The sequence below is a fragment of the Punica granatum genome, chromosome 3, assembly GCF_007655135.1.
Source record: "Punica granatum isolate Tunisia-2019 chromosome 3, ASM765513v2, whole genome shotgun sequence".
NCBI lineage: Eukaryota > Viridiplantae > Streptophyta > Magnoliopsida > Myrtales > Lythraceae > Punica > Punica granatum.
The window spans coordinates 28,998,910-29,070,430 of NC_045129.1; the positions used below are offsets into that span (position 1 = coordinate 28,998,910).

General features: G+C 37.3%; 5 protein-coding genes across 10 annotated transcripts; 3 read left to right on the plus strand and 2 right to left on the minus strand.

The window, feature by feature from the left end:
• Positions 1-8,630: 8,630 nt before the first annotated feature.
• Positions 8,631-12,814, plus strand: LOC116200656 (transcription factor SRM1). 3 transcript variants are annotated; one of them, XM_031531484.1, is made up of 3 exons: positions 8,631-8,645; positions 9,521-10,211; positions 12,041-12,814. In XM_031531484.1, the coding sequence occupies exons 2-3, from the start codon at positions 9,841-9,843 to the stop codon at positions 12,531-12,533; spliced, it is 864 nt and encodes a 287-aa protein (XP_031387344.1). In that variant the 5' UTR covers positions 8,631-8,645; positions 9,521-9,840; the 3' UTR covers positions 12,534-12,814. The 3 variants fall into 3 exon arrangements, with proteins under 3 accessions (XP_031387344.1, XP_031387343.1, XP_031387342.1); XM_031531483.1 differs by lacking the exon at positions 8,631-8,645 and adding an exon at positions 9,118-9,268; XM_031531482.1 differs by lacking the exon at positions 8,631-8,645 and having other exon boundaries at positions 9,275-10,211.
• A 7,837-nt stretch (positions 12,815-20,651) lies between these two features.
• LOC116200788 lies at positions 20,652-26,419 on the minus strand. Of its 2 annotated transcripts, none has more exons than XM_031531687.1 (6): positions 25,783-26,419; positions 24,511-24,722; positions 22,600-22,888; positions 22,401-22,486; positions 22,208-22,299; positions 20,652-21,496 (listed from the first exon to the last, which is right to left on the minus strand). In XM_031531687.1, exons 1-6 carry the CDS (start codon positions 26,092-26,094, stop codon positions 21,264-21,266), a joined length of 1,224 nt encoding a protein of 407 aa, XP_031387547.1. In that variant the 5' UTR covers positions 26,095-26,419; the 3' UTR covers positions 20,652-21,263. The 2 variants fall into 2 exon arrangements, with proteins under 2 accessions (XP_031387547.1, XP_031387549.1); XM_031531689.1 differs by having other exon boundaries at positions 24,511-24,750; positions 25,783-26,071.
• Positions 26,420-41,413: 14,994 nt separating this feature from the next.
• Positions 41,414-46,253, plus strand: LOC116199747 (protein PLASTID TRANSCRIPTIONALLY ACTIVE 12, chloroplastic). 2 transcript variants are annotated; one of them, XM_031530222.1, is made up of 10 exons: positions 41,414-41,725; positions 42,279-42,349; positions 42,628-43,332; positions 43,435-43,547; positions 43,756-44,015; positions 44,502-44,623; positions 44,754-44,822; positions 45,054-45,107; positions 45,568-45,672; positions 45,910-46,253. In XM_031530222.1, the coding sequence occupies exons 1-10, from the start codon at positions 41,692-41,694 to the stop codon at positions 46,006-46,008; spliced, it is 1,632 nt and encodes a 543-aa protein (XP_031386082.1). In that variant the 5' UTR covers positions 41,414-41,691; the 3' UTR covers positions 46,009-46,253. The 2 variants fall into 2 exon arrangements, with proteins under 2 accessions (XP_031386082.1, XP_031386083.1); XM_031530223.1 differs by having other exon boundaries at positions 41,415-41,725; positions 42,631-43,332.
• Positions 46,254-47,207: 954 nt separating this feature from the next.
• Positions 47,208-53,146, minus strand: LOC116199748 (nicotinamide adenine dinucleotide transporter 1, chloroplastic). The gene is made up of 9 exons (XM_031530224.1): positions 52,572-53,146; positions 51,928-52,011; positions 50,903-51,009; positions 49,379-49,427; positions 49,135-49,247; positions 48,482-48,576; positions 48,244-48,332; positions 48,029-48,123; positions 47,208-47,769 (listed from the first exon to the last, which is right to left on the minus strand). Exons 1-9 carry the CDS (start codon positions 52,645-52,647, stop codon positions 47,389-47,391), a joined length of 1,089 nt encoding a protein of 362 aa, XP_031386084.1. The 5' UTR covers positions 52,648-53,146; the 3' UTR covers positions 47,208-47,388.
• Positions 53,147-61,671: 8,525 nt separating this feature from the next.
• Positions 61,672-64,895, plus strand: LOC116199291. 2 transcript variants are annotated; one of them, XM_031529598.1, is made up of 4 exons: positions 61,672-61,778; positions 61,920-62,222; positions 63,702-64,041; positions 64,139-64,895. In XM_031529598.1, exons 3-4 carry the CDS (start codon positions 63,727-63,729, stop codon positions 64,739-64,741), a joined length of 918 nt encoding a protein of 305 aa, XP_031385458.1. In that variant the 5' UTR covers positions 61,672-61,778; positions 61,920-62,222; positions 63,702-63,726; the 3' UTR covers positions 64,742-64,895. The 2 variants fall into 2 exon arrangements, with proteins under 2 accessions (XP_031385458.1, XP_031385457.1); XM_031529597.1 differs by having other exon boundaries at positions 63,714-64,041.
• Positions 64,896-71,521: the final 6,626 nt, after the last annotated feature.

Consider the following 71,521-nt stretch of genomic DNA (forward strand, 5'->3'; position numbering starts at 1 on the left):
ACGTACATTCGACTTAATACACAACTTGTCTGTATTCACCTACGTTTGTCAGTGGTTATCTGTTTTCCATCAGTTTTATCAGTTTTCTTCTGTTTTCCATTTGCTTTTGTTGATTTGTTGCGGCTCGGGTCCGAGCCCATAGGTTACGTGTTGCACGGGGTCCAACGCCCCAAATCACCAAACACGAGGTCCAACGCCTCCTAACTCACTGAGTGCGTGCAACCCGAGTACGGAATGGGATCTAGCCTCGAGTCACCATCACACTCCAAATATGGCCTATGTGGAAGGCAATTTGGATTGGATGTGTGAAACGTGTTTAGATATCACCCAGGAGCTCGATCGGTCCAACGGTTACAGTGGGAATTAATTGGTTCTCTTGCAAACCGTCGGTTCGATTGGACCCGACCCCCTGCTCTTTGAGCCCGCGTTGCCTTAATTTATTTATCGGTCATTCAAAACACACGGTGAGCCGGAGCGAAATATTGGCCCAATGCAAACCGATCGGGATCCATTTACTTATTCAGTTGCACTTTGTAATTATTCGAGAGAACATCGCGAAGATTTTATTTGTATATTCATTCATTCACTTGTAAGGATCCCCGATCGGCGAGCGAGAGGTCCGAGTGTCGAACCGGTCAAGTTGGTCTATTGTCACCAAGAGATGAGTAAGCTCGAATACTCGCGGTCTCGGTCCGCGCAGGGAATCGACCATCACGGTTCGATGAACTGTAACGATAAAATAGTGAACCGATTCCTCGACACACAAGTCTACTCATCTTTCGGATCCTTGGCCCAACTCGATTGATTCACCGGCTTTACGGTGTCAAAACGGGCGAGTCAAGTGCAACCCTTAATCACGCGGTAAATAAAATAAAACGGCAAGCTTAGCAAACTAGAGTACTGAAAGGGCGTGCGGGATATAGGCCCGCACGTAATAGAACCCTCGAATTCGGAATTCTCGGTTCCCTATGACCATTGCCTTAGCATTTAGGTGTACCCCGTACCCCTAGACCCGGGTAACTTGCCGACCCTCGATCTCCGGGTCGTAAAATGACAAGTGGCGACTCCTTCTCACGTGTATCCGTCGCGCGTCCCCGGGAAGGTGGACTTCCCCAAGCCGCGTTGCATAGGCTTCGCGCATGCGTGCCCCGACGAGATTAAATTCGGGTGCGCATAGTGACAACTTTTAAAAACGTGTTAGTAAGCGAAAATAAGGTAAAAATAGTGTTATATGGGTTATTTTCCCTATTTAAAATCGATTGTGTGAAACGAGAACGAATCCACGTGAATTGAATCTCATGTTCACTCAGCCTTAAGGAATAAAATCTACTAAAAGCATCAAAACTGGCTTAATTGATCACTTGAGTTTAAAACCGGCAATTCAAGTGATCATGTGATTTTGTGTACCCATGTTCATAGGCTTTGGACTGTTTAAGTGCATTTTTTATTAAAACCTCACACGAATCGAATTAATCATATAAACTCGGCCAAAAATCAATTTTAACTTCGACACGGTCAGGGATTAGAATTCCATTCGAACAGTCCATCAATGATCGATTGGATGATTCGAAACCCGTAAAACCAAAAGCATTAGGTAACCCACTCAAATTAATCAATCCCACACGCGTAGTAATTGAGACGATCCATTCGACTAACCAATTTACTTGACACTTAAATAAATCGCGCAAATCGCTAATAACCTGTAATCGAGTCGATAAATCATGATCTGATAGTCGTGCCCTTTTCAAAATCCATAATTTTTAGCAAATTACTGAGACATGTGGCTCGTGTAGCATGGACATCGAAGAAGGGCTCGCGCATCCTGACTCAAGTCTAGGCTCGATTTAAGGCGGCTCGAGTCGGAATGTGGGAGATCTTCTAAGATCACTTCCGGACAAATCGATCGGTCTTTTGGCTTCCTCGGGATCCACCCGACCCTAGTGGATCTAGGGGATCAGTTGATACAGGCTACCGACCGAGGTGGCCCGCGTCATAGTCTCAATTTCTTTTCACAAATACATTTTTCCTCACAAAGGCAAGACGATCGGTTTAAGACTTACCAACGATCCTAGGGTTTAGATTGATGGAAACACTTCGAGCCACGGGAAGAGATGGGTAGCTCGTGCGGGCGCAACTTTCATCTGCACAATCCTTTCTCTCCGACTAAAGTGTTTCAGTCATTTTAATGTAAATCAGGCACTTAGGAGCGTGGATCCGATACGCGAGCGGGGAAACCCATGAAAAGTTGTTCGGTCCTTCACAAGACATGAGTAGAGACCTTGGTAATCCCGTGGTGTTTTCGCTTTCCCCATCTCCTAAGTCAGGGCTTTAAATCGGAGTTCATTTATTATAAAACACAATATCAGATTAATCACACACTGGACATAATCAAATATACGGGAACGAGCAGGTCAAACACTTGCTGTATTTTTCGAGCTGAGTTGAATGGGAAGCTCGATTGCTTGATTCCTTGGTCAATTAGACTTAACTAGTCGCCAATGGCTGTAATCGGTGGCTCTCTTGGCCTAATTAGGCTAAATTGTGTATAATGATATAATCATTGTAAATTCTCTCGATTCTCTCTTTAATTGATGTATGATGGTGTATGTGGTGATGACCGAGTGGGCTAAGGTGTAGGTAGATGTCAATTAGGCTCAATTTCACCATTTAGAGTTCAATTAGGCCTAATCAAGTGGAAATTAGCAAAATTTACGCTTTGCCACTTAAATTCATCTCTAATTGAGCTAATTTTATGTGTATAGGTTAGATTGGACATGTACAAGTGTGGCCGATTGTTTGTATGTAAATGATCAAGTCAATTTTAGTCCAATATTGTAAATTTCTAATTAAGCTTAACCATGTAAATTTGAAATAATCTCATGGGATTTGGGTTAATTAGCAAATAAATTATGATTCTCAAGATCTAGGAAGGTCTTTTGTGACCTTGAGTTGATGTCAATAGGACTGTTGGGGAAATATTAATTGAATGAGTGTTTCAATTTGCTTAATTGTCGAGATAATTAAACATGTACTCAATTTTGTGTGTAAATTGATTTTAAAATGGTTAATCATGTATTTTGACAAGTAAAATTAGGATCATTTTTGTAGATTTTTGGGATAATTGGCTAATTAACGTAAATATGGCCATGCTAATAAAATAAGAAAATCGAAAAACTGTGAATTAAAATATGTAGAGATATGAAATAAAATTTAGAATTTTTAGGTTAGGACCTTAGGCCCATTTCTCCCTTTTTTGGGCCTTAAGCCTAGGATATTCCCACTCAGCTTACATGTGAATGATTGGCTTGAATGTATGGCCATGTATATATGTTGGCTTGAATGTATGATCCATTTACTTTGACCTAAACGTATGGCCCGTTTCACTTTTCTTGGTCCGAATGTGTGGCTCATTTTTAGAGTCGAATTGTATAATTGTATATAAGCATGTGTATCGTGCAGAGTCTGTGGTATGAGTAGAAGCACCCGTGTCGATCGCCCAACTCGTCTCATGGCATGCTAGATTAACAGTCTCGCAGTCATAAACGAGGAGAAAATCTTTAACAACAGTGGCAACTCATTCTTCATCACTGTTGTCATCATTCTTATTCTCATTGTTCTTGTTCTTGGACCCACAACTCTTGCTACAATTTCGAATGCGATTAGAATTTTAAACCAAGTCATCGTGGAAACAATACTATGTTCATCACTTGTCACGTCAAACATCCACGCAAACTTTAAACAATCTCTACTCACAGGGATGGAGCAATCATGCCGTGAAGATTCCCAGTTAAAATTCAAACCATAAACTGTTACGGGACGAATATTAGCCACCAGCCAGTCATGGAGGGAATGATCAAGGAAAGCAGGTAGAAGAATGGATGGAACCAAGCCAGCCCATGCCTGCCTCGCGTAATTACAGTCCCACAAGACATGAACAATGGTTTCCAGTGTTGCGCGACACTTCTAATAGAGAGCAGAAGATGCAATGCTCCCATGAACACGATGTTCATTTGTTAGCAGCCGTTCTTGCGCTTCCATCTTTCACTTAGATCTGCCTCAGTACTGATGCCTTGATTCTCTTATTTTCCTTTAATAAGTCATCAAACAAATTGAAAAAGAGTTTCTCAATCTCTTTATAATATTATTGTTTTTTTTAAAGAGACAAATACCATCTTAATTATCTAATTTTTTCATAGGACTTCATATAGTGAAAGCGATCACAATAATACGGGGCTGCACGTGGGCCCCATGTAGACCCGCGCATCTGATGGTTAGGGTGCCTGCATTCGCATGACCACGAGTCTTGCGGGAGTTCTCCATCTTCTCCATTATTTGGTTACCTAAATATAGTAGTCTAAGAATGATTACCGTACAATGTGTAACAACTATTAAACTTTCGTGCGAAAGAAAACTCTAGAGTCTAGAACTTTTACTATTTATATTTATGTCTAAACTAAATTTATAATATGATAACTAGATAAGATTTACACTTTTGAAATAATGACAAAAAAAAGCAAGTCTTGCCTCAACAAATCCGAGCCTTCTCGTATTCATATTGCTAATTAAAAAAAATGATAAAATTAATGTTGAATTCTTAAAACTATGTAAAAAGTTATTGCCATATTTGGTTTCAAAGTAAGATTTTAAAATCTTACTTTAACTTAATTCTATCCATAACAAAATAAAATAACTCATACAAAATCAAAATGTGAGTCTCATTTATACCCTTTTTTTTGAAAATCAAAATCAAATAACTCATACAAAGTCAAAAGGTTTGTAACCCATACATAACCATTTATACCACTATTTTTCAAAATCAAAATCTGATTTTAAAATGTTACTTACAAACCAAATGCAACATAAATTTCAATCCTAAAAGTATCAGTCTAGGCTTAACTGGTGTAAAAAGGTAAAATTACTAAATACAACAAATTACTGTTGAAGTCTTAAAACTAAGTAAAAAGTGTAAAAAGCTTAGCCTTCTCATATACATATTGCTAAATACAAATAAAATGGGTAAAATTATTGTTAAAGTTTGAAAACTATATAAAAAGTTAAACTTAGGTCCTAAAAGTATTAGTTTGACTCATCTAGTCCTAAACGTTTAGTCCATTATATATGCTTGGTCCAAAACACTAACCAGAAGTCAACGGTGTTAAACTGGTACACGTGGCACATCCTAATTTCCAATAATATTTGTAATTTTAAGAACTTTAAAAAAATTAGAAAAAAGGTTAAAAAGAAATTTTAAAAATTTTAAATAAATTTTTTAAAAGTACGTTTGACTATGTATTATTCCATCAAATTTTCCTTGTGACCTCGCATGAGGTGATGGTGGTCGGCAAGGGGGTCCCATCAGTGAGACCCTCACCCATCCCCCCTCTCTCTCTCTCTCTCTCTCTCTCTCTCTCTCTCTCTATCTCTCTCTCTCTCTCTCTCTCTCTCTCTCTCTCCCTCCATTTTTCCAAATGGTACGGTTTTGCTAAGGTCCCTGGTTGATTCGGGGTTGGGGTCGCCAATCGGCGACCCTAACCCCTCCACCGAGGTCGCCGGTACCCATAGAGGACACCAGCGACCTCTGTGGAGGGGTCAAGATCGCCGGTTGGCGGTCTCAATCCCGAATCGACCAGGGACTTCGAGTCGAAAGTCCCCGGTCGATTCGGGATTGGAGCCATCAATCGGTAACCCCGACCCCTCCTTCCCTTTCGATTTTCTTTAGAGGACTAAAATGAAATAAAATAGAAAGTTTATGATAATAATGATAAAAGAAAAAAATTTAGAATCAAAATGATTAAAAAGTTAAAGATTGGGACTGAAAATGAAAAAAAATTAATATCGTAACCCCTTATGTCTAATGGAGGACACCACATGGAGGCTAATTGTCCCTAATAAAAATACAATGTGCAATTTGTTATGATTCCAAACTACATGAAAATTTTTGTACTTTTTCCTATTATATAAAGAAAAAACTCCGTTACATCAAGTGCATTGAACAACTTGGTCTTTCCATGTTTTGAAAAGCTATTTGACTCTCTGCAATATTAATTATTTACTTTCAGTCGCAAAGAGAGAAGTTGAGAGCTTTTGCAATAAAGGACGGATTTGGAGTAAGGGGAGCGGGATTTGTAGAAGGGCAAATAGGATTAGGAGTATTAAGTTTCTAAATTAAGCAAAAAATCTAAAAATAATATGTCAATTTTCGTCGCATGTTAGACCATCTTCAGCAAGAGTCTCTCTTCTAAGTCTTTGAAGTGGACCTAACTCCGTCACATAGGTGCCACATTAAACTCAACAAAAAGATACTTTCCACTTCAATAAGAGTCTCTCTTTTTAAGTATATGATGATGGCACACATATATATTATATTAATTAAATGAATATAAATATTATATGTAATTATTATTAATTAAACATAATTAAAAGTAACGGCTTTTTCTTAAAAAAAATTAAAAAGCGAATTGAGACTACCGCGTGGGGGATAACGCTGCCACGTGGCAGCCCCTATTCATCTATGTGCAAAGAGATTGAGACGCAGCTCATCGTAGAGCCAAACTTGCACTGGCACGTGACCTTGAGATGCGCGTGAAATGGCCGCTGGAGGTGGTCTTAGGGTTTTTAAAGGATGCCACTACTTCCTCAGACTCCTCCGCGATCTTTATTCGTAATATTTCAAGTGAAAAAAAAATGGCGTTTATGCACAATTCTCTCATGCAACTAAGAAAAAGAGCTGAGAAGGCCACAATTGATGATTCACACAATTATGCTACAAAAGTTCCGTAACTTTCCATCATAGAAAGACAGTTTGATCCTTTTTTAGAAAGTGTATAATGCGTATATTATGTAGTATTACGTCACAGAACGCATAAAAAATTATGAGTGCGTTTGGATTTAGAGTTGAGTTGAGTTTTGATTTTAATTAGTTTTTAATGATTGTATTGTTGAATTATGAGAAAAAGTGTAAAAAAAAATTAATGAATAGTTAAGAGAAAGTAATGATTGTGTTGTTGAATTGTAAAAAAGTAATGAATAGTTGAAACAATTTAATATTAAAAATTGTATTGAATGATTAAAAAAATTAAAAAATTAAAAAAAATAATGATTGTGTTGTTGAATTGAAAATAAGTGGAGTTGAGTTGAAAATTTTTTAAAAAACACACACCCTATATTTTTGTCAACAATAATTTTTTTTCTTTTTACATTTATAAAAATCAATAAATACTACTTAACTTTTATTGACATGAGATTATTACATAATATATTTATTACATATGAGACTTTTTAAAAATTAGTTGCACATATTTTTTTACTCTTAGTAGCTCATTTGAGGCGCAACTCGATTCGAAAAGCAATGAGTAAAAAGATTTGGACGACGGGGGAACTTTATTATTGCACATCAGTTACAGAAAGTCAACGTATATCATGTTTATAACATTAATGTGTCATGTTTGTAACAATAGCATGACGTGAGAAATGTAATGAAACCTTAAGAGTTCAGATATCTACTGTTGGATGTTTTCAAAATATTGTTAAATTATAATATCCTGGGACCGAGCAAATTTAACACTGTCATTAATCTTTTCCTAGATAAATACTTGTCTGCGTGTGAGATTTTTAATGAATACGATCTATACGAGCTTTCTACACATAAAATTACGGAATTTCGAGCATCAGCTAGATATCATTGCAAATCAGTTCACAGTGAATGGTCGTGTTTTGGATGGTGTGCACCTTTAAAGAGACAACACAAAAATAAACCGAGAAAACTGATGAAATTGCCTATTGAACGCTCCAGTAATCAGCCTGACGGAAGAAATTTCCGCCCCCTCGCGTTTGTTTTTGGACAAAAAATAAAAGACAGCCCGAGGAAAAAAAAAGAAAAGAAAAGAAATTCTCTTTAGAGAGAAGAGATCTAACCTTCTTCGTCTCGTGCTCTCTCTCGCTCTCATCTCTCTCTCTCTGTCTCGCACAGAGTGAAGGGGATGGCTCAATCTGTCAAGACATTAATGGGGATTATGACAGGAACAGATTCCTGAACGACAGCGTTTTTGCCACTTGGGGGGGGGGGGGGGGGGGGGGGGCCTGAAGGTAAGGCTTCTTTCAGAACCAGCTAGCGAGCTGTCTTTTTTATGAATAGCAACCAGTAGTGGTTGGAGGTGGATTGACGGGACCAATTTGACCCCATTTTATCATTGCAATTTTTGCTCCTTTCCCTTGTCTCCGATTCAAATTCTTCATTTTTTTTTCTTTGGTGCCCCTTTTGCCACTTGCAATTTTCACCCGAGTTCAAGAACCACAATTTCCCGAATCCGTGGTGGTTTTGGGTTCTGGATGCTCCGCTCCCTTTTTGGCCCCATTACGCCCCCATCCCAATCTTCTTAATCCTGTGGGTGTGCTTCTAATTTCGGCCATTATTATTGACTTCTTCACTGACAAAACAGTGTTCCTAATCGAGGGTCGGCTACCCTTTAATGAGTGTGAGGTTTGGCTAATCTCAAGTTTAGGTTTTTACCTATTTTCAGAATCTATACTTGTCCTATATGGCCTCAAAATGTGATTTTTTTTTTCGCTGTTCTTTCCTAGCTGTGGGGTTTTTGAAGGGTGGTTGCACTATTCATTCCCTGGTGATTAGCGGACTCTATATTTTGGTAATTCATGATCTTTTCTTTACTACCAATTTGGGTTCTGTGCCATTTGGGAAATCAGTAAAAGTTTGAATCTTCACCGTGGGTGTTGTCTTATTCCGACAGCAGTTGTGTTTTTCACCACCCACCCAAGGAAAATAAAAACCATCGAATGAATTTCTTATTGTGGAACTGGCAATCACTACCCACCTCGATTTCATTCCAATTCCAGCATTTATCGTGGGCTTTTGTAATTGGGAAAGTTCAGATTTTGTGCATTAATGCGAGGCAGCCTCACTTTCTTTGCTCTCTTTCTTTGAATTCTTTTATGCTGTCAATCGTTTTCGGTGGAATGCTTCAACTCAGTGGGCAAAATTTGTTGTTTAATGGGAACCCTTTACTGCCACAGGATAAGCAAAATATCTTAGGTTGGTGAATAAAAGCATGTGTTTATGCTCACTTCAGTGTTTTGCTTGAAGGATAGGGAGGGTTTCTGTAAAAGGGATGATTTTTGTGGGCCTTCTGCTGGGTAGAGCTGTTGTTATCAATGGGGTTAATAATGATGTGTTGAATGGCAGATTGAATTAGCAGCAGCTGCATCTTTTTATCCATTTCAGACTTTCTGGGGTTTTTCCCTCTGGTGTCTGGTGCATATCTCCTCTGTCCCTTTCATGGCCTCATCTTCCACCAGAAACCCTAGTTTTAGTTACCATTCCATTGTGTTTCACTCTGCAATCAAAAACAAAAAAAAACAAAGAAATCCCCTTTTACTGCTTATCTGTTTCTGGTTTAATCATACACTGGGCATTTATTGCACCCCTTTCTGATATTAAGATTTTTCAGATACTTCTCATGGTCATGGGCTAACCCCTCAACTTTCTTGCCTTTCCATTCATCAGCAGCTCATCAATTCACAGGGCTCAGCATCCCTTCTTAAGAAGGAGCGAATCGACACCGAATTCTGCACCGCACACGCTTCCTGCTGGAATCTGTGACTTTTATCATAGAAGGGGATGTCTCACTTTGTCTTCCCCTAGAGTATCTGATCCTACCTGGTGGGTCTTTTATCTATTTGCTGTTCAGATCCGAATTCGCGGAGAGGGACTTTGGCTGAATGATTCCGAGGTTGTCCCGGTTTATCAGATTCAGAGGGATCTCCGACTGAGGGAATCTTGGTAACATAATTAAAGCCTGTTGTTGGCTGAACTAAGGTATCTAGATGACTGTGGATGAAGCAGCGAGCAGCAGCTCCTCGTGGACTAGAGAGGAGGACAAGAAGTTCGAGAATGCCTTGGCAACTTACCCGGAAGATTCGTCTGACCGTTGGGAGAAAATAGCAGCTGAGTTACCGGGGAAGACTTCAGAGGAGGTTAGGCTTCACTACGAGATCTTGGTCGATGATGTGAATCGAATAGAGTCAGGAACAGTGGAATTGCCGCCCTATAGTTCTCCTTCGGAAGGCTCCACAAGTGATGAAGCGAATGGTAAGAAGGCTGGTGGTTCAGGGCATCATGAGTCGGGTCATGGAGGTAAAGGCAGCAGAGATCAGGAACGTCGAAAGGGAGTTGCTTGGACAGAGGATGAACACAGGTGCTTATTTGTCTTTTCCTTTCCACATAAATTCATGTCCTGGGGCTCCTGAAATTCAATGATTTATTTGGATTATAACACACTAGTTTGGTGATGTAATGGAATGGTACAGGGTCTTCATACTTTAGGGAGCAAAAAGTAGAACGCTCTTTGTTCAGGGGAAAAGGCAAGTAGTAGTGGAAAATTGGTTGGAGTTTTCATAGATTGAAATCTTCTGATGCCTTCACCTTTTTCTGGGTGCAATTTCTGCTTGTACATACTTGGTTTTTGCAATCAATAGTGCTAACAGATTCATCTCTAGGAGAAAGAAAAACTTAGTTTAGTAATATGGTTGATGGCATACTATTATGCTTTAGTAATGTCTTCTAGTTCTGTTTTGATGGAAAACTTAGTTTTGTCAAGAGTTGTGCTCTGCGTGGTAGCTAAGATGTCTGCGACATGTCTTTATATGCTTTAGATTATCATTGCCCAACTGTTTTAATAGATTATTTTTAAGATCTACTGATGGACGATGCTCAATTCTGATCAGTACTTGTCCAAAAAGAAATTCTGCTCAATAGTTCTTGACGGCAATCTCAGTATGCATGAACTAAGAGAACTGTGACCTTGTGCTTGGTTGTCCTGAGAATCGATACTTCAGTTCAGGGACAAGATTTAATTTTTGCTGGAATTGTTCGTTGAGATGTTTCTTCAGTGGTTCAAGTTAGGAAAATTTTTTTGCCCTGCATGTCTAACCAATGAATTCTGTGGCATAACTTCTCATACTATAGGCTACAATGGTTGTCATCTTGTCTTCTGTTAAAGAATAATTGATCTGAAGGTCTTGCTGTTTATGTTGCCATTTCTGTAGATATTCATTCTAATATTGCTGATACAATACATGCTACTCTATGGTTCACTTGTCAAGGATGAGTGGTAACAGAAGAGCTACCAGTTTGAGCGATAGTTGTCCTAAGGAAGTGACCAGGACTTGGGTATCAAGATTACTCCTGATGCGTCATGTTTAGTATTTCACGTCAGATGGGCAGGCAGTTTGTCTGGACTATACAAGACATCTTGGTAACCCATTACGACATTGGCCCTTTAAGGGACCAACAAATAAGCGAGGAGCTATAATTAAATCTGCATGAAATTTGCAATAGATTGTAATGTTTTGATTCAGCTACTCACTGATTGTGTGAAATGCAATTTGTTGGATGCTTGCATACAAGCAGTGAAGTAGATATTGCCAGACAGGTCTTTAGTTTGTGATGGCTAACTTGCTGTGACTCAGATGGGAAATGATTGACTGTGGCTGTGGAGTAAATATGTCCTTGGGAACTTTTATTAAAGGGTTCGCTCTACTCATGGATGTCAGATACCGATTAGTGAGAACTTTAGGGGGCTACTTGCTATAGTGACGGGGGAAGCAACAGAAATTCACGGCAACTGGCATCTTCAGTGTTCATGGTATTAAGTAAGATATGAAGTGTTAGATTTGGAGGAGTTTTAAGGCCCAAGGTGGTCACATTCCGTTAGTTTGCCATGGGTTTTCAAGGTGTGAGGTGACAGCTTCACTGGGATCCACAGATATAGTGAAAACTATTTCATACATGAACAGAAGGAGAGGAATCATGAATAATCACTTCCTCATCAAGGTCTTCACGAGGCCTATAGCTACCTAAGCTGGTCTGCTTATGTCATTACTGGCTCGACTTCGTACTTGGTTTATTTATGGTTTTTGTTATACATTGCAACTAAGATATACTTTCAGAATGATTTGTTTTTGTGTCTTTGACTTGTTAGAAATATTTCGAGCTTTCTGAATGTAATCAATCTATTGTTACCAGGTTATTTCTCCTTGGGTTAGATAAATACGGAAAAGGAGACTGGAGGAGCATTTCTCGGAACTTTGTCGTGACAAGAACGCCGACCCAGGTGGCAAGCCATGCTCAAAAGTACTTCATTCGCCTCAACTCCATGAACAAGGACCGGAGGAGGTCAAGCATCCATGACATCACAAGTGTTGGCAATGGGGACATCTCGGCTCTGCAGCCACCAATCACAGGCCAGGCAAATGGACCGGCCGCCCCGTCAGGCTCGTCCGGGAAGCCTGCCAAGCAGCCCTCACAGGCAGTGCCTGCGGGACCTGCTGGGGTCGGGATCTATGGCGGGCAGACAATTGGGCAACCCGTGGGTGGACCCCTCGTCTCTGCGGTGGGGACCCCCGTGAATCTCCCTGCGCCAGCGCATGTGGCGTACGGCGTGCGAGCCCCGGTTCCTGCTGTGGTGCCCGGGGCGCCCATGACTTATCCCATGCCCCCTGCGCCCTCACAAAGGTGATTGGTTTCCGAGATTTTTGTATCATATATGAAACAGATGACAGGGAAAGAAAAGAGGAACTTAGATGGATGAGCTTTTGCTAGTTGGATGCCCGCCTATGTAACGTGCTCTTCTGCAAGGGAGAACCGCCATTCTTTTTTTTTTAGTCCTATGGTTGTTAAATAATGCCATGTGAACATAGGTAATGTTTAAGCATCTGTACAGCTTCCATTAATCTGTGAATCTCTCCTTAAGTCGTAATAATAAATTTTAGGGTAGAAATTTCTATGAACATTAATTGATTTGGACATTTTTTTTATTACGTTTGCCCTTTGAAGTGAATCCTCCTCATTCATCAACTGATAAGACAGATAAAAGGAATACAAAACGCCTCTCTTTTTCAGGTTGAAATGTGTTGTTTGTGCTGATTGAATCGGGTTTCGATTCTCAAGGGTAAGCGGGTCTCGCTATCTGGTAATTTTCTATGAGACCTATAAATGGAGACAACTTTGTGATTTTAGGAATCATTTAACAGTAAAGAGTAAATTAGGTAACTTGGTGCATGGCTTTGGGGTATTACATCAATTGGATTCCTGACTTTTTGTTCATGAATTTTTCAGTTTACATCAAATGGTCATTGTTACATCAATTATATCCTCCATTGAAGGAAATTACATCAGTTACATCATTCATCAATTAGGTTATCACTACATCAGTTAGTTGGATCTTTTCAGCCGCAAAATACATGGAAGTAGGTTCTTTTGATACATCAATTAGATCCTTTCGTCAAAATTAATTTGACGGTAGTAACTGTGAAGAATGTTACATCGCTTAAATCTCTTCTTTGTTCTTTTTTCTCTTTTTTTCATTTTCCTTTTTCTTTTTTTCCTTTCTAGCAAAAGAAAAAAAAAAAGAGGGGAGCTTCGATGGGGGAGCCCCACTGCTCTTGTTTCAAGGGGGAGCTCGGGTGGGGCTCTCTCGTTGATGATCTCCTTCACAGGGGAGGTCAGCAAGGGGTCCAGTACCCTTTGTTGACCTCGCCTTTTGGGGAGGCCCCACCGAAGCTCCCCCTCTGTTTCCTCTCGTTAGTTATTGGACCCTCCAACGACCTTGCTTTGGGGGGGAGAGATGTCGCCGTTGAGGGAGCTCCTCCACTGTTCTTATTTTTATTTTAATTTCTAAATTTTGTTAGAAAGGATAAAAAGAATAAGAAAAATGTAATAGAAAAATAAGTCAAAGAAGGATCTAAATGATAAAATATTTTCTCCTCAGTTAACGCCGTCAGACTAATTTAGATGGAATGACCTAATTGATGTATCAAAAAAACTTATTTGATGTATTTTGCGTAAAAAAAGACCCAACTGATGTAGCGATAACCTAATTAATGTAATTTTCTTTAGTAGAGGATGTAATTTCCTTCGGTGAAGAATGTAACTGATGTATTAAGGATCAATTTGATGTAAATCGGAAATTTCGGGGATCTAATTGATGTAAAAATAGTTAGGGACCGAATTGATGCAACATCACAAAGTCAGGGACCAAATTGCTATTTATTCACAGTAAACTAGTCATGTGCTGTTCATTTTTGTAATTGTCGACTATATGATTAGCTAGTTTAAGATAGCTTGTAGAACAGTTTCATTTGATATCATGATTTCACATGCTTTTTATCTTATTATTATATATTTATCGCTCTTCAATTAATTGAACAATCAATTAATTCTAAGAGAAAATTGTAAATTTGATTCTCCAAAGATTCGTGAACCAACAATTCAGTGTCTCAAAAATTTATGCGACCAAAATAGCCCTCCGATGTTCATTCCGTCGAACAAATTAGTCCTCGGTAAAAAAAAAGTCCCACAAACAATAATACTGTTAAATTAATTTAAAAAAAATTAATAAAAAAAAGCTTTTGAAAAACACACACACACAAAAGGAAGGAAGATGGAATGGGCCAACAACAGCCACCACCGGAAGCCTCGGCAACCTTCCCCTTAAGGGATAAAGTTTTATTAACCTAACTAGGAAAAGCCCAGGAGAGGCCACGGGTCTCCAAAAAAGTTTTCAGTCAACAATAATAATTTTATATGATCGAAATGTGAGAAAGGATATTAGTATTATTGGGAAGAAAAATATTAAGTATGTGTTTGGTAACAGAGTTGAGTTTAATTTAGTTTGATTTACGAGATGAAGACAAAAGTATTTAGAAAAAGTAAGTGAGATAATTTATTATTAAATTGTAAAAAAATAATAATGATTGTGTTGTTGAATTAATGAAAAATAATGAATAGTTGAGAGAATTATATATAAAATTAATTGTAATAATAGATAAGAAAAAATATGTAAGAGAATTTATTATTAAATTTTAAAAAGATAAAAAAAAATAATTGTGTTATTAAATTTAAGGAAAATAGAGTAAAGTTAAGTCAAAATTGTGGTAAGTGACGTAGCGGGATAAGAGTGATAAATAAGGATTATTTGGTGATAATCCTTAGCATATCTAAAAGGGCCATAATAGTCAGAGAAAACTCTAAAATCTATACCAAAGAAATATTATTCATCATATCTTTTACGACCATAGGCTTACAAAGCTTAAATAGAAAATTAATATGTCTAATAAAAGGAAACTATAATCCAAAGAATGCCTATACGACTAAGAAAAGAAACCAACTAAAATAGGAAATGCTATATTAGACTAATTAGGAAATATAGTGATAAGAAATTTTAACAAACAAGTTAAAATAAAAACACTTGTTTGGTTTTGGAGTTCAACTCCATTTACTCTACTTCACTTTAACTCCACTTATCTTTAATTCAATAATATAATTATTACTTTTTTCTCTTTTTCTTCAATTGAATTATCTACCATTTAATTTAATTTTTAATGTTAAATTTTTTCAACTATTCATTATTTTTTTCAAAATTCAACAACACAATCATTACTTGATTATTCATTACTTTTTTTTCACTTTTTCCCATAATTCAACAACACAATTATTACTTTTTAATTTTTTTCATCCACCTTATTATTATAACCAAATTAAATATACATATATATATATATATACACACACACATAGTTTGAGTGGTAAACTCAACTCCATTTCCAAACAACCCATAAATCTTCTTCTTCTTGGATTGGTGCTATGGCGCTAGAATGGGTACTGTAGCAACAATCTTACTGCCTTGAGGTCGCGCTTTGATGCTATAGCACGGAAGTTTGATGCTAAAGCACCAAGCATATTGGCCTGTTTGATGCTGTTGCACCGGTTGTTGGTGTCATACTGTCGATGATCAAGCGCTCCATAAACTCGACCGCTATTTGCTCCGTCATTAAAACTCTAAAGAGCCGGATCAATCTCATCTTCCCCTTTCACGACACGAGAATCCTTTCTCGATTAACCCAAAATATACTTATTTGACTTCGAGCTACTTGAATGGTCGACGGTTCATAAATCCGCCACATCAGTAAACTAGGAGAGTGAATACTCTAGAAGACTGATGTTGCCTTTTAATTACGTCGAGCTGTTGAATCCTAATCAGCTAAGGCAGTCGCTCGTTCTACACTGAGGTAGTCGCTCGTTCTACTGTGCCTGCTTAGTGGGTTGTCAGGGCCGAGCGCATCAATTAAGAAATTAAAACTTGTGTTTATAAAATTTTATTATGATATAATTAATTAATTAATTAATATTATTATTTTAAATGGTATATAATTGTTGCCAACACAAATCTAATTTCTAACCCAACACACATGTCATCACATGAATGGGTGACGTGTCCGATGGCATTTTTGTAATTACACAATGTTCCAATGGCATTTTGCTAATTTAATGACAAATCCTTGGCCAATGTGTTATTATGATAAAATGTCGCTGCCTCGAGATGCTGGAAGCAAAGTGACTCTGAGCCTCTAAATATGCAACATTAGAATCTGTTTGGGAATAAAGTAATTTTTTTTACTCTACTCCAGATATTTTTAATTCAAAATATAATTATTATTTTTTTATTTTTCTTTAATTTTTTTTATTTTAACCACTATTTAATTCAATTTTTAATATAAATTCTCTCAATTATTTATTTTTTTCTACAATTTAGTAATGCAATCATTATTTTCTCTTAATTATTCATTATTTTTTCTCATAATTCAACAATACAATCATTACAATTTCAAATAAATATACTTATTTATAGTTGGAATAAACTCCACTCTATTCCCAAACAAACCCTCAAGTGCAGTGCGACACCATTTTCGGTTGTTCAGAGTTACAATGCTGGAGATAGAACATCCGGCACCTTTTGAAGACCACCGCAACTTCCAGCTTCGGAACCAGAGAAGACGTCATTTTAGGAGCAAGCTAGCACACCTGGAAGCGAGTCAAAGTGATGAAGTCTGAATCGTCCAGCGGAAGCTTTGGAGCGAGTAAGCCTGCCCATAACGCGAACGGATTATTTGAATTACGTGATAAATGAGCGCCAAAACTTTACGTAAAAGGGATGCTATAACTGCTCAATACACTATCGAATTTCATGGAGGACGATCATAATTACTCAAGGACAAAGAAAATCTATAAATACCAAAAGATCCCAATGGAGAAAGGACTTCTGATCGACACGAATTTTAACATATTTTTCATTTATCAGTAGTCTAGTCTATCCTTAGGTATCGTGTAACTTAGATTTCGAGAGTGTAAAGGCAGGGCTTTCCCCTCAAGGATTTAGGTTCACCAGTTAGTGACGATAGGATACATCATTAACGGCATAGTCACGATCCCATCAGTCTAGAATCAGGAGGCATTGTCATTTCCCTTTGCGATTTGCCCAGAGCATCTAAATGTGGTTGCACAGTCCATTGTTGATGCAAATTACCTCAGATCAGTCTCTCAGAGCCAAAACTACCATGGCCAGATAGAATGCAGTTGGACATATTTTGTAATCTTGGCTTGAGTTTGTATTCTTTATTATCATCTTTGTATTCCATTAAATCTGTGATTTTAATATAAGTAATTTCAGAGCAATGAGTGTTATCTCTCTATTATCACAAAATCCTTTTAATTAAGGCATTACCAAAAGAACTCTAACTAGGACTGAACGAAAAAAAAAGAATAAATTTTCTAATTCTTTGGAAAATTAGAAAATCGTACTTTCGATGATCAAGCGCTCTATAAACTCGACCGCTATTTGCTCCGTCATTAAAACTCTAAAGAGCCGGATCAATCTCATCTTCCCCTTTCACGACACGAGAATCCTTTCTCGATTAACCCAAAATATACTTATTTGACTTCGGGCTACTTGAATGGTTGACGGTTCATAAATCCGCCACATCAGTAAACTAGGAGAGTGAATACTCTAGAAGACTGATGTTGCATTTTAATTACGTCGAGCTGTTGAATCCTAATCAGCTGAGGCAGTCGCTAGTACTACACTGAGGTAGTCGCTCGTTCTACTGTGCCTGCTTAGTGGGTTGTCAGGGCCGAAATCTGATCATAATATTATAGGGTATTTAATTTGTAATTGATTTGATTAAAAAAATTATCTATACCATGAATACAAAGCTGCATATTCAGAGGGAACTATTAGCAAAAGTCTATGTCGTCCGTGATAATCAACACTAAGATTGTGTTTGATAACACAAATTAAATGTTAAAATCAAATTTTCAGCACTTAATTGAGTTGAATTTATTTGGTAAACACAAAAACATTTACCTAACTTAATAGATTTAAGTCAACAAAGTGCTTAATAATTAAGAGGGAACCTATTTAATCATTCAGCATGTTTTGACTTATTCACTTAGCTGGTTGCATTTTTATACTATTTGCAACGGTATCCTTCAAATATTTCAAATTTACAAAATGGTCCTATTTGCATTTTTGGACAAAAGTAAGGGGGGGAGAGAGTCACATGTTGCAGGCAACCTTGCTGGCAGTATGGTGGCCCACTGACAAGCCACCACAGCTAGGATCCGTTTTCCAAATGTCTGTTCCTCTCTTTGAGGGGAGGAGATCTTAGCTATGGTGGCTCATCGTCGGCCACCACACACTAGGCGATGTCGCCGACGTTCTCAAGGGTGGTCATTAGGCCACTACTGTTGCTCCCACCTGAGATCATTTTAGATCTTTGTTTCTTTTAATTCATATTTTCTTTTTCTTTAATAATTGCATAATTTATCTGTTTGGGGTCAAATGTTAAGTTACAAAAGTTAAGGCCCATTAAAGATAGATGATGACAATAAGCTAAAAGTAATTTAACTTCTTGTAATCTAACAAAATTGATTTATTCTATTAAGCACTCAATCCACTAAGTGCTTAAAATTTCAACACTTAAAAAGTGTTTGTTTCAACTTAATTAAATAAGTATTTAAAAGTTAGTTACAAATTAGTTATAAGAGAAAGTGAATAGAAGAAATAGAGCAAGATGAAATATGAGTGCTTAATCAATATGTATAAAATTACTTAATGAAATAAGTAAAAAAAAATTGATTTAATGAAATAAGTCATTTTTCACTGATTAGTGCTTTTTACTCCTTACAAAATTTTTCTCATCCTTATCATTTCTCGCCTCCTCCTATACATTTCATTTCTCAACTAATTAAGTATTAAATTTTTAAGTACTTAATTAATTAAACACCACCTTAATTTTAACCCTTAATTTTAGAAACACAACCTAAATTTAGTTGTTTATCTTTCACGATGCACGTCTTATCGGTAACAAAAGTCATGTTATCATTTTTTGTTCTCTCTTATGTCTTTCTTTCTATCTCTTACAAATGGAAACATGTTATAGTTTAATTAGATGCACCAGGGTACAAAATGTTTGAATGTAATACTTTCTTATAAAATGAACTTTTGGCGACAATTTGGCACAAAAAATTTAAATTTGTTGCAATTAAGTACACTCTGTCATTTGCCCCTTTGACACCATTAGCTTTGAGTGACGTGTCCGGTGACATTTCAAACCACATCGATGTAGCTCTAATTTTAAAATAAAAAATTCATTTAAAATAAAATAAAGGGAAACTTATTCATTTGATCCTTTAGTTTCGGATATTTTTCTATTTTCGTCATTTTTTCTATTTTTTTTATCTTTTAAATCTTATAGCTTTGAATACTTTTTTATTTCAGTGATTTTCCTTTTTCTTGATTCATTTTCATTCAACGCCTTTGATTACTTTTTTATTTTTATCCTTTTATCAAATTTTTTATTAGAAAATATTTTAACTTTGATTTTCAACCTTTTAAATTATTTTTTTATCCTAATTCTTTTATTTTGTTCAATTTTTACTTAGTATTAAACGTTTTGTTTCTTATACTCTTCCCCTTGAATGCCCATAGATGCCCACATGACATTTTTAAAATTTTAAAATATTATTATTTTAAAATTTCAAAAATAAAACAAAATATGTCAAAATAATTAAAAAAAATCGTGAAGCTACTCGAGACAATGAGCAGGGTCGAGCGTTTAGTTCGCATGCAAGATAATCTTGCCAAGGGCAATGGGGGTTTGCGTTGGGAAAATCGATACTCAAATTTACTAGTAACAAAATGAAAAAATACTAGAAAAATAAAGGCGATTATGACTCAATACACGAACCACACATATAACTATGAGGTTAGTAGTGACACACTAAGCAAGGACATGGTACACCTTGATGCAAGGAATGATATTGCAAAGTGTGATCATTGATGAAGATACAGGCCTAAAGTGATCTCCCCTAAGGTGGTAGTGCCTAACTTCGTCCCCTATTAGCTCCTACCACCTCTCTCCCCCTCAATTTACCATCTTCCCTCTCAAAATATATTTTGTATGAAAGTTGATGTTGCATCATGGGCACGATTCATCCTCCCGACAACTCCATGAATTGCAGCAACATGCCTATGTCTGAGCCAACATCGTGTTAACAATAAATTTTCATGACTTCAATTTTAACCCAGTATCTACCTTCCCACAAGTATGAAATTAACCACCAAAACCTATAGATTTGGCATCAATGATGCTCTCCCTGCCCAGAACCCATGGCAGCAAAATAGTCCACCGATCACTATGGCTCAGCAAGACAGCTATCAAAATGCACTCCTCCAAGCCGGAAGACAAAAGACTTACTAGCACGGCAGTCGCACATATAAGCATGCAAATCACAAAACTCTTCTCAATCCTACAGTTCATATATAATATTATATGTAATCAGACATACTTGTTCTACAGATTAATGCGGATGCTAACCGGTCCCCGCAAGTCAACTTTTTGTTACATCGGTAAACTATAAGCTAAAGCTTACAACTATTCTGTGTGTCAAAAACCCCTCTTACCATATTCAGAAAAGGAAAATTAAAAATCCCTCTAATTGAAATCTAAATACCGATCATCAGGACTTGAAAAAACGCCTGGTTTCTCAAAGTTACATGGAAAAACAAAAAACAAATGCTAGCTGAAACCTGCTTGTGGCAATAGTACGCATGTCTTCGTTCCAGCTGCAAAACTTCAGTCTCTATTTCACAATACCTTTCAAGCTGATTTCCTATGAGTCGTGCTTTACATGCCTTCCCCTCCCCCCCCCCCCCCCCCCCAATGTGTTTCAATCTCCTTTCATGTCTTTGTGCTTTAATTTGCACAGGTACTGATAATGAAACCAAACAAGAGAGAACCCCCAGTAGTGTATCCGCCTTATACCTCCCAAACAAGAGATTACTGTCCATGGAAATAAACTTGGGGCCTTCCTTTTCAGATGGCCAAGGAATTTCTGCAATAGTTAAATCTCACCTTCTGCAGAAAAACTGGAAGTCGGGGTGACTGACCTGGTGTGATCTCAACCAATCATCAGCAGCCTCATGGAATGAATTTGCAACATGACTACGATCTGAGAGGCCAATAGAATTCCACAAGGATTCTTTAAGCTTGTATGAAGCGAGACCAAAGGCACGCAAGGGCATCCTAGGAATTCCATCCATATCACGGGAACTCGCCCTGAGAACCTGCTCACCGTTTGCACCTGAAAGAGAAGGAATGACAGATGAGATGTCTGAATTCTAAATAGTGTCAGTTGTATATAATCAGAACGGTGAAGGCCTAATTGTCCAATATGTTGTTAACAAGAGTTTGCGGGCTCCCAACGCAGATGTTAAACTGAAACCATCAAATCTTTGAGCCATAAGAAGAGCAGCCCTCTGCTGCAACTTCTCGAAGTAAAATAAGGAAAACAAGCAAACCTGTCTAATCAAAACTAGTGGATAAAGAGTAAAAATTCAAGGCAAAACAATTTTACCACGAAAGAATTTGCAAAACTTTCCAGCCTTGTGAGCATGAAATTGTTTGGCAAAAGGTACCGCTTGTTTACTATCAATTCATGCCTAGTCTCATTGGCTTGGAAAAACAAGCTATATAATATATCAGATAAACTTATTGAGAATAAGGGACAGGTACAAGACGGAAAAAACAGGACAAAAACATGGGTTAGTTGACAAAATAGAGAGCAACTTAAATGTAAAATCCAACATTAAAACTTTTGCACCGAAATACATTTCTAAGTATTGATCCTCAAAGAGCAAGATAGTCTTCATATCAGATAGTCTTCATATCAGCTCAAAGGAAGTGAACAATCATATCATGCATGAGAAGCAATGAATCACCATTACGATTTCCAAATAGTACAAGTTATATCACATTCAAACACATCACTGAGTACAATAGATGTAGATCTTACCTTCCATAGATATATGTAAGAAGTGATAAGTCAGAAAGCAAGCATCCAAATCCTTCAGTGTTGGACCTGTTGGTATCCTGTAAATTGGGTACCTTCAAACAGCCGAAAATAGTAAGTCCAATGCACAAACAATCTTCTAATGAGAGTAGACCAAAGAGAACAATCAAGGAAACAAGCAGACAAAGGGACAGACCAGGCAACAGAAATCCAACTTGATTGTTGTAAATCACAACTTCTCAGTGTCCTTAGCTCAGGGAAGCGCTGAGCAAGATCTGATATCTGTTATAAGGGAAAAGACATCAAAATGGATATAGTTGGACTATTTAAGGATGGTGAAAGACAACATGAGGACTTCCAGTACAACAACTCAAGCATGAGAAAGTGACACTTGCCTTGTCTGCCAACGGTTCACGGGAGTAAGGAGGATTCCATTCAAAGTATTCAAAAAGCAGGTGGCCTTCAGAACATGATGATTCACCCTCATCGCTGGAGATGTCCTCAGGGAGAGCACCGTTCTGGTCTCTCATCGATAAACTCTCCAGTCTTGGTGTAATGGCCCCACTTGATAAACTGCAGTGATTCTGTTCTCTTAAGAACTTACTACCCCAGCCATGTTCACCATCACTGCTCCCTTCACTACCTGAACTCCTGTAATCACTATAGCTGTCCTCACCTGGTCGCCTATGAAATAAGGAAACCATCAGTTTTCAGTTTAAAAAGATAGTTGCAGAAAAACAAGCAGTTAATTTGATATCAGAACACTAGTGGAAAATAAGAAAGCAGGCTCTAGGAAATGTTTACAGCCCTCAATGAGGCAATTTGTTTCTGGAAAGTTAATCAAACCCAAAAGCGGAAATAAACAGTCAATCTGATGAATAAAGTATCTATTCCTCAAAGAGCAAGATTATTTTCTTGGATAAGCGCACAGGCAATTTTGACCATCCATTATACAAGGTCTCCAGGAACACACAGGAATTTCACCCAGGGACGGGGCCACTAAGGGTGGAGGGTGGCAGATGCCCTCTCTGAGAATTGCAATTCGACTTATTGTTGCATGAAAAACAAATTAGAAATTTGCCTCCTAAAACATGTAAATGCCCCCTCTAAGATATTTTACTATTTCAGTTTGCCCGAAGATTATCCTATAAATCCTACTAAAGTAGAAATTTTTTAGCAATTTAGGGTTTTAAAAGGAAATCATTTGTATTTCAATCTTGGGTTTTAGAAATTTGAAGGGTTAATGATAAACTATTATTTTCTATGATAGAATAAAATCACCTCTAATAATTCATCAATTAGCAATTTAGAAATTAAATTTAATATGGTAGGGGAAATTTTGGTAATTTACTTATAATATTTTTGTTGTTATTTGTAAAAATTTGGAAATCATATCTACATAATATTAAGAGCACTAAATCCAATCTTTAGTTTGGGAGCATCATAAAAATTATATAATTACCTATATTGAAAAGGTTATTTTTGTAGCATTTGACAATAAAAGGAATTTTCAATAGTTTTCTGGTCATGAGAACTTGTCGAGATCATTTGTAGATAATATATATATATATATATATATATTAATTTCAATGAATTTCATTTTTTTTCATGCCATTCATTTATACAGTAAATGCAGTTTCATAAATTACGCTAATTATTGGTTTAAGTTTTGCCCCCCCAAACATAATTCTTGGCAATTTTCACTGCCATTAGTCATGGTAGAAGGTAATGTATGGACCACTATCAGAGACAAGATAATCACATATTAAATTACCAGCAATGAGGAAGATCATATCCTCAGACTTCCATGGACCAGATTAAGCTCCAGAATCAACCTCTATCATATCAAGATGTCAAATTGAAATACAAGCATACATTCATCAAGGCATGTACAACAGATCAAACAAAACGGTATTAAAAAAATTAACTTTCCCATCCAAAAGAATTCCACCAACCCATTAACATCAATAAACAGAGATTGCATGGACCAACTCATGTTTGGATAGTCATTGAAGTGGTAATTGACATAACAACCGGTCATCCCAGATAATACATTATACCAGGTAAAAATAAAACCCTCATTATCAACACAAAGTATATTAAAACTTCAAATTGGAATAAGCAATGCCATTAGTGCAAATTACTTCTGAATGCTAATTCCTGTAATGAGAACAACATTGACCTCATACATTAAACATTTGAAGATTCCAATTACACTGATAAGAACTAAGCATACACTCGATCTTATCCTACGGGGCAAGAAAGGAATGCAATCCCGTTTAATAGTTAGCAGTAAAATACCATACCTTGGCTTCAACAGTGTTTTCTTGGTGTCAATAAATATTTGGATCCCAGACAAGTAAGGAACATAGTATTGCACCACACAATCACTGTCATTCAAGACTAGAGGCACTCCTGCACCGTATGCACTCCACTCTTTAAATGACTCCCACAGATCACCAAGCACAAAATATGGCTGAAATTCCACATCACAGGTCTTCCGTCCTCTCATAGCCGTCTGTTTACCATTGAATTATCCAATAAATCTAAAAAATAAATAGATACAGATAACTAGGGAGGTGAACCGATCATATCTTAAGGAAGGATAATGGCAGTAAGCAGTAGTAAGTCTGACTATGTGAAGGAAGTCAAATGCAGCTTTTCCACTAAGTAACTCACAATAGTAGATGATCAACATTAGTCCTCTTGAGATCTTTTGGACTACTTCAAGATAAAGAAATCCTGTATCTCTTGTGGTAGTTGAGGACACAGATGCATTATCCACAAAAGAGGATGGAATCAAAGCATTAAATTTAAGTGCTGAGGGTATATATACGTGTTTCTAGGCATGATTGTTTTTCTTGTTTCTAAGTACTGAGTTTCGCTTCCTGCCTTTATTTCTTCTACATGTAATACACATGTTCTTGCTGCTTTAGTTATGAAACTCTCTCAATAATCAGTGCTGTTTACTTGCTCCCATCAATAGAAGTCACAGCTATAACAGAACATCCTTGGCAGCAACAACTCTTGTTTCAAGCTTCTGATATAAACTATATTTTTCTCTCTCTGCCTTAGGATAGGGAGACAGGCAGTGGTTGGTGTGGAAGTATGCCTAGGATTACCTTGGGATAAAAGGACATTTAGTTGACAGAAATTAGACAAATTTGGATACATTACAATGCCCATATTCTATAGTCCAAAGTCAAATTCTTCTAATTATTCTATAACCTTAGCTTCCATATGTGCTTCATATGCTTGTAAAATCATTGAAAAATGGCATTTTTCAGGAATCTGCCGGCACATTATCGCCCTACAGAACATCAGAAACGGAATATCCACTGGTCTGCTGTTGAACTATTGAACAAATTTTATTTACTGATGCAATAATATGCTAAATCAAACCAAATTAGAGAACCATAAATTTGCATCTTCATAACGCTAATCGAAAAAACATTAACCCATTAATTCATTTGGTGGCCAGAAATTTCAATCCCGAAAGGACATCGAATCCATTATCCACAAGTAGAAAATGGCAAGCAAAATAAATAATATTTAAATTAAGGGAGGGGGGGAAGAACCTTGGATAGATGCTGCGCGGGCACAAACGGCGTAATCGACTCCAAGAACCGCTGCAAATTGCTTAACGGCGGGACAACCGGCTCAGGATACGGTTCGCGGTCCGGCTCGAGTGCTGTCCGGTTCTCAGGCCTCCGGTCGGGAGAGGCTACCGGCAGAGGCTTCTCAGGGAACGGGGAGGTTTCGCTGGGCGTGACGTCGCTCTGAGCCCGGCGGAGGCTGTCCCGCTGGAAGCTCTGGCGGGCCCGGCGCGCCTTGGCGGAGCTGTAGAAGCGATCTTCGCCGCGCCCGAATTTCAAACCCGCGCCCAACATGCTAACGCGGTCCGGGCAATCGATCGCCTGAAAACTTGGCAGATAAACCCTAGCAAATGGACGTGGGGGACTCAGGGGATTAATGGGTGAGTCGATTGGAACGGGAAGTGTCAATGCGGGAAGAGAGAGAGAGAGAGAGAGAGACTAAAACCCTGGGAGATAAAATGGAGAAGGTCTGTAGAGAGAGAGTGGATCTGAGGAGGGAGAGAAAAAGGGGAGGGAAGGTAGGTGATGAACGATGAGGGGCAAAATGGTAAATCGAAAAGGGGAAGAGAGAGAGAGAGAGAGGACGAGGGGAGTTCTGTCTGAGCAGATGGATGGCCGCCGGGAACAGAAGAGCGCAATCCTTTAAAACTGCATGCATAGTAGTTTTATTTTATTATAATTATTAATTTTTTTAATTATTAAATTAAAATTAGTGGAGGAAAAATGATAAACTTTTCTTTTGGGGAAAAATGAAAAAGCTAAAGAAGGGAAATTTGCAGGCCCACGCCCTCCTTGTAAAAAGAGAGAGAGATCAATCGGTCACCTATGATATATAAAACACGATCATGACTTACGCTCCACGTGGATTCGCAGATTCAATTAAATATTTTATCCAATTTCACTAAAATTGATCAAATAACAAACAATTATAATACAATTATTTTGTACATAAATAAAATTATTTATTTTACCAAATTTTTATTTACTTTTTTATTGGGTAAATGAATAAAAAAATCACAAATTTTATGCATTTTCTCATATTTAGTATGAACTATCTTTCTTGACCTATAAAATCACGAACTAAGATTTTTGTAGCATCTCTCTAGCATAATGTCATTTGCCCGTCAATTTCAACGATTTTTTCCTACGTGATGAGGTAACATATTACAGATGACCCAGATATCCAATCTGTCAAATTTTTCTTAGTCCATTTTTGGCAAATTGCAAAGTGACCATTTTACCCCTCATCTCCTTTTCTTCCCTTGGATTTGGTCTCGGGAAATTGGGTATTTCAATCCTTCGGGCAAAAAAAAAATCCACAAAATTGGGGCAGAACTTCACCGAATTTCCCCTCACATTTGTTTTTGTTTTTTTTCTTTTTCTCTTTTTTCCTTCCTAGTTGTTTCTTTCCCTGACCGCAGCGCTAACAATGAGTCCCTTGTTAAGAACGTAATGTTGATAGCAATATTATGTTAAGCCTAGACATTTCAATGATTGAAATATTATCAAATAACTCGAACATGGCAGATTCATTCAAATTTAATAAAGTTAGACAAAGTTAGCGTACTTTAAAGGCAGGAGAATGTCATCGAAAACATAATTAATTATTGCCAACTCGTCACTTGTTAGAGGCTTGTCAGGTTGCACAACACCATTCGAAATTATCATCCTAATGCACTTCAGATGAAGAGGAATGCAGAAGTTTAATGGATGTTGCTTGCAGCAAATGATAGTCCATTATATTACTAACATCGAGATTATCGCGGGGTACTCGGAGATAATTACATCATGTGCTTTGGCTTTGTCCAATCTGCGGGCTAGATTTATATATGGACTTCTCAATGATGGACCATTTTTTCTTTGGATTTTTAACCTTAAAAAGCACGTACTATTACAAAATTTCATAATCTAGCACGAACTTTTAAAATTTTCTGAAAAAATACAAAATTTCAAAATCTTCCATTATCTAGCACGCCGTCTCCTTCCCGTCCAAACTCCCCCATCAAATGCTTACGTGGCTGTTACATTTGCTATTGTTGGCAGTTATCCTCCACGTAATATTCACAAATTCCCTAATCTAGCACGCATTTTAAAAAAAATTCTAAAAATGCACATCGTTTCAAATCCTTCTCTCATTTAGCACGTCGTTACATTCCGTCCATTCTCCGCCATGAATTGCTTACGTGGACATTAAATTTGACTAGTTGGCCGTTAATTGCCACGTGTAATCATCCTATTGGTGGCCCATTTTCTTTTTTTTCTTCAACTCTTCCCTTCTTCTTCCTCATCCCATGTTCTTCCTTTTCCTTTCCCCTGTTCTTTCTCATCCCTACGAGTAGCAACTGCATTAGCTCAGGAAGGCCTGGAAGATTGGACAGTAGCAACACAGTAGCTTATCAGCAAGAAGAGAGGCCTGGACCACCCCCAACAACAGCAACAAGTAAGGGAGGAGCTTGGAGCATCAACAACAACACAGAGATGGTGATGTCGATGATGAAGGTGATGGTTTTGGGGGAGGAGATAGAATGAAGATGATGGTGATGTAGATGGCAATGAAAGAAATATAGGAGGCCATAGAAGAGATGTAATGTAGAATGCTACATAGGAGATGTAGAATGCTATGGAGAGAAGAGAAAGAAGAAGTAGCAAAAGACAAGAGATGGTGATGTCAATGATGAAGCTGGTGGCTTCGGGGGTAGGAGATAGAGGAGAAAGGCATGTGATGGAGGTCGGAGGAGTGATGGGAGTCGAGAAAGGGCAGAGGATGAAGATGGTGATAGCCATGGAGCCGGAAGGAATGTGCAAAGGAGCAGCAACAGCAGCAGACTGAGCTTGGGAGGGGCCTGGATAATAGCCCAACAACCACGGGGCTCGAGGGAGGGCAACGCAGCGTTGACGAGCAATAAGGAGTTGAGGAACTCAAGGAAAAGCACAACCACAGTACAGTAGGGAATAGAGGACAACACTAGCAACTTATGGAGCTCGAAGGAGTGTGACAGCAGCACAATGGCTTTATGGGAACCAAGAGATAGCAGAAGCAAAGAATAAGGAGTTGAAGGAGGAGATGAAGCTGATGGTGATTACAAAGAAAGGAAGAGGATGAGGATGAAGGCCGAGGAAGAGATGAAAGTTTGATAGTACCGGTAATAGAGACGGTAATGATGAAAGTGGCAGAAGAGGAAGAACAAGGGATGAAGAAGAAAAGGGGAAGAGTTGAAGGGAAAAAGAAAATAGGCCGCCAATGGGATGGTTACACGTGACAATTAACGCCCCAACTAGTCAAATTTAACGGCCACACAAGCAATTCACGACGGAGAATGGACGGAAGGTGACAGCGTGCTAGAATTATGAAAGATTTGAAACGATATGCATTTTTAGAAAAAAAAATTTTAAGTACGTATTAAATTGGGGAATTTGTGAATATTACGTGGAGGATAACGGCCAGCTATCGTAAATGTAACGGCCACGTAGGCATTCGACGGGGGAGTTTGGACGGAAGGAGACGGCATGCTAGATAATGGAAGATTTTGAAACTTTCTGGTTTTTTAGAAAATTGCAAAAGTTCATGCTAGATTATGAAATTTTTGAATAGTACGTACTTTTTTAACTTAAAAACCCTAATTTCTTTCCACACTTGAGATTGAATCCAAAGTTATTTGTATTAGTTCCGCCTAGACCAGTATTATCAGAACTGGACCGGATCGACCTGTTGAACCGGACTGGACCGACTGATTGAATCAGCACCTCCACCGGTTCAGTTCTATTTAAAGACCAAAATGCACATTCAAACCCATGAACCCATAAAACTGGTCTGTTTCTCAAGCGAACCCCCTAAAACCAATCGGTTCAATCGGTTATCTCATGGGTTCTTCTATTGTGTTAAATCAAAAAAATTGAAGGCATGTAACGGTAGTTGAACACAAGACCTCCCGCTCCCTCTATGTAAAGTTGCACATGCTTTAGACCATTAAGCTATCAGTTTCTTTTCTATTGAAGTCACCATTTACATGATTTTATAATAATTTCATTAAGTTTTACAACACAAATGAGTCGACAAAGATACTTTCTCTTTATATTTATTTATTTATTTCTTCCTAATTATTATATACTTATCAATTATCATTAATAATCATAATTTTGTTAGTAATATATGTATTATATAATTTTTAATTAAACATGAGGTCCAACCGATCGAACCTCGATTGGACCCATCGAACCCGTGAACCCATACCTCGACTAGTTCAACATCCGATCCGGTTCTGATAATACTGGTCTAGACAATGATGGACCCAACATTTATTAATAAATAAATATACCAAGCTACCCTATAATGACATTATTAGGTAGAATGACAAACTTCAACATGAACTTCGCCCATCTTGCCTTCTTTAGCTGGACAATCTTATAGCATATTTGATTTCTATAGGATATTATGAAGAATTTTCACTAGAATTTGATACGTCATTGCCTTGATGAGGGGATTCCACTACATTGAAGACAACTATTGCACCTTGAATTGCTCTTATGTTCTACAACAACATCCTCGTTGTCTGTGTGTCCAACTTTTCAGTCATCATATGGAGCGTTGATAATGTCCAAAAGGCTCATTCGATCAACGTCTACTCGATAGTCAATCACTAAATCTCGAATCTTCATTAATATATCCTCCTTGAATTGTGAAATACTACAGTCAATTGCTTCTTGAACAAGTGACTTCATGTTCGCCCAAATTCCGCGAGCTGCGACTTCATCTTGATCACATAGGTTTGCAACATTTGAAGCTTCTCCCCGAAGTCCTGTCAGGGTAGCAATGTCAAGGTAGCAAATCATCCATCAATTTACCATCTAAGGAACTTACCCTTGTAAAAGGAAACTAGTATATAACCGAATAAAAAGTTAACTATAACAACATGCCATTACCTGCTCATCTAAGCCAATACCATTCTCAATGCCTGGTAAAGCGCAAAATTTAATATGTTAAGAAAATTAAGTTCCTAACAAGTTTAGTAAAAGTTGCCCGTTCTTTTGACTTGGTATATTGAAATGAATAAACTATATTTAAGAAGGAAAAGAGCCACAAGAATAACCTGCAAAGAATCGAATCCAAACTTCCGTCCAATGAGATTTAGGTGATCATTCTTTTTCATGTCCTCCCAATCTAGGAAAGATGGAAGCCTTCGCTCATGTAAAGGCACGATCATGGTTGAAAGGTTAATATTGTCCACAAACATTACCTATTTCAATTATAAATATTGAAATCAACACCCTATATTTTTTATAATTTTTGGATACTCATTACAGCAAATTGCTATCCCAAATAACTTCAGACATAGGGTACAAACCATGAGGAAGAAAACACATCCGGTAACATAGGTGTGATCGTTACGCTTGAAATTTCTAACTCCCTGTGTAACCTTATCAAGTATATGAGCCGACAATTGTAGGGGTGATCGGTTCCGGGTACCCTGTATTTTTTATAATACCCGGACCCTACCCTGTAAGGGACAGGTTCCAAGATTTTGGAACCGGACCCTACCCTGTTGAATCATGGAATCGGAACCTACCCGGAACCTGTATTATACCACAGGTTCCGGGTACCCTGTTGAAACCTGTAAATTTTTTTTCTCTCGCTAAATAAAATCGAAAATGTCACATACATAATTAGTAATCACGCCAAATAGAATATCAACAAAATTTAAATTAATCCACAACAATAAAATAATAATATGTCTCATCAATCCATCGACAAAATTGAACATCCATAATACGATCTCACACAACAAAGTGCCTCTGTTCTGATTCATTAGAGGAAATAGTAACTTTACTCTTTTCTTTTCTTTTTTTTTTTTAATAAATAACCGGTTCCGAGTACCCTGTAGGCAGGAACCGGAACCGGAACCGATTTTCACAGGTTCCTAATTTTAATACCCGGAACCTACCCTATTTTCAATACGAGCTACCCGGACCCTACCAGTTAGGGTAGGTTCCAACCGGTTCCGGGTATACCCGGTACCCGTGCACACCCCTAGACAATTGTATGTTCTAATATTTTGGATATTGGCCACACTGTATTAGTCCTTTTTCCCCATCACTAAGTTCGCTTATGGGCGAAACAAGGTCCCAATAATGAACAAGGTCATGCCGCTCCTATAAATAGCATTAATTCATATTCCTTCAGCACACAACCATTATGCAAAGGGTTAAATGCATGTGCCAGTTCCCTTTATAAACTCCAAGACTAGGTATTTAATTTGTTCAGTGTCTCCTTCCAACGAAATCGGTGGGCCTTTCTTAAGCAAACCTAGGACCTCAACTACATCCTTTTCCATTACCTCTCTACTTATATCATTTAAGGTAAGTGTGTCGATAATGGGTCATAGCATTCAACAACTATTATGGCAAGGTGTGTTATAAGGTGTAATAAATGACTAAACCTTACATCTTCCATGGTCACTTTTGCTTGGCTGTCAATTACCCAAATAATTTAAACAATCGCTTTGGCATGCATCTCGTTATCTACAGTAAAACAAATTATGAGTCTCGCAACTATAGTCTACAATTCATGAGCAATGACAAACGCTTCAAAAATCTCCCTCACTTAAGCTGAAACTTATATTTGACAGTAGTGTGAGTTTAATGAAAATATCCTCTTGCCCTGTTAGTGCTCCACAGCCTTTTGCATTTTCATTAGATGGATTTTCTTATGGTGAATGAACACAACCCTCTATTGGCACAGTGAGCTGTCCTGCTACTATTGACTTCCTTTTTCTCCCCATCGACACTCATAAGGAAGACCTAGCAACAGAGTAATATGTATATGAATTTACAAACTCTGAAAATAATGATGACACTATTGTAGCTCTCCCAACTATTAAGGACTAGATGATGGTAGTAATTGACCCCGAGAATAGTGACAGTAGATAAGACATGTTATTAGGGTTCTACAGTGGCCCTCTTCCTTCGCCGCATATTCATTTCCTTGCGCTCAGTTACTTAAGCCAAGGAGAGGCCATCATTCCAACTTCAAAATAGTTTTGGAATGATAAGACTGCTTGGCTTATAGAATTTCGCTCATTTGATCGCCTCATAAATGTAAGTAATATTTAGGGATCGAGCGACTTAAATTACAAGAATAAGGACTAGTAAATAATATATAAATTAATTATCCATCAATTCAGACACAAGATTTCCCATATGGGGAAGATAAAGGAAAGACTTTGTTGATGTTGCAAAGTAATCAGTCCTATTGAACGATTGAATGATGGCAATGTGGACATCTAGTCAAGTGCGGTGTTTGAGCGGGTGAAATTTTGATTTCTTAGGGTTCCATTGTTTGTGGAAACTAGGAGCACGGTGCGATGGAGCATGAGAAATTAGAAAATGAATGAGGACTCCATCTTAGATTATGACTAAGCCAGTTCTCCATTACAAGCCAACCCGAAAATGACACTTAGACCCTTTTGTAGACCCCTTTATGATCGGGCCAGTCTATGTGCTATGGGTCAGCCCAAAATATTACACAAAATAGATAATAATACACAAGACTCGACCATAGGCAACAAAATAATTTATTTCAATTCTTTACTAGCATTTACAAGAAAAGCATCAACCATATATCTATTAATTGTAAGGGCGATGATTGGAAAATACATATTCAAAGTACACAAGCATTATAAGTTTTACTAACGATGTGAAAGCCTACTTATCGGACTCATACATAATCATATCGAAAAAATACATAGCCGAAGATAACAAAAGTATCACAGATGACAAGACACTTGACCATAGGACGTTCACATGGGGATGAGGTGATTGTGGGCGGTGACATATGCTCAGCAAGATACACTTTATTGAAGTTCTTGAACAAGGAACACTTCATCGCCAATGTAAGTCAGAATAATAGTAGATGTGTTAGTGAAAACCCCAGCTTGGGCGAATGAATGCCACATCTCTTCTAGGTTGATTTATGTTAACCGATCTTCAACTTATACCTTGTCAACACAAACATGCCACAACCTTTGAGCCCAATCGTTCTAGGGGTGCACATCATTTTTCTGTTCCATTCGAACTCGCTCATCAAATTCTTCCAATATATGCTAATACTATAAAACGGAATTACTAAGGACATTGGTTGCACACATTATATTAAAAGTCACCAAGGACAGAGCCTCCACAAATTTTCCAAGCCATAACTATAAGGGTGTCCATTTCGTTTTACCGTATTGAATATCTTTTTCATCACTATTTGATTCGACTTCAATTTCGTTAAAAAAGTTTTGATAGACATTTAGACCACCATAATCTTGAACACAAAATCTTCCATTGTAGTAGAATATTCACCCCAATCTGAAAAAATTTCAACAATCAAATTTGTATAAGAAATTCGCCTTGATTTTATTTCCCATCACAGATCATGACCTCCAAAGTTTTATATATATCATTTAAATTTTGTTTCCCATATCTATTTGGATGCGAGTAGTATTTCACTAAAAATATTTTTAGGGAAAAACGGCTAAATGGGTGTCATGTTGTAACTTTTTTCGTTATACGTTGTGACAAGTACTATGTCCGTGTTGTACAGTCGCAACGATAACTTGTGGCCATCATAATCATAACTTAGTCATTTCAATGTCCTTGTTTCGTATACGATTGATGCTTAATATTTCTAAAACTTTACTGATTTCTACATATCAACCGTGATATTATCCAATGATATTGTTCAGTTCCAAATAAGAATATGTTGTAGAAGTTTGACGATTAGAAAAACTTATAATCCAAGAATGTAATAATTAATATATGAGCAATCATGAATGGTAACTAGGGGTGTGCACGGGTACCGGGTATACCCGGAACCGGTCAGAATCTATCCGTTAAGGTAGGGTCCAGGTAGCTCGTATTGAAAATATGGTAGGTTTCGGGTATTAAAATCAGGAACCGGTGAAAATCGGTTCTAGTTCTTACCTATAACCGAAATCGGTTATTTATTAAAAAAGAAGAAGAAAAGAGTAAAGCTACTGTCTCTTCTCATGAATTAGAACAGAGACACTTTGTTGTGTGGGATCATATTATGGATGTTTGATTTTGTCGATGGATTGATAAGACATTTTTTTTGTTGTCGATTAATGTAAATCTTTGTTGATATTCTATTTGGTGTGATTACTATGTGACATTTTCAATTTTATTTAGCCAGAGAAAAAAATTTACAAGTTCCAGCAGGGTACTTGGAACCTGTGTTATAATACAGGTTCTGAGTAGGTTTCGGCTCCAAGATTCAACATGGTAGAGTCCAGGTATCTTGAAAAATACAGGTTTCTCGGAACCGATCACCCCTAATGGCAACAATTGGAGTTTTTGAACTAGAATTTGGTCCCTCTTGAAAAATATATTTGGTCCTCATCATTAGCCTGAAAATGCAATCTCTCAAGCCCATGAGATTTTACTCAAATGTGAAATATAATAAATCGCAACATGCATGATTTGTAAGTCTTCCTAAGTTTATATGAAACTCGTCCTTTGCCATAATTGTACAGGGAATGTAGAAGCTGATAAAGTCAAGCATGACAATGCATACAGTTGATACCAAGCACTGTGTGATGCAAATCCGAGCTGACTTAATTGAGTTAATTAGACTTTGTCGGCTCGTTAGTAAGGTGATGCCCGTCGATCTGAAGATGCTAAACTTGGTCAAACTTTTAGTGTCATGGATCTTTCAGTAAAGAAATATAAAATCACTCATGTTATATGAACATTCCCTTCTTCATATGGTTTGTTATCAATTTGATGAAGCAGTTATTGGTACTTTGGGTCAAGCTAGTATTGATTTTGCTATTATATTCGAAACTCTCCGGGTTAAGTTATTGCCCTCTCGATGCACTCACAGAAACAAAAGAAAGAATTGGTGCGAGTTCCATTCAAGTCAGTGCAAGGATTATCTCTATGTGTTGCCCTCATTGTGTCTGCATGTTATGATTACCGGTGATTCTTCTCTTGTTGTGGATGCGAAACCATCGGAAAGTTGCTTATCCCATATCCGTGAAGGACACTATGCTCATGATTTTTTAGCTGCTCGGCTCAATTCTTTTGAAGGCTACTGCTATTTCCTATGAGATCTTCGAGGTAGCAAATAGTTTTTATAATTCATATTAAGCCGCGGTTAAGTCAGTGAGAAGCTAGTGATCGGTAAGTCTCTTTAGAGTTTGAGTTCCTTGACAAGCCTTCGGACAAAGCTCAAGGCAGGTGATGGGATAGTTGCCGTATGAAGCTTACTTTCTCCTGTTGCTCCGTTTTCAAGTGAAAAAGGAAGAATTAGGGCAAGCCTATGTACAAGTGGCTTTTTCCGTTGACTTGGATTCTTTCTATGGTGAGTACGAGAATCTGCAATGTGCGCACCCGAATTTCGTCTTGTCAGGGCACGCATGCGCGCGCCTAAATGCAACGTAGCTTGGGAGTGTCCACCTTCCCGGGGACGAGCGACGGACGCACGTGAGAAGGAGTCGCCACTACCTGTTTACAACCCGAAGGTCGAGGGCCGGTGAGTCGCCCGGGTCTAGGGGTATGGGATACACATAGTATGTTAAGGCAATGGTCTGTACGGAACCGGAAATTCCGAATTCGGGGGTTCTATTACGTGAGGGCCTATATCCCACACGCCCTTTCGGTACTCTAGCTTGCTAGGCTTGCCATTTTATTTATTTACCGCATGATTTAAGATTGCACTCAACTCGCCCGTTTTGACACCGTAAATTCGAATAGACACTTGAACCATCCACTCTCCGACCGGGATTATTACATGAATAAATATGCATCATAAAACCCTTACATTGTTCTCTCAAATAAAAGATAAATTACAATGACTGAATCCCGGTCGGTTTGCATTCGGCCGTTATTTCACTCATGCTCGCCGTATGATTTTGGAAAAGACCAAAAATTAAATTAAATACGCACTCGGTGTATGGGGGTATTGGACCCTGTGATCGAAGGTTATGGGCATTGGACCCAGTGTGAATCGAGTCCTAAAGGGTCGGGCTCGATCCACATAACAAACAAGCGCAAAAATGTAACAAGCAAGTTCAAATAAATAAACAATGGGGTTTCTTGTTATCACCGAATTTACGTGAATTAACTGATTATTAATCGGGGTATATTGGCATACAAATCCTACCTTAGAACAGACAAAAGTGATGATGGATAGGGTATGTAGCATTCGACATTATTTAAAACGGACCCGATAGACATGACGTCTGTAGTCGAGTCTCGAATGTGTGGGTTATTTTTAGATTATTTTGTATCGTGGCAATATGGCTTTTACAGATTAAGAGTGTTTTCACCCAAAACCCAAAACCTAACCCTCTACTTGACTATTTGCCCATGTTGATTATGCCGAGTTTGTGATTAATCCGTTTTCCTATGTTTTAACCCGTTCTAAACACAAACTTACACTAGAGTGACGGCAGGACAAGAACCGGTAATCATGCCCTTGAATCGGTAAATATGTGTGTGCATGAAAATCAAGATTACGTTGTACGTATCTCGGTGCTTTTGAAATTGTGAATTTTGAAAAGGGCATGATTAACAGTTCTTGAACTGTCGATGCGATTACAGATTATTAATCAGTTCGTACAATTTATTTAAAGGAGTCCAGTGATTTAATTTAGCCAAATTTAACGTCCCGATTACCCCGTATGTAGAATTTTATTTTAATTAGAAATTTGCCGAATGCTTTAGTTTACAGATTTCGAATCGTCGAGATAGCCATTAGTTGACCGCCCGATAAACTCTAATTTCCGACACGGTCACGTTGTATACATATAATTACAAAAATAAAATATTTAAATGGGGCACATACATTGTCGGTGGGTGATCCAAGTAGGAAAAGGTCGGATATTTTTAGAAAATGTCCAAGGGACTGAATCGAACGATTTTAAAAGAGCAGGGACTGATTTGAAAATTCGGATGAAGTTCCGGGGACCGATTTGAAAATTCTGAAAAAAATTGGGGACTATGTAAAATTACTGAAAATGTTCCAGGACTTGTTTGAAACGAATTTGAAAATCTGGACTGATCTGGAAACGAAAAAAATGGCCCCAGGACTGAACTGAAACAACTTGGAAAGTTCCTTGGGATGCTTGAAAAATTCTGGGAATTCCAGGACTGATTGGAAAATAGTAAAATGACTGGGACTTCATTGGAAAGAAATTTTGAAATTCGGGGCAGATCTGAAAAAGGTGAAAAAGGCCCCGGGACTAAACTGAAACAACTTGGAAAGTTATTTCGGATGCTTGAAAAATTCTGAAAAATCCAAGGACTGATTGGAAAATAGTAAAATGACCGGGACTTGATTGAAAATAATTTTTAGAGTTCGGGGCAGATCTGAAAAAAGTGAAAAATTGCCCCGGGACTAAACTGAAACAACTTGGAAAGTTCCTTGGGATGCTTGAAAAATTATGGGAATTCCAGGACTGATTGGAAAATAGTAAAATGACTGGGACTTCATTGGAAAGAAATTTTGAAATTCTGGGCAGATCTGAAAAAGGTGAAAAAGGGCCCCGGGATTAAACTGAAATAACTTGGAAAGTTATTTCGGATGCTTGAAAAATTCTGAAAAATCCAAGGACTGATTGGAAAATAGTAAAATGACCGGGACTTGATTGAAAATAATTTTTAGAGTTCGGGGCTGATCTGAAAAAAATAAAATGCGTCCTCTGGACTGAAATGTGACAAAATGGAAAGTTCGTAAAATCGAGTTTGGGACAAATCCGATCAGCCACACGACCCAAGAACACTCATTTCACATTATATCCATCAAGCAGGAAATAATATTCAGGAAAGGAGCCCTAATCATGCCACTAAGTCGAGAATTTACCTAATCTGGAAAGTTGAGGGGCTTCTCTGTAAATTAAAAAAATCGCCGGACAATCGGGTCGGACCGGATCGGATCGGACTGGGCCGCCCGAAGGAGAAACCGCCCGGGAGAGACGCTGGGCCGAACTGGAGCGTTGGGCCGAATGGGCCGAACTTCTGGGCTGGACCTGCGAAGTAAGATAATTGGGCCGAGGCCCGTTAACTCAAGGCGGTCGGGGTCTGAGGAGGACGGCGGCGATGGCGCCGCGGGCGGCGGCTCTTGCCCCTAGACGCTGCGACGACGGCACGAGAGGGTGCGGGAGATAGCTCTGGGCGCCGCCGATACTTTGCCGTGGTCGATCGGAACCTCACCGGCGCTTAATCAGTCGGAATCGGGGGGAAAACTTGCTGTTTTCCGGCGAAAGCTCCGAGTTTCTGATTTCAAAATCCTCCGAAACGAGAGCCAATCCTCCGTTTCCTCTTGCTGGGTTCTCTTCGTAGCTCCTCGAATCGTATTTCTGTTGCAATTCCATTCCCTTTCCGTTAAGATTTCGGCCGATTTGACGGAGAATCGCGGAAATTGCGACATTGGGGATCTCTGGGCAGGCGGGTCGCGGGCAGCCGACGAGCGCTGCCCGGCCTGCCCGGTCTGCCCGGCCTTTCTTTTTTTTTTTTAAAAAAATATATAATATAATATAATTTAAATTATTATTATTATTATTATTATTATTTAGAAAAGGTAATAAATTGGAAAAATGACGATTTTGCCCTCCTGGAGCCAATGGATCGAAATGGGGTGCTGACATGCAAGACCAACACCTACACTAGAACCAACGACTACTGCAATAGCGACTCCAATAACAATGTTCATTGCCTTCAACTCTAATTGGTTAAAGGATCTAGTGGTGAAAAGTGTTCAAGATTCATGACTAAAGCGCTCTACTTGGTTCGTAAGGTTTTTTGAAATGTCTTATGCCGATTCTTAATTAATACATAGACCAGCGCGAGGACCGATAGCTAATAGACATGTGCCTAGAGCAGCTCATACACCTTCGCCTCGAGACTCATAAATCTCTTTCACAAGAATAAATAAAAAAGGCCTCGCAAAGGAAAAAATTAAAAATTTAAAAGAGAAAGGGGAAAGAGATGTTGGTAGGGATTAGCCAATGGGGACTGCCTCATATGGGTACGGGTCATACATAAGAAAAGGGGGAACTTCTAGTTTAATTGATGGCAGGCTTGTCTTTTGTGGTCAAACAATAAAAAATACAAGGATATCGAGGGGAGATTAAAGCGAGATAATGAAATTAGAACCAATTGCCTACCCGTCGCAGCCAAAAGACCGGCACTTTAATAAGCACCTATATGACCAATTGTTAGTTAATATTTGCCTGCACCAATAGAATATTTCGATTCATAAGAAGAGACAGGATTGCTAGCTCTGACTGGGACGGGAGAAAGTGTTCGCTTTCCTTCTTCATTTCTTGATTCCGATCGTGATTGTTCTTCAATTGAAATTGCGTGTTCCTATTTCGAAAATCTTAAGTAACATGGCTTGTGATGTGCCAGGTCTATTCCAACACCTTGTCTTGCCTTGCCCTATCATTGAAAGGCCCTGATGGTCACTTGTTACTGGTAACTATCCCCTCGCTCCTAACTCGTTTTTTTACTTTTTGACTCGAAACTTGATCATAAGTAATAGTACTATGTACAAGCTTTCTATAACCACCAATAACACCAGAATTGGAGGTCCGAGCAATGAAAACGAATTCTCTAAAGTTAGCTCGGAGATAAGAGTAGTTAAAAGAAGGGAAAAGAACAAATGAACCTTTTTTATGTGAAGAATTGATGTTGACAAGGACCTAAATGATGTAAGGACCAATGATCAAATGACCATAGGGACCTTTTTTATAATGATCACAAATGACTGAATTAATGTCAGATAGTTTTTCGTCATTGACTAACGGTTGACCAAACGAAGAAATTAATATGACTAAGGACTAAATTGATGTGAACAAGGACCAATTTGAAGTGACCAAAGACCAATTTGATGTTACCAATAACTAATTTGATGTGACCAATGACGAATTCGATGAAACTTTTCTTTGAGAGACTCGAATGTGCAACTCGCGTAACTCGGACGAAATTGCCGTTTTACTCTTAATATGTTGATAAAGGTAAATGTCGAAATATCATAGGGATAGAAATGTAAGTTTATTCTATATCAATATCTATATATGTGTCTATATATATATATATTAAGTTGAATACAATGTAATAGATAGTATCATAATTGTAAATATATATAATTAGGATTAGATAGGACTAAATTAATAATAAATGCATAAAAAAATTAAGAGTTTGTAAATAAAAATATTTAATAACTTTAATATATATGAAATATATATAATTATGATTAAATAAGACTAAATTAATAATAAATGAATACAAATATTTTTTTAATTTTAATTAGAAATAATTAAAATTTGAATAGGTAGAATACAATTACGTTTGTAGCAAAAGGGCCGTGCAATAATGGGTCAAGAAAACTAGTGCGTGTATATATATACATATATATATATATATTTATATGTCTGAGCATGAGTCGAACGGGGTTAGGTTGGGTATGGCCCGGCCTGAACAGGGCACGGGGCAGGTTGGGCCTACGGCCGGCACAGGTCCTCTACCGGTCCTGGCCCGGCCCATCTCATTGCCAACCTTAACTCCGACACGTTCACTGAACAGAAACGGGTTGCTCGGTTTGGATTGTTCGTTGGAGGCGGGCAGGAAGACTGCAAATCAAACAATCCCCTGTCTAAACCCTTGTCCGACTTTTGAAACGTTATCTATCCCTCTCTTTCCAATGAAACTAACTGCCTGCCTTTGAGTTATCATTGCAAACCTTCGACCCACTGCTCAATATTCTACCCTCCTCCTCCTCCTCCTCCTCCTCCTCCTCCTTGTTCGAGAAGCAGCTGAGCTGAGGTCTGCTGAACTTATTTCCCACTCACCCGGTAGCTCAGAAACACTTCATGCGGATATAATCCCGCAATGGCGTCAGCGTCAGCGAATTGTTTATGTGAAGGTGATGTACTTTTCATCTCTTGCTTTCTGTTTTGGAGTCATGGTGAATTCTTGATTTTGGACTGTGAAATGGGCACCTGCCCGTTTGCCGCTGTGGGATGTCTTCCGCTTCAATCTTTGTGTATTTTGTTATCTTCGTTGTGAGCATTCTTTGCTACGAGGCTTAGTGGCAAGACAACCATGATCGGGCTATCGAGGTCGTATACAGTTGTTAGGACACTATCCTGCAAGCTTATGCTTATATTGCCCATCTTGCATATGGGGATAGTGGTAAAGTGTGATTCTTTCGGTGCGAGCTGAATTTGAAAGTTAACTCGGGTTCAGTTTGACCCTGCAAATTGATCAAGGTCTCCTGTTATGATTCGGGATACTCCATCATAGATCATTAGCTGCCGTAATGAGTAAACTGATGATTCACAAATCATAGTTCTTTAGGATTTGCTGTATGATCAATGCTAATTGCATCGAATGCGAAGTTTATATATGACCCACAATCGTGGAAAGTTATTGAAGTTGATGGATCATATTATTAAGTTTCCTTTTGACTTGTGCAGTAACGGCATTGAGAAGTGCAGTAAATGCTGACGGCGTTTTCTGCATGAAACCAACTTCCAATTGCTTGCAGGTACTCTTTTGAAGAAATCATGTAACTGAATCCAAGTTCTTGTTTTCAGTTGTATACTTGGTTCTGTTTTGTTCGTCCATCCTTTTCATTGATTATATGTTTTTGCAGCTTTTTATGTGTTATTTTTGTAAGAGAACAATACCTAAAATGTAAAAGCATCGTTTTGTAAAATGTTTGTGTTTTTATTTATTAATTCTAATGTCTCCTTTCTATCCTCTCCTACCAAGTGTCGCTTTAGTTTGATCTACCTGTGGCTTATTTCAATCTCTTAAAATCAGCAGACATCATTTTTGGGTTCGTTCCGAGTCCAGACCCTGCGTGCTGGAATGCGTTCAATAAGACGAGCTCCTCTACAGCCTCGTGTGAAGTGTGAGAAAGATGATGATTCAATTGAACATGTATCAGTAGAGCGCCCACCTTACTATAGTTACTTAGACTCCACATCCGGTCAGCTTGAACCTGCCTCGGGGGCACGTGCTAGCATTCCTGGAGAGGAGTATTGGCCTGAAGGGACAGCCAGTCGGGTCAGGGCTGCCAAAGCTCCTGAGCCCACTGGTAATTCTCTGGGGTCTCCATCCTTCGGAAAGAATCCAGGAAGCAGGAGAAAGAAATATGGAACATCTGTTGCAACCTCTGGATCCCTGGAAGTTGGTTCAGAATCAAGTAGTAGCGATATGGAGCAACCAGAGTTGGGTGTGGATTCAAATGGTTCGCTGGAAGAGCTTGAAATTGCTGAGGATGCCATGGAAGAGCCAAAGGATGTCTTGGCTGAGTATGTTGTTTATCAGACGGAACCTGAGGTGGAACAAGAGATGGGATATGAGTTGGACAAGAAGCTTGGACGCCCCCACCCCTTTGTGGACCCCAAGGTGAAGAAGCCCATAGAGGAGCCACTTACAAGCGAGGAGTTATGGTGGAACTGGAGGAAGCCTGATAAAGAACAATGGTCTAGATGGCAAAGGAGGAGACCTGATTCTGAAACAGTATCTTTTAATTCTTCTCTTGATACTTCTATGGAAACGGAAAGGGGTTTTCTCTGGCTAACTATCTATCTCACTAATTTATTATGGTCCTTGATTGTGTAGGTTTTTCTAAAAGCCATGGCAGAGACAGGGCAAGTGAAGCTCTATGGTGATCATCCAACGCTAACAGAAACATCTCTATATAGAGCCAGACGACATATCTTCAAGGAAGAAAGGCATGAGTTTTCTACCTACAAATAGTTCATTGTTCCATTCTATGGATTTCTTATTTCCCCCTTTTAATCTTTTTCCTTCCTCATAAGCATATGAGAGTATAGTTTGCTCCTGATTGTATCTAAAAAGATTCCAATTATTCCACAACAGTTGATTTGATGCTTAATTTTCTTTTACATCGCGAGTTTAATAATTTTCCTTTCTTTCCAGGCTCCAAGCAGAGCAGGAAAGGCTGGAGAGGATTGGTCCGATGGCATATTACTCAGAATGGGTAAAAGCATGGAAGAGAGATACTTCTCGTGAGGCCGTTCAGAAGCATTTTGAAGAGACCGGGGAAAACGAAAACACCCAACTTGTAGAAATGTTTCAGCACCAAACAGATAGAGAGTATCGAATTATGATGGGAACTGATATCCGAATTCGTAGAGATCCTCTGGCTATGCGGATGCGAGAGGATCAAATAAAGCAAAGTAATTACTGCCTGTGTTTTGTCTGTGATCCTTGCCCATTTTGGTCCTTGTTAAAATAGGTTTTCTAAATACTTTCCGTAGTCCATAAGTTTCTTCGTCCTTATTACTCGTTGATTGTGCTTATGATGAGCACTTTTCTGTCAAATTAGCAATGCAGTACCTTTTCTAGCAATTGCTTAACTTGACTAAAAATTAAAGTTTTCCATGCATACAATAACATGAGTTAGTTAAAGCAAGAAGGCCGTAAAGTGATACAAGCTCTTGGCTCCCATTTAGTTTCTAAGAGGTAACTTGTAGAAACATGAATCTTAGTTATTTTTGCTAACCATGCTTGATAATATTGTTGGTACACTTCTCTCCCAGCTTCATCGTTTAGGAAAGTCAGTCGCTTAACAAACAGTGGAACTAACACGAAATTTAATCTGCATATTAAATTATCCCTGCTCTTTTGCATACTGTGATAGCGAGGACATTTGGATGTTGCAGTCTGGGGTGGGGATCCGGTTTATCCAACTGTTAATTACATTCAAGATCCAAATGAGATCATTGATTACAGAGGCCCGGACTTTCATGAACCGACGCCTGATATTCTATCTTATCTGAAAGAGGTCAGTATATCTACGAACAGGCACATAATGCAAATATGCATCTACTTTGATCTTTCCTTGTATGCATTTCATATGAATATCTGTCTTTATTTCAATGTCTTAAAATGCTGACATTTATGCTTCTGATCAGCACGGGAAGATCATATCGAGGGATGAGCTTGAAAAGATTCTGGCAAAAGAGAAGACCGAGGAACTTGAGGTGACGAATTCTTTTCTATTCTACAACCAGAGTTTTACTCTTCTTATTATATGAGAAATTAAATGAAACAAATATCTCAAATTTGTCATCAAAAGTAAGACTCTCGTGCAAGTTCCAATAACGTCCATGTTTCTTTCAAGGAAATTTACAAAGTTCTCGGGCTGTTAACAACTAAGCTATTAATCTCATCTGCATTGTGCAATTGACTGTTTGCATCTTTTCTTTGAGCAGATAACAGACATGGATGAAGCAATGGCTCAAGCTGTTGATATTGGAGAAAATGATGTGAGCAATTCTTTACCTATTTGTTTGCTTGTCATCTAGAGAGATAAAAGGGAGCGTGTCACCATTTTTGTTGTCCTTATTAATTTCCTAATTTGCCATGGATGAAAATTTATCCATCCAATTAAAACTGCAATTTGAACCCTGACTTCCTATTTCACACATTTCTCTTGCACAAAAATTTGAGCATTTACACTGGGCAGAACTGATATTGAATAATTTGGAGTCAATTTTCATTTACCCTATCTGTCATATTTAATCATCTGAAAGCTGTAAAGAGAAATCAAGTGTTTCGAACATATGGTATGGCTCCATCTCAACAGTTTTTGCATGTAGCACGGGTTCACACATCTCTCCCATATGACTTCTGCAAGTCCCTGATGGGACTCTGCTGATTATTCTCAACTCCTTATGACATCTTCTTCTTCTACTGCTTCTGCTATATATATATATATATGCGCAGGATGGAGGAGAAGAAAGTGATGAGTCTGAAGTTGAAGAGGAGGAAGAGAAGATTACTCGCAATTGGAGTGTCCTGAAAAGCACTCCTGAGCTCCGCAAGTCGAAAGTAAGCACTTGCATTTGATCAACTGCATATTATTCTCCATATATGTGAATTTGATCACGTCTCTCCCACTTTTTTCTTTGGTGCGTCATAACCTTCATAAACTGCCAATCATACAAAAATTTCTGTTTTCCCAGACAAGCATCTGCGCAGCATTGCTGCAAATTGCCTAGTTTACTCGAGCTTGGGACATAGTTGGAGCAGATTTTGTATGAATTTTTGTCTTCTAAATCTTTGCAGGGTAAGCCGAAGAAGGAGGATCCCATGTCACTAGAAGAGGCTGTAGGTGATTCGGAGAACCTTACGGATTTTCTTATGGACTTTGAAGAAGAAGAATGATCAGTCGCGTCCCTCTCAGAGATTAAAAACCAGGAGAGGACCAATCAATGTACACCGCAATGATGTATCATAATAGTCAGTCCTAGCACTAGCGGAGGGATATTCTTCTGGAGAATCAGAGGTGGTTATTAGTGTAGTGAAACTGCAGTGTGTAACCTTTGCGTAATGCCAATAAATCATTAACTTCAGCAACACTGGCAGTTTTCATGAGAAATATAATTAACAGCGGCTCCTTATCTCTACAACTCGTTGGATCCTATTGCGGAATCTACACGACAGAGGTTGATATGACGATATATACATGTACCGGGAACCTTCCTTAAGGGACCAGCTAGTTTTCTCACATATGTTGGCTCTGTGACAGAGTCTTCGCTCCCGGCTACTTCTCTGCAATAATATAGAAAAGGTTGAAATGGCAGCACGGCCCCTGGGGAACCTGTGGGCTCAAGCGGCCGACTTGGATCATGGCTCCCGTGAATCTCTCCCCTCCACCTTCGGCGATGCAATGGCCTCTGCCGCTCCAGGCTAGGCAATCATGCACGCACTTTGGGGGGTGCGATGGTCCCCTTGGACTCAAAAGAAAAAAAGAAAAAAAAAGGGTAAAATCTCTAATATATTTTTGTCATATTTTTTTCATGAAATTATCTTCGTTCACTCCTTTAACTTTGTAATTCTACTATACTTTTGCGTTCCCTTAAATTTTGCCCCCTTAGATTAAACTTCTAGATTAGTCCAGATAGACAATGACTAGTCCGGACCGGTCTCAAGCCCGAGCAATCAGATCGGCGTGTGAGGTTGCAATGTCTAGCCTCTTCGGTGAGATCCTTCTCGACGAACTAATAGAAAAATCCTTTCAGATCCTACCAAACCCTCTCAATGCCAATCCCTCTCAATTCCTATCCTGCCAACATATCCTACCAACCAAATGCCATTTATAGGAAATGCATCCAGACTTGGTTGCAAATTATCCTCCAGGTTGTCTTCAAATTTAAATTGAGCAAGTGACATGGATTTGTTGACGGTGTCAAAGGCTATGGGTGGATATTCATACGATCAGAACTGAATTCCATAAAGCACTGTAGAGAACATAGATACGGTCTTCCAAATTACGTAAGCAACGTTTATTTTGGAAATTTTTATTTCTTTTGAATTTGCATTCTTTTCCACCAAGCAGAGCTTTATTGGTTGCGGTTAGCGACTTCACGAACTAGACAACAATTGAGATAACTTATCGAACAAGAAACATCATGCTATTTATTCACTCTACACAATTTAACCTGCGCCACTGCAATTTCATGGAAAATTCCTCTCACCAGAACAAATTGGACCCGAAAGAGGAATGACAACAACAAAAGAAGGGGAAAATGAGAACAGGAACTATTAACCTCTCACCGGAAGCTGTTCTTTCTTCCCCAAAGGTACTAATTGCGTAGAGTCATCGTATGATGACTGGACCTGGGACTTCTGAGAGACTTCACCATTCAATCCATCTCCTGTCCCCTTGTTTTCGGGTCCTGGCTGGGTTTGTGAGTACTTCTCCTCTGGAAGTATGATTTGTTGCAAAAATCGATGAATCATCTCGTAACTGGTGAAGGTTATTACAGCTGATGGTGTGGTCCTCAGTAGGTTCGTTGCACAGCCACGGTAAAAGCCTGCGATGCCCTCTTTCAAGAAAACTTTCTTGATGCAATCGACAACTCCTGCATATTGGGTCACACTGTTTCTTGCCTGACCTTGCTCTTGGAGCCGAGAACGTATCACCTGGTGGCATGAGGATATTTGGACAGGGTTTTAGGATCCCATATAATACTCAATTTTAAGGTCAAAGTCCTCCTAGACTTATGTCAAAGCAATTATCAACCATCATGGTTGATTGCTGGATGTCGATAATGAATGTTATTGGAGCCACCAAAAAATGCGCTGTTAGATCTTTAACAAACTAATTCCAGAAACAGGTTTCATCATTAGGTCGAAGAAAAGAGAACTTCAGCTCAGGTAGTAAAAGCTCGATGGGTCATACCTCATGCGGATAAGTCATTATGGAGGCAAGAACTTTAGATATAGAGGAGGAAATCGCGACGCTTGTTGGGCTGAGCTTTTCTATACTTGTATTCTCTAGAACGTAAGAAACATTCATCATCAGCACAATTTGCAATGTAAAATTAATCAAAAATTAATATTTAAATGTGTTATTAGCTAACCCAAAAAAAATTCTGACAATGAGGAGCATCTTACCTTTCTTTGCCATGTAATGCTTGATTTTCTCGTATGCCGGGAACTGAATCGCGACATGACTTACCCCGACCAAGGAAGGTAGAATTCCACTGTTCAAAACCACAAAAGTGAAAAAGATGACGATTTGTAGTACCAGGTAACTATTACAGTTGCAAATTGTTTAAATCTGTTTATAGTTATTAAAATCACAATCATTTGAATAGAGTATGAAAGCAGGTTAAAGAAAAGAAGTCCAGACCTATATAGACCCCGGATGCCTTCTTCGTACGTGATCCTGGTCAAAGCAGAAAGTACACCTTTATAAGGTACCACATCTGTCCTCATGCCTTGTGTCTATTGCAAAAATGAGGAAAATAAACATCACTGATCAGTGAGAAGAATCCATCAACCAGGAAAGCTTCTCAGCATCTGGCACACACTCTAAAGTCAGAACGTAAAAACTGTTTTTGACTTATTATATTACATATGCACGAGTAGAATGTACAGTGCTTTTCATATATCCACAAGACAAGGTTGGACATGGAAAAAGTGTAGCATTCTTGAAGGAATCAGAGGACTACCATGGATAAATGCATAAATGAAAAAAGTGAATATTGAGAGGATAGAAAATTTCATAGATATATCTACGGTTGCTGTATTCTACTGTCATTGGATACAATCAAAATCCGTGGCACAGAACTTTGCCACCTGATAAATGGAAGGAAACAACGTAATTTGATTGTCATTCTCACAGTTAAGGCTCCAAATTCAATTTCCTCTCCAATTTGCCTTTCAAATTTTCACCAAGAGCTGCCTCTCAATGTTTCATTTTACATCTTCCCCATCTTTTTATTATTATTATTATTATTATTTTCAACCAGAAACTTATCAGAGAGGACAGCTGAAACTTACTTGGAGTCGGGTTTTCACTACCCACAATGGATTTGTCGATATAGCTGTGGCAGCCCCAGCACCAGCAGCTGCTATCATATTTGCTCCGGTACTGAGCTGACTGTCTCGATCATCTACATTTCCAAAATGCAAATAAGAAATTGTAGGAGAAATACAAAGACCAAGAACAGTGCCAGAATGAACACGAGATCATGCCTCGAGAGGAGACTCATATTGCTAGTAGAACAAAAACACGAAAACATACCATCCGAATGAAGGAGACCTTTAAGTCTCTCATAAACCGTGAAGTATACCTGCACATTATATTAGAACTTTCTGTCAGCAGAAAGACCGAAATAATAAATTAAAAAGATTGTGCCAAAAATACTTCTAAAAAAAAAAGATTCTACAAAAAAAATCATCCCCAGAATTCATTGATAGTGATTTGATCGACAAACATCCTATTCTACAGCTGAATAATCCCCATACAGTCCTGTCAAATTAACTTACTTTTTTCTTTTCAAGAAACTGCAAAAGCACCCACCAAGTAAGGGTCAAGAGTAGTGCAATGTCCTCCTTAATAGTTTCACCAAGTAACAATTTTGCCCCTTAATTTCGAATTTATGCATTTGGACTCCCTCTCCTATATGTTTATGGCAAAAGAAAATTTTAAAGGGAAAAATAAAGTATTACATATAATCATTCTACTACTATATTTCATGTAACCTAGTCCCTCTATGATTAAAAAAAAAATGCTTAACGATACTCTGATGCTTTAAATAAAACCAAATAGCAACTTTCAAATCTCTCTTCTCTTGGACTCCCAGATGAATCCCACACTTTAAAAGACATTAAAAAAATTGAAAAAAGAGGAAGCATTACAAAGATGAAAAGGATTGACAATTATAGAATAACTCTTATGCTTATAACAATAAGCATCAAAACAGCGAGAAGTTTCTATTATGAAAAGGAATAACTGCACATAAGACAAAACGCAATTGTATGAGGACTAAGGCTATACTTTTCTCCACTACCATAAAGAGTTATAATTTAGGGTGGCTAATTGACAAAGCAAACCATTTAAGGTGGTTCTTACTAAAACTCAAATTTTAAGGAGACAAACTGCCACTCAGCTAAGGGTATCTTGAACAGCAGCAAAAGCTTTTGAGATTCTTGCAACAAATCCTGCCTATTATTATAAGTTTAGATGCAATGAGTATAGCTTTTCCCAGAGTCACCTTAAATGGACATCCTTCGAAAGATATTGTCCTTAATTTTCCACGTTTTCATTTTTCTCATCTTCAAAATCCGCAAATAATGAGGCAATGCTGCGCTAGGTTCTAGTTCGCTGACGTACGATACCCCAATACAACCAGTAAAGGGTGGTCAAAGATGTCCTCCCCTTATTCTCCCCATTCTTAAAAAATGAGAGCGAAAAATAATCCAAAAAGAATTTTGGGCTTAACCAAAAAGAAGAAATATGAAATTTTTTCTGGTTATTGGAAACAAAATGGATCAGATGACTAACATCCATAGAGAAGATCCAGACATACTTTTAAGTGCATTGAACCTATTCCTAGACCTGACAATTAAAAATTTTCAAAATGTCTAATAAAGGAAGAAATCAAGCAGAACAACTCCAAATATTATAATATCAGATAACTTCTCTTGTGCTTCAGGACTTGCATCAAAAAATCAGCATAGCACTCCAAATTCAAATTTTTCATGGGGGAGACAGAAAAATAGCAAATAAAGGAAGGATAAATAAAATGAAGATAGCAATACTCACAGCCCAATTTGGAAGAAGTGCCAGAATAGTTGGTGAAAGGCCACGATACATACCCTTCAAACCTTCCTTCTTAACTATATTCTGCAGGCTTGTGATTATGATGCTGCCTGGGTTATTAGACATACAATGTAATAAGTTTGAAAAGTGATAGCTAAAACTATTTGCACTTAATCAGTACAAGAAAGCAGAGTCTTAATTTAAGAATTTCCTTTGCCCTGGCTAGTTTTTCCCTTCTCAAAAAATTTTTGCATCATAAGCCTAATGGTTATGGCATTGACCACTAATTTTCACATGATGGACCTGTCTTTTCAAATGTGACATTTGGTAATTTAAGCTCAGAGGTTTCTAGTAAATACAGTCGCTTTCCCCCTGCCAGAAGTTTAAGTTCGAGTTACTGAATTCTAGCAACTTTTGTTAACAGAGTTTGCGGCCTTTTCTAGGTTGATGTCATTGCAGCAAAAGAAATATTGGCTTTGTCTTCACTACTCTAACCTCACATACTCAGGACATTGAGTGGACAGGAGGAGGATCTATTCAAAAGAAAATCTCTATTCCAGTGGATCAAAAGGATAATAATCATCTCAGCTGCAAAAGTGAGTTAAAAGCCTACAATCCAGTTTCCGTAATGTTCATACAATATACCCTTGCCAGAAAAACCACGAGTCATTCACCTCTATTAGCAATTAGCAACACAATACATAGTGATCTGATAGTTCTACTGACTAATTTGACTAACTCATTCACAACCATCCTGTTAGCAGCTAGTGGACTCGGTACTCGGCAGTCGGCAACCTGAAAGTATTACTAACTAGTTCAAAATTTAGTCACAAGCATGCCTATCCATTCACAGAAATGATCCTCAAGATCCATCTCTAATATAATTATGACTCCTTCCTCAATCAACCCCAAACCCCAACCTCCTTCCTCCCGGACCTGGATTCGTTGCGGCAATTTGTTTTTAAGAGTATTCTCATTCCAAACTAAATATACACAATTACGAATTTAGCATTGAGTGAATGCCATACCTTTGTGACCAGGAGGAAGGCCGTGGACCTGTAATCGTGTCTTTATCACATCCAAGGGACAAACGAAAGTGGCCGCCATAGCACCTGCAGTTGGATTACAACCTCATCATCTGGAGTTATTATTCATGTTAAAATGTGAAATCATGGGGACAGAGCACATCTTAATTCACCGAACCAAATCCTACACTACATGGCATTCTCACACTCATGGAGGGGCTCAGTTTCTCAAGCATCAATACAATTCTCATAATAAAAGCTCTGTAACACCGGGAAAATGCTGAACCTGTAATTCGGGCAATAATGCTAGTCAGGGAGTGACTCGGTTTCTCAATTTCCTAACATAAGCTACCCATGTGAACTTCCAATTTTCAGCGTCTCAAAATGATACGCAGAAACCATAACACGAAGGAGGGGGGAAAAAAAGAAAAAAGAATAAAACGTCGAGCATTCAGGTTCACTACTCCATATTTCACGCCATAATATCCCAAATTCCATAATTCAGCCATGTATCGCGCATTGGAACCCAGCTTAGCTCCCCGAATTTCAGGCGAAAGTATCAGCCAAACATATGCAAATTCATCACAGCAAGGAACAATATCCTCAGAGGCATCAAAAGAACAAACACGAGAGCATAAGAAACTAACCAGCGGAGGCACCAGCCGCAGCGTTGCAGATGAAATCACGGGTGCTGCTGCTTTCACCACCAGAATGCCCAGTCATCTTCAAATCAACAATTCAACAAACACCCAACAAAGAATTCAGACCCGAGATCCGCCCAACACACGAATCTTGATCTTCCCCTGTTTCATCGATCGGCATGCGCGTCTATGCATATATATAAGGCAAAAGAAGTGGAGAACCAAGAAAGAATGAAGGGGTAAGTTGGTCGGTTAGGCAGGTTCCCCAGACTTGTTTGAAGGGTTTGACGGGTTGAATTGAACCAGAAATTGGGGTTGGGGAGGAAGAAGAAGAAGAAGGGCAGCTGCTGAGTAAAATTCAGGTTGAAAGAGGTCGGAAGGAATCTGTATGTCCCAACTGAAAAGAGAATTTGGAAACTTTTCTATCTTTTTTCTAATGGCGAAATTCCTTTCCCTCCCTCTCCCCTTCCTCTGAGCTGAGCCTTCTGGACTTTGGCAAAAGGTTGACTGGGACGAGGACGGGACGCGGGCAGAGAGGCAGGGGAGATGGGATGGGCTCGCACCACTATAGCAATTGCATAGAAAGGCCATCTGTTATTCTGTTCGTGTTTTACGGTTTGTAACCTCAATTTTTCCGAATTTTAAAGAGATTGTCTTTATCTCTCTCTCTCTCTTTTTTTCCCCTTTATTTTCTTTTTCAATATCATAACCTAAATTTGGCCCTAAACTTTTCTTGCACAAGTGGTTTTGCCTGTAGCTTAATCTCGATCGAGATCACCAGCCTGATCGCGGCCGATAAGAACAGCAGTCTCATAACCACCCGAATTATGTGGGCATATTTAAAAAATGATATCTAAAAGTCTACTCAATTTAAAATAACTTTTTTTGGAAATTTTTGCTTATTTATGTAATAAAGCGGATACATCGAGGTTATGTTTATTGTTTGGTAACGGGGATGGGATTACTTGTATCCTATACTTAGGGATTTGATTACCTCTAGGATAGTACAAAATTGGGGGATCTGAAAACCTACCAAGATTGGTGGCATAAGGAGGGATAGCACCCAATACTCGGCGATTTATATATAATTTTTGGCCAAATGCTGAAATTCAAAACACATATGGCCGATATATTTATAATGTGCACCTCAATTCTTACATTTTTTTCCGTATTAAATCATGATATTATATTGAAATTTAATTATGTATCTCATGATTCTTCAAACAACTAAACCGGATATAAATTATTCATGGATTAATTTTCAATCTACCCTTATCCTTATCTCATCCCCATAAAAAATCTGGGATATTAAACATAGGTAATGAAGATTGCATATGTAATTTGCTGTTGTGGTAAGAACCGAGCAAGTCCGAAGTGCCATGTGATTACAAGGTCCATATTATAACATGTATATATCGGATTTTGGATCCTTATCCTATCATGTTACATACTGGACATGGAATTGATCGAGAATCTATATTATACCATATATTTCGAATATTCATATGAAATATTCACTCTTTTTTTTTTGGTGGATGGTATCTTTTTTTTCCACTTTAGAAAAAGTTCGGAATTAGAACATCCCAATGGGATAGCAAATACGCACAAGTAGGAGGAGTGTCCATTCCTTCGTTTTCTCTACTTTTTGGGTTGGGATTTACAAATTCAACCCTTTGTAGGCCCTATTTGAGTACGAAAGAATGAAATGAAATGGGCTCTAAATATTGAAATGTAATAGTATTGAGTGAGAATTGAGATTTTTTTTATTTAAATGAAGGGATATAATTATAACATTAGATGTATTTATTATATATATATATATATTCTTAGATATATATAAATCAGAAGAACATATATATTATAATTACACAAAAATTAGTATGAAATGAATGACTTTTACAATCTTTTAAGGTTGTATCAGCTGTAGCACAACTTTTAAAAATTGTACAATATGACACAATGTTTGAGCTTCGTGTCAGATGTGGCACGCCGTTACTAAAACCGCTAAAAATTAACGATGGCGTATATGTGGAAGAGATGTGGGACTGGCCTGACTGTCCAATGCCCATATGAAAGTAATAAATCAACAAGCCAACTTCGAGCTATTCGTTCTCGGACCTCTCATTTCACGAGTTCTTTGTATCAATGTAAACCTTTCATATCAATCTATAATTTATAAAAAAAATCGGGCCAAAAGATCAAGAAAAAGGTTCGAAAAGTTAGCTTCAAATTTGGGTTTTACCACTAATCCAAAACTTCTAGATACAATATCTGACAAACGGCTCAATAAAAACACAATCTGTAAAATCCTATACCTTTGTTATGATCTAGGAGCCCTGAAGGTGTGAAAATTTCGGGTCAAAATTGGCCCTAAGAAAATCTACCATTAATGAGTTCATTTCACGATTAAGTCGTTAATGGTAGACTTTCGTAGGACCAGCTTTGTCCCGAAATTTTCATGCCTTCAGAGTCCCTAGGTCATAACAAAGTTATAGGATTTTACGGATTGCATTTTTGTTGAGCCGTTTGTGATATACTGTACCTCAAAATTTTGGATTACGTAATAAAAAATTGAATTTAAAGCTAATCTTTCAAACTTATTTCTCAATCTTTTGGCCCGATTCTTTTTTTTTTTCTAAATTGTAGATTGATATGCAAGGTTTACATTGATACAAATAACTCGTGAAATGAAGGTACGAGCAAATAGAACGAACAGCCCGAATTTGGCTTATTGGTTTATTAATTTCAAATGGGCATTGAGCGGTTGGACGAATCCCGCATGTCTTCCACGTGTACGCCATTCCATCATTCCATTAACATTTACAATATTTAGCTCAACTATAATTTCTACAATATATGTAATACAATATTAATTTTACAATATCAATGGCATTTATTAGGATAATTTATTTTGAGCGTAGCTCATTTTACTATATATATATATAAAGACTAATTTATGCACGGCTCATGTTCATATATCTTTCAACCTATTTTATCGTAATTATTTACATTTTTAAACATCAATTTTCTTATGCAAAATAAATTATTTTTAGTTATTAATTTTAATATATTCAAATAATATTTTTTAATAGAACTTAGAATAAGTGGATTATTATAATAATAATTTCAAATTAATTATTTCAATTAATACACATCACATTTTTAATTAATTGTTAATATAGATTAATCATATAAAACATTATTTCGAACATCCTTATTTTTAATTTAGAAATTTATTTTTTGTCACTTAATAGCATTATGTTATAAATCTTTTCTTTTATAGGATCATGATTTTTTTAGAAATTCTATATGGGATGGTTTTTTTTAGTGTTATATGAGTTTTTTTTAGGATCAAATTTGTATACTTAAACTTCACATATATCTTTTTTTGTCTATAGCAATTATTCTGATTCAAAAAAATATATTTATTTTTAAACACAATAAAATATGCTTAATGTTGATTTCAACTTTCACTAATCAATTAATAATATTTGACTAATCTTGAATGGTGAGATAAATAATTTTTAATTAATGGTCGCAATGCAATATATATTTATCTAATCACTGTATAATAGATAAGCTTTTTCTAATAGATATTCACATAAGATTGGTTCTGCATTCTTCGAATATAAAATTCTACGACTTTCTTATTTTAAATATTTAGTTTTTATTTTTTAAGTTCAATTATTATAATAATTTTATCCTTATAATAATAGAAATTAGGTTAATATCTAATTAAATTATTTTTTAAGTTAATACACTTAATTGTTACTTGTTTTCTAAAATGGCCTTTTCTATTAAGCCGAGAAGATATTGGGTTTTTATAAATTGGGCTTCAGTTGATTAAATCAATTCTCTTAATTTTTCACATATTATTTCAATAATATTCTTCTATTAATGAGAGAGCATTTCTTATTGTAATTATTTACATTTTAAAACATAATTTTTCTGAATAAAAATAATAAAATTTCAATTATTATTTATAATTTTTTCAATATTTATGTTAACTTTTTTTTTGTTAAAAAATAAAGTAAGATAAATATTTTTTTGTTAGATAGCAAGTTAATTATTATAATAATATTTTGAAACTATTTATTTCAATTGATATGTATCATCATATTTTTGTTAATTATAAATATAGATTGACATATATTGAGTTTTGTAATTAGAATAAAAAATTTCATTTCGCTTTTTTTAGACAAATAAGATTCTTGTTTTGAAATTATTTTTATTTATATTTCTAAGTCTAAGGGCATAGCCCTGTGTCATAATATTTTTCGTCTATAAGACCGTTACATATTTTAAAATTATATTTTTATTTATGACGCTAAAACATTTATATATAATTTTTATAACAATTATTCTTAATTTTGAAAAACATATTGGCTTCTTAACACAATAAAATATTTTGATTAATTAATTTCAAATTTCATACTATAATTAAATAAGAAAATTAGTCTATTTTGCATGGTTCAATATATTTTTTGCAACAAAGTCCCAATTAGTAAGATTATATTATATATATTGATTTGATAGTAAGTATATTAGAGAGATTTGTTGCAAACGACATCCTTATGATAAGTTCATATATACTTACTTCAATACCTATTTTTTGGTGAGTACCCTAGTATTCAGAGCCCAACAGGCCCTGACTTTACTATCCATTTTCTAAATACGCAAATTTTGTGACATCTTTGTTTAATTTTTTTATATTATCATAGTTCATAATAATAATAATAATAACAATTTAAATCTTATAATAGAAATTAGGTTAACATCCAGTTAAATAAATGAACTTCACATGATTAAATCAACTCTCTTAAACATTTTAAAATTTTGTTCATAATGAGAAATCATTTATTAATATAGGAGTCAATTTTAGTTACATGACCATAAGTTCGTAGAATTAGTAATTTGTTATTATTTTTTTGAAAATTTAATTATTTTTTTAGTATTCTGTTTTTGTATTATACGGATTTCATCTTTTCATACATTTATTTCATTTATATAATAATTATATATATTTTAAAAATAAGTTGCTTTCTAAAAATCATAAAAATATAAAAAATAATTTAAAATTTCACACAATAATCTTTGAATAATAACCTTCAATGAAATTGGACTCATTAACTTATTAGGTATTTTTAAAAAAATTTATCTTACAAATTTGATTTATACATCTTTATACTCAGTTTCATATATTTTGATTTCTTTCACATGCCAATAATTTATGGTTTAGTCCTATATATGATTAATTAATTATTTTTCAATATAAGTTATATAATAATATCCAATTAAATATTTCATTGTCATATAATTATAAATTGACCATTTTAATCCTATTAACTATGACCCAAATTAATGTAAAGTGGAGTCTACTTTACTCTATATATGGATATGGATTAGTTTCTTGCTCATACAACACCCAAAATTTTAACCTATTTTACCTAAATTTATAATTGCGAGATATTTTAAATATTTTAAATTATAATTGAAGTTTTTTTATTGAAGATAATTCATATGCATATTGTTATTAATAAATTAAACACTATTAAGAGTCTGTATGATACCATGATAATAACAAAATATGTACATATGTGATATACATCACATATATCATATATTATAATTCCAGAGATAATTGTTTATAAAATTATTATTATTGAATCATTTAATACATAATAAATGTACAAAATCTACTTTGCTATATCTATTATAGATATAGATGGGTTTCATACAGTCATACATCCACTAGTTGATAGACAGGGGAACATCATACAGCTAGCGTGATCTACTATGCAGTAGATAAAGTTTCAAAGTTTATTATAAAGTCTAAACTGAGAACAAACTCAACGGTATAATAGGACTAAAGCCCAAAGCATAATATAAGCGGAAACCGAGAGTATCTCCGATGCAAGAAATCCTAACACTGCTGAAACTTGATACATTATATCATATGGGTGATGACTCGGCCTCCCAGCCCTACGATCATAGAAGAAGAATGTGATCACATCCAATGATGAGCATACTGCTCCTCGTCCTAGAGATAAAAGTGATAGCACCTGCAATTTCAAAATTGAAGCATTAAATTCCAGCTCACATTGTTAATTTCGGTATATTATGATTTTTTATTTACTTACTGGGAGAGAAATTAAATGGATTCAATGGCGTAAATGTCCAATCCCAAATAACCAGAGAGGGGATTGGGCTCGCTTGTCCAGATGTATCCTTAACGAGCAAGCATCAAAGGATGTACAGAAAATGCTCCAGCAGACCATGAGCCCCATGAAGAAAGCTAGACAGCTGTTACAAGATAACAAATAGTATGGTTTATGTGTGGGAATTCAAGAGACTGTTTCTAGCTAGCTTGAGCCTGTCTGTAGGGGCTACTGCACTCAGTTTAAGCGAGAAATAGATGTTATAATTGCCTCATGATTTGCCTAAACTTCAGTTCACCATAAATCATAAATTTGACTAACATATTCTTTTTCAAGTGATAGTTGACCTAGCTTGCGACAAGTACTTTCCGTTTCTATCAAGTACAATGACATGGATGCATCGCCGGAAACAGAAAGTAGTACCTGCAAGCTACGTATATGTTGACATATTCATCGATAAATAGTAGTAACTGCACCCATTTGAGGAGTAAATGCTGCTTGTAGCTTTCTCCATACATGTACTAGACTCGCAATAGATGTATGCAGCTTGATTGAAGTTGTCCTTAGTTGTTGTGTAGGTTTTCTCATAAATTTTTTTTTTATCAGTTATGTTCTTGTAGTTGCTATTATGCCTAGCGTGTGGAGCTTTTCCTTAGCGCTGACAGAACCATACTAATGAGTTACTCCATACAGAATTCACGGGTGTTGACGCTGTTCAACCATTGGTGATGGGTAACATCTAAAACTCTTTTCAGCTTATGATACCATTTACTTGCCCTTAAAAAATGAATTTACTGATGCCAATTGCACATTCCCTTGTAGATAACCTGCACAATCACCTTTGCTGCAGCGTGTGGATCAACAGGAATCTCAGGTCCCATGAGTGACGTCATGGCATGTTCTCTGAACCATTGATGTGTTCAGCTTGAAACTGTGATAGCCATGCTTTTCACCAATCGGTGTCTCACTCTACCTTCAATATACTTCGACTTTTGTTTGTTGAGATCTATATGATAACGAAGATTATGTTGTCATTGTTCTTAGTCTTTTGGCTGATCCATATAAGCATGAAAGCTGCCGATACTACTCTATTGTGATCACAACTCATTATTAATAGCGAATTGGAATTATATTATAAATTGAAAATTTTAGTTGATGAAATCATTATGAAAAATCAAAGAAAGTATTTGATGTTGATGTGGATGGCCGAGTACGTAGGATTTACTTGCTTAGGGGGCTGGTTGGAGTTTGTGGTTTTGCTCGATGAATGATTCAGCTAGTTAGGGAAGGGTTGGGTTGGATTCAATCAAATTAGGCTGTGTTAAGGGAACCTGAGTTGAATTGGCATAGGACCTGCTTAAAAATTGGTAAAAAACTGCTTATACAATTGCTATCACACTGCCAAACGAAGACTATGGCTCTATTAATTTGATTAAATGGATTAAAATGGCAAGCAGAGGCCACAGGAGGCCTTGTGGGATTTTGGGAAAGGGATTTTGATTTTATTAATTAAATAATAATTGGTTAATTATGTCAATATTGGCCAAGTCACTGTCCTAGCATTAATTGAACTAGCTGCGTCACTCATGCATTGCATGAGATTATTATCTGACTATATATGTTATAATATTATATATATTATTAAATAATAATTTCATTATATTGTGCATGAAATAAATTAATATTATCACATGTATGTATATACATATTTATAAATATGTGCCCACATACTATAATTATAGAAAAAAGTCGTTTAAAAAATGTATTATATTGAGTAATTTAATACGTAATAAATGTACAAATTCTACTTTTACTATATGTACCATAGATACAAGCTTTTGTCTCGTGCATTGCACGGGTTTGTATTTATAAACCTGTGCAACGCATGGATTTACGAACCGATTATAGATGTGGGATGAAAACCAAAATTGATATATTTTTGTGAGAAAAAATAATTCATGCTAGATTTGGAAAAAAAAATGTAAAATTCGTCATTTTTAGGTAATTTTCCCAAATTAAATTTACTTTTTAATTATAATGAAAAATTTCAACAATAATTGAATATTTTAAGTCACAAACCTAATATATTAAACTAATTTTAAATAGCTTAATGCAAGTTTAGTACTAATTTTCCTACTTCAATTGCATTTCATATTTATTGAATCGTTATTATTAGTTAGAATTACTACATATATGAAGTATAAGTATACAAATTTGATTTTGTAAATATTTTTTAAAATAATATATTGTAAAATTCTTCATTTCATTAATTAAATTTTAACATTTTATGTTCATTCATAGATTTAGAGTCCTATGTATTAATTGTTTTGGGAAATTCTGTATATAGGTAAGTAAGTATTTTATTCAACACATGCTGAATATTTTTAATATAATACAATTATATATTGAGGACATTACGTAGATATCTATATTTTTTATTCGCACATTTGTTTAAATATTGCAATCTTAATCCATATTTTCACATGATAATTTTATTTTTAATGTGCTAGTAAATTTACATAATTAGTGCATCTGTGATAATTTATACATATGGTATACTAATTTATATATCTATTTTAACATTTGTTTATTAAATTATTTATTGTTCAAAAAATTGAGTTTAATTTTGACATTTATTGTAAAAAGTACTCAAGTTTACATATGTGGTATTATATCTTTAGGTAGTATTTTAACTTCATCAAATAAAAACTAATTTTTTTCTATTTTTCAATTGCATTAATTCAACAACATTTATTGAGTGGTATTTCTTGCAATCAAGTTTACTCATATATAGATATAGTTATGGATATGGATAGAGATCGTAATTTATTGCACTAGAGTCTTAATCAAGCATATTAGTTAATGAGGAGGTTGGCAGGCTTGTTCATTCTCTCCATATATATATTTTTGTCTTATGCTCGGAAAGACTGGCTCATCTTATTAATGAGGAGGTAAGGAGGGCGAGGGAAGGCCTATACGCGTACGGATGCCACGGTGCGATATTGGCTCATCTACTATTCGCTGACGACCAACTGCTCTTTGCGGAGGCTTGCAGGTAGTAAATAGAGATTATGACGGGCCGTTTGGATTTGGAGTTAAAGTCAACGTAACTTTAACTTTGATTTTAACTGAGGAAGAAGACAAAAGTAAAAAATTACCGTTGTGGGCCCTTCATCTGATCGAAATTGACTTTCAGGGTTCTGAAGCAAAAGACAGAGGACCGCCCCCCCCCCCTTTGCAACCGTCTTCTCCAGCGACACAACGCCGGCCCCCCATCCTTCTTCCTCCTCTGCTCGACATCTCAAGCTTAATAACACCTAATCTCTTCTACCGTGCTTGTCGTCTGCGAGAAAGAGTAGCCCCTACACCTACCTCTGCCAAGAATCGTGTCGGCAGTGCATCTTCCGCTTATTACGAACAAAGCCGGTCCCCTACTAGAGGAAGTTCTCTTCTTAAGAAGTGGCTGAGCTCAGTTCCAACACCCACATCGACATTATAGGTAATTTCTGCGACCTATTTCTTGTCCAATTTGAATTGTATCGTTGAATTCCAGGTTAGGGTTTGGAGAATGTCACTGCCGTTACTGAGGGTCGAAGAATTCTTCGATTTTTTTGTTAATTTCCGTTGGATTGTGTTCTGAATTGCAGATATCTTTGTGAATTTGTTGGACCAATTTCATGTGACTGAACCTGTTGTTTATTACCGCCGTTTGTTGCTTAACACATAGCACAATCTGTGCTCTGTACATTAGTTGTTCGATGAAATGTTTGTGAGAAAGTAGAGTATCTGAAGAGCAGATATCTTACGGATTGTTCAGTTGGTTTTTTTTTTTTTTAAACTCCGATTTCACTTTGCTTGTTGTTCGAGCAGGTCTGTATGAAAGTTCGATTTATTGGCAGCTCTGTTTTTGTGCTCTGTACTGCATTTGTGAATCTGATATGCAGTTTGACAGTTATTGTACTGATCGAAAAGAGTTGTAACTTATGCACGCTTCAGTTCGTTTGTTTGTTGTTGAACTCAAATTTCACTGATTGGATATAATCTTTCAAAGGCCTTTTGGATATATTCTCCTGATTGTATATATTCTCCTGATTATATTCTCCTGATTGTACTCTAATTGCGTACAAAATCATAGAACGGCCCATATAAGAATCAGCTCATAGTAGTTCATATGCACTTATGCTCTGATGCAATTGTTTTAGATAGGTAATGGGGTGATCGGAATCAACTTCGACTTACTGGAAGTTCATAGCTTGTAAAAATATAAGCATCATGTCCAGAGTTTCTACAATAATTATTGGCATCTTTAGTAGTGCTGAGAATGCGGTTGTCTTTTTGTGTTAAGGTCCTGCATTCTGACTGATTAGGAAGCATTTGGCAGCTTCAAAGTGTACTTCAATGGGGAACATTGTTCACTGTTTATTATTAATAACATTAATTAAAGTGCGCATATTTCTATTCATCGCTTAAACTTTACAAAATTTAATCTTTTTATGTTACTTTGCTTGTTGTATGAGCAGGTCTGTATGAAAGTTTGGTTTATTGGCAGATGTGTTTCTGTGATCTGTACTGCATTTGTTCAATGAATTGCAGTACAGAAATTGTACTGATCGAAAATTGTTGCAGTGCAGAATGGTTTCAGTTGGTTTGTTTTTTTTTTAACTCCGATTTCACTTTGCTTGTTGTTAGAGCAGGTCTGTATGAAAGTTCGATTTATTGGCAGCTCTGTTTCTGTGCTCTGTACTGCATTTGTTCGATGATATGCAGTACAGAAATCTGCGTCTGTATGAATAGTTCGATTGACTCGATTTATTTTTACTGCATCTGTGCTCTGCTCTGTATTTGCAGCTCTGTTTCTCTGATCTGTACTGAATTTGTTCGATGATGTGTGTGAATCTGATATTTATTGCATTGGACTGATATTTGCGCTTAACAGTTTGTGGTTTCATAATGGTAGTTATGTGCGTGGCTTTGTAAGTTTTTGCTGCAGCATTTAGAAAGAGATGGCCCCCGAGGGTGATGGAATACTTGAGTGGACAGATGCATTGGAGAGTGCTTTCATTGACGTGTTGCTCGAGAAGTTCACAAGGACGCATACTACATCTTGGAAAGGAAAGGATTGGCAACAAATGAATAAGGAGCTGGAAGAGCAATTTCCAGGCACCACTCTCGGCAGCAAGAAGTTGCAGCAGAAGTTTCGCAGGCTGCGGACCCAATACACGCAGTTCACTGAGCTTGTTTCGCACACTGGTGTCGGTTGGGATGAGACAACCAACACGGTGAAGGCGAGTGCTCATGTGTGGAACAAATTTATTAAGGTATAGTAATAATAACCTGACTTACTGATGATTTCCAATTTGTATGTTTTTAGTGTAAGTCTTTACTGTGCAACTGTTCATTTTTATTTACATACAGAAGAACAGTGGGTTCAAGAGTTTCCAAGCAAAAGGCTTCAAGCATTACAACTCATTAAATGAGTTGTTCAGATCTAAGACAACAACAGGTGCGTTACGAATTTCGTCTGCAGAACCACCAAAGAGCCCAGAAACTTATGCACGCATGGAAGAAGACTTCCTAGCAGCAGCGGCAAATCGGGGAAAAGAACCAGTCAATCTTGAAGAGGGCTCCGGCGATAGTGATGACCCGGTCCATGAGGTTGCCGAACCTGTTGTTACAGCGTCCCGTCGGCAAGTGCGTAGAAGGAGTTCCAACGCTGACTCCCGATTGCAAGAGTGCCTCGACATGTTGAAGTGCAATATGAGCAGGAGGGAGAAGGAGAGAATTTGTACCCCTCCGACATCGAAGAGAGGTAAATCTGTGACGAGCCCTCCGAAACCAGCTCCGGGTTCTATCGAGGAGTCGATGGTTGTACTGAATGTTTTGCGTCCACAACTGTCCATTGAAGAGTACCTCGGGGCCAGTGATTGTCTAGCAAAGGATGAGCAGACAAGGCGTATGTTCATGTGCTTGCTCGATGATACAAGGCTTCCATGGGTTCGTCGCCTTTTTGCCCCTTGAGTGGGCATGATGCATCCTCAACTCTATCGTAATTTCGTATCGTTTAAATGCTATGACATTAAATAAACACTTCCCTTTTATATTTGTTGTGTGTGCAAGTACGTTGCTTTGATTGTTTGACTTGGTTATATGTGAATGCTGTGCTATTTGTCTATTTTGTTTGTGCATAATTTCTTGCATTCGTATACAGTGGTTGAAACTTGATTCGTTTCACCGTAAAAATCCAACTTACGTAATTGATGCCATTTTGTTTCTCACTATAGTCCGCTGAGCAAAAAGGAAGGCACGATGCCAAGACATGGTAATTCACGACGAAATGAAACTCAACCAAGTGATGAAGAAGATTACGACAATGAGCTTATGTGGATTTATCTTGCGCTTGAAAGTGCAGCGGCTGAACAACATGTCCCGCGCAACATTCCTTGTAGAACCTCAACGCTACAAGGTAGACATTACATAGAGGAAGTTCTTGCCAACGACACAAGGTGTTTTGAGAATTTCAGAATGCACCCTCACGTATTTCATAACTTGTGTGATACGCTAAGGGCAAACTGTAGAATCAAAAATACAAGGAAAGGTACAACCATCGAGGAAATGGTCGGCATGTTCTTAATGGTTGTTGGACATAGTACGCGATTGTCTGTGGTTGTCGAATGCTTTCAGCATTCTAAGGAGACGATGTTACGGCTCATCAAGGTAATAGTTAGAGGAATTCATTCATTGTCACCAACATACATAAGACGGAGGAACGTTGACGTGCAGCCTGAAATTCAGAGATGCCGAAAATGGTACCCATTCTTTAAGGTATGAGCTGTAGAATGAGATATTAATTTGGCAGTTAAGTTTTCCAATTAATTTGTAATTCGTATTCTTTCCATTATTCTCGTAGAACTGCATTGGAGCAATCGATGGAACACACGTGTCGGCTACTGTTCCTTCATCGGTGAGAGGCGCGTATCGCGATCGAAATAACGAGATCAAGGTTGTCAGAATCGCGATTCTACCTAGAATCGGTCGAGGGTCGTGGAATCGTAAATCGTAGAATCGAATCGTGAATCGTAAGATTCTACCTATAATTAAAAAAACAGCATATATATATATACACACTAAATTTCATGTCAGAAATAGTAGAAGTAAACATCAAATGATAAATCTTGTTACTTTCTATTTCGTTCGTCAAAATCTTAGTCTTCACAAGAGAGCGCTCCCACTATAATAACCTTAAATGATTTTTTTTTCGGTGATAAACCTCAAATGAAAATTGATATAGTACCGTGGTTGCGGATATTATAGGCGAAGTTGTTTTTTCTCCCTAACTTCTTCTTGGTCTATTCCTTCTTGGAATCATCTTTGCATCTAAAAAAGTCGAAAAAATTTCAGCCTAAATCATCTCAAACCATACGACAATCAGGAATTGGCCGGAACTCAATTTGAAGCAGTTTCAGAAACTTTCCAAGTCCCTATCACTTACAGTCAGGAGACAAGTTTTAAACTTTTTATAAAATAAGAGAACCGATGAGTAATACTGTTGCACAATGAGAGAGATGAGGAGGGAGAGAGAGGGGGCATATGACTTTGGGTTAAAACTAGAATCGTAGAATCGGTCTGATTCTACGATTCTGCGATTCGAATCGCGATTCAGTCACGATTCTACCTTTCCGATTCATGTCATGGAATCGGAATCGGTAACCACCCCTTGAATCGTAGAATCGTAAGATTCTACGATTCGAATCGCGATTCTAACAACCATGACGAGATTACGCAAAATGTTCTCGCCGCTTGTTCGCATGACATGATGTTCACACATGTCGTGACTGGATGGGAGGGTTCGGCTCACGACTCGAGAATTTTGTCCGATGCCGCTACATTGCAGACATTCCCCGCTCCATATGGTGGTAAGTTCTTACTCATATCGCATGTTTTGTTGTCAATCGCGTATGTATTTCCATAATTACATTTTACAACTCTTATATATTAGATCAATATTTATAATATTGCAGAACAATATTATGTTGTTGATGCTGGATACCCCAATATTCCCGGTTATATGGCTCCTTACAAAGGGCAGAGGTACCATCGCAGTGACTTTAATGACGACACACCACCAACGACGGAGAAAGAGTTATTCAATCAGCGGCACGCATCCGTTCGTAATGTTATCGAGCGATGTTTTGGGGTGCTGAAGAGCAGATTTGCCATACTGCGGTCAATGCCAAATTACGGCCCGGTTTGCCAAGGACAAATTACTCTTGCATGCTTCGTATTGCATAATTTCATTCGGCTTAATAATTATCACAACAGATTATTCGCAGAGCATGGAAATGCATGGCAATATTACGATGAATTCCGAAATCCTCCACATCTAATTGGAGATCGGGTTGACGTAAACATGAGAAGCAGGGAAATGGATGCATTACGTAACCGTATTGCAGATGCAATATGGCAAGCGGAAACAAGATGAAGTCGGTAATAAATAAAATGAATGGATGTAGTATATAATTGTGTATAATGAGATTGTGTGTTTGAATAAGATATGAGCCCCACCAGTTTGACTTTTCAAATGTGTGTTTTGTTGTGTAGTGTAGAGTTAAAGTTAAAGTTAAAATCATGGTGATTTTAACTTAGTAACCAAACAGGGCCTGAGTGTGTTTGGATTGAGAGTTGAGTTGAGTTGAGTTTTGATTTTAATTGATTTGTAATGATTGTATTGTTGAATTATGAAAAAAAGTGTGAAAAAGTAATAAATAATTGAGAGAAAATAATGATTAAGTAATGATTGTGTTGTTGAATTGTGAAAAAGTAATGAATAGTTGAGAGAATTTAATATTAAAAATTGAATTAAATGGTTAAAAATATTTTAAAAAATAAAAAAGTAATGATTGTGATATTGAATTGAAAATAAGTGAAGTTGAGTTGAACATTGTTTATAAAACAAACACACCCATATGGAACACTTGACAGATTCTTGATATGGAATCAAGAATAAGGCCTGATATGGGCTTGTAAATTGTGGGCTCAACCGGCAGGAGGCCCACGGGCTCAGATTCTTCCCTAAGACTGCATAATCCGGACAAAGAAGGAACGGTTGAAGAAGGAACCGTTTGAAATCTTCAATGATAAAAAACTGACACGAAAACCATTATAAATAGGAGAAGAGAACCACAGAACAAAGGCAGATCGAAGGACATCCTTTGAATTCACAAACATCTTATCCATTCATTCCCTGAATCCCCTCGAGCATTTCATTGGCGCCGTCAATGGGAATCCGCATCGGATTCCTGTTGAAGCGAACCAAAGGTCATGGCTTGAACGTGTAGCGAGACTCAAAAGTCGGTACAAGAAGCGCGATCTACAGCCAGCCATGGAAATCAACCACCTTGTCCTCTTGAACCTGTAGCAGGAGGAGAAACTTCTGACCTGAACAAAGTCCTGGAAACTCTTTCCCTCGAGGTCTTGAGTGCAGCAGAAGCATTAATCAATGAGAGGATCACTCTTCTCGGAATGAATGTTTGGTCGTGGATGACCAATTGGATAATTTTCTGTACAAACAAGTCCAAGAAGGGTTTCAACACGCCCCTCGACAGAAGATGAAATGGAAGCAACGGGGAGAATGTTGCATGGAAAAGCAACCATGCATATTGGTGTTCCTTCACATGCAACCATGCATCCTGATGTTCATCCCTATCGTGAACAAGACCTTCCAGCCCGGTTCTGAGACAAACTTCGACTCCCGCCATTCTATCTTTCAAAGACGTGCATCGCATGATTGCTGACCAGATCTCGAAGACAATAAAAGCATCTGAATGTCGACAGTTAGGCTTGACCGTTCTTGAAGACAACAAATCTCCTTCTCTTTCGAGATTTTGGAAGCAACTCTCCCCCCGAAATTCGTGATGCCTCACTTGCTCGAAGGACGGATCCGAGAGCGATAGCAGTGGGGGCCAATTGCTCCGACCCCACTTGCTTGAGATTAAAAAAAAAAAATCGTGCAAATTGCAATGTCAATTGCAAGCAATGTTAGAAGATGGAAGATAGGATGTCATTCTCACAAAATCCCATCTCAATGTCCGTTGCAGAGAACGGGGGCACAAGTTGCATGAATATTATATTAATTTCTCGTGCCTATAAAGGGAGACCCCTCCCTCCGGTGAAGTGTACACCAGCACAAACGCATAGAGCTCCATCGAAAGAGTGTCTCAAAGTGCTCCCCAGTGAGTGTAAGAGAGTGTGAGAGAGAGGGGTGTGCGGGCGTGAGGAATTGTGCTCTCCACGAAGAGAGTATAGGGACGAGATTATACAGTAATTGAGAATATTTTTCGGAGTGTGCAGTATAATAATCACAAAGAAATAATAAATCAGGTCTCTAGGTAGAGAGAGAACGATAGGACCCTGAGAAGACAATGTTCAGTCCAGTTACTGTCAGTTTATAAAGAGATCAATATTCGCATAATAAATTAATTATATAGTGAAATTTTTACCCGTTGGCCCACGTGATTTTTTTTCCATACTCAGAAGGTTTCCACATTAAATCGTGATCTCCTTCATTATCCTTCGTCATTATTTCCATCTATTTTCTGGTCATAATGAAAATTATTATTTGTCAAGTTATTACTTAATAAACCTGGGAAAGTCTCCCGCTCCCAACAGATAGATCATGTCAGAAAGCACATGACGTCTTTACTCTGTCGAGGAGCAAGTGAGGAATTGCAATGCTTTTTGTTCCTGGCGGACCCCACGGGTATTGCCGCAGATTGGTTCCATTAACTTCCTTCGGGATTCATACGTAATTTCAAGCAATTGCGTGATAAATTTGTGGAGCGGTTCGCGAGCATATCATGTCAAATGTGACGTATCCGAGCTTGTTGCCAGCGAGCAAAATGAGAAATTAGAAACCTTGCGCCAGTGGTACGACAGATTTTTCGACGTGGCTGCAGAAATCGATAATATCTCCCAGCGAGAGGCAACATCCGCCTTTCAACGCGGGCTTAGGAGTGAAGATATAGCGAAGAGTCTGATTATCACCACTGCTGCGGATTTTGCTGAACTAACCGAAAGAGAGCAGTGTATCATGGTTGCGGAATTTTCCGAACTCATTTCTCAACCTTTTGTCCCGATTCTTTTTTCTAAATTGTATGTGAGGTTTACATTGATACAAAGAACTCGTGAAAATGAAGGCCCGAGCGAAAAGAACGAACGGCCGAAGTTGACTCGTGAATTTGTTACTTTTGATTGGATGTTTGGCAGTTGGACAGGTCCCACATCTCTTTCACGTGTACGTCACGTCATCATGTCATTATTTTTAAATGATTTTAGTAATGACATATCCATCTGATATAATCCTCAAATATTGTGCCTTATAATATAAGTTTTAAAGGTTGTACCACAACTGATTATAGCCGAATCTCCTTTCGCGGTAGACAAACCTTTGACCCAATAGTTTCGGTCTAAAAGGAGATTCAACTTAAACTAAGTGTAAATGATCCTCGAGTATCGTTTTGGTAGTTGTCTCTCTGATCCTACTGGAAAAAAAATGCCTCTCCAATATAAGGAATCCAACTCAATAAGACCGAATTATCTTCGGATGATAAAGGTTATACATGAATTTAATATTAATGTGATAAAAAAATAAATAGAGACAAAAATTCTCACCAATGAAAATTGCCCATGGTTAAGTGATAATAACCCCTTTCTCTCGATAAGTTGTATGTCAGATTACGTGATTTATGTCCTCAATGTGCTTATAAAATTGCCCTATATGGTAGGACCAACCAACCAAGAAAGCAATACTGACATAAACCTGTTCGACATGTATAAACTAAGAGGCGGTGATTGATGAGCTGTCTTGTTACATTAATTTTATGTTTTGATGGATAACTGCTAACAAATGGATGCGGGGCATCTTAAATTGGGTACATTAGTGGCAGCAATCAACTCAATCAAATCTTCCAAAAAATTCTTCCATAAAGTTTCCAAGGTTGGTGAGGCTGAAAATAGTGGTAGATAAGGGTTGATATTAGTAGTTTGACACTTATTATTTTAAATAAAATCTCAAGTTCGAACCTTATAAATAAAGAAAATTTATGTTGAAAGAGCTATATCTTTTAGTGAATCAATCCGTCTCGAATTGGATTAGTCGGGATCTATTAAATTTTGGATATCAAAGTCTATAATGAAAAAAGGGTTTGGATACCAAAGTGTATAATGAAGAAAAGGGTGGCTGATACCCAAAGGTTTATAGCACATGACCTAAGTTCTTGCATGATAACAAAGAGTTTTTAGGTTCGGTTCTTGTCATAAAATTATTCGTTTTATTATCTATTAAGATTCTATTTTAATGTATCAAACCCATGAAACTTTGAAAAAGAAATAGTAACTGATATTTTCAAAAACAATAATTTTTGTTATAAATACTTGGACATTACATATGAATTTTTTTGTTTCTGTGTAACGTGCCCAGTAGGATAATTGAAGAAGATATTGTGCTAATAAGAAATCCATCTACAAGTAAAGTTGTACTAGTCACGAGGTGAGATACATTTGACAAATTATATTATTAGTTGTGTTGAAAAATTAGATTGCACATTCTATGAGCTTATATTTTCAGTAATTAGTTGGTGTAATTCGCGTATTTAGTAGACGGAATTGAATCAAACAACTCTGTCATCTTCATGATATGTTTCATACCTGGATTAGTTGTATTGACCAATCTATAGATAATTTGAGTGCGATAAGCTAGAAACTTGGCTTGGGAAATCATCCTATCCATTTTTAAAGATTTAA

Bases quoted from the DNA above. Each gene is read 5' to 3' on its own strand.
- LOC116200656 (XM_031531484.1), top strand. From the start codon at position 9,841: ATGACTGTGGATGAAGCAGCGAGCAGCAGCTCCTCGTGGACTAGAGAG. The intron at 10,212-12,040 runs GTGCTTATTTGT...TATTGTTACCAG, and splicing joins TGGACAGAGGATGAACACAG to GTTATTTCTCCTTGGGTTAG.
- LOC116200788 (XM_031531687.1), bottom strand. From the start codon at position 26,094: ATGTTGGGCGCGGGTTTGAAATTCGGGCGCGGCGAAGATCGCTTCTAC. The intron at 24,723-25,782 runs GTTCTTCCCCCC...AATGGTAAACAG, and splicing joins CCGCGCAGCATCTATCCAAG to ACGGCTATGAGAGGACGGAA. The intron at 22,889-24,510 runs GTATGGTATTTT...CTTATTTCATAG, and splicing joins AAAACACTGTTGAAGCCAAG to GCGACCAGGTGAGGACAGCT.
- LOC116199747 (XM_031530222.1), top strand. From the start codon at position 41,692: ATGGCGTCAGCGTCAGCGAATTGTTTATGTGAAG. The intron at 41,726-42,278 runs GTGATGTACTTT...TGACTTGTGCAG, and splicing joins AGCGAATTGTTTATGTGAAG to TAACGGCATTGAGAAGTGCA. The intron at 45,673-45,909 runs GTAAGCACTTGC...AAATCTTTGCAG, and splicing joins CTGAGCTCCGCAAGTCGAAA to GGTAAGCCGAAGAAGGAGGA.
- LOC116199748 (XM_031530224.1), bottom strand. From the start codon at position 52,647: ATGACTGGGCATTCTGGTGGTGAAAGCAGCAGCACCCGTGATTTCATC. The intron at 48,124-48,243 runs GTAAGATGCTCC...CTTACGTTCTAG, and splicing joins GCATTACATGGCAAAGAAAG to AGAATACAAGTATAGAAAAG. The intron at 47,770-48,028 runs GTATGACCCATC...TCATGCCACCAG, and splicing joins TAATGACTTATCCGCATGAG to GTGATACGTTCTCGGCTCCA.
- LOC116199291 (XM_031529598.1), top strand. From the start codon at position 63,727: ATGGCCCCCGAGGGTGATGGAATACTTGAGTGGACAGATGCATTGGAG. The intron at 64,042-64,138 runs GTATAGTAATAA...ATTTACATACAG, and splicing joins TGTGGAACAAATTTATTAAG to AAGAACAGTGGGTTCAAGAG.